Consider the following 69,518-nt stretch of genomic DNA (forward strand, 5'->3'; position numbering starts at 1 on the left):
GTGACTGTGACACAATGCACCACTCAAGCCCCCGAGCCAGAGGACAACTGGAGAGGGCTCATCTGTGGAATTCGGACTGTGGAATGTTAACAAAAACATCAGCGTTGTGTGTTATTAGTTTGCTATGTGCCTCTGTCTCTTTCAGGGACAAAAGAAGTGTGTGTGTGTGTGTGTTCTGTGATTATAAAGAATGTGCATAAGGATGGGTGGATATATGTTAGATTAAACTGACTCAACGAGTTATGAATGCAGATGGTCAAAGATATAATGAGTTAGATTTTTAATCTTTATGAGCCCAAGAAGCACGGCACAAACACACACACACGCGTACATACACATGAACGCGCACACTCCTTTTTCATGACCCATTACCAGCCGACTGCACATTTGTTTAGCTTTTCCAAGGCACAGATAGAACTTATCAACAAAGGTCTGACAAACATGGAAAAACAGGGAGCCTGTGAGAGGGGCGGCAGACACAGGAAATGCACTGTGACCTCTGTGACCTCTGCAACGCTCACTGTCATCTCTGCATAACCGCTGCCTGTAGGACAGGGCCCATCTGATGGTGGATCATTGCGTGTGTTTACTCAGGCCCCTCCTCGCTGATCCACGATCAGGGCTCCACTCTGGCTCTGTAAAGTGGGGAAACCTGAAAAGTCTCATTAGTGAGATGCGTGTTGTCTGTGGCCTCTGTGTTTCTGATGCTTGGAGGTGCTTTCGTGTGTAAGTGACTTTCAGAGTGGTCTGTTCTCCTCCTCCTTATCTCAGTCTGCCTTCATTAGCCAGATGCTAATTGCTGTGAGATCAGTTAAGTGGGCTAGTGGGCAGAAGGGTGTGTGTTTGTGTGTGTGTGTGTGTGTGTGTGTGTGTGTACATGTAGTATACACACACAAATGCATGTATACAGGAGTGTGTAGCACAAAGTGAGAACATCTGTGCGCAAGCCCGTGAGCATGGCGTTTTAGTTGTTTTTTGTTGGTTTTGGTGCGGTCCAGCTTTGGAGGAGATTCTGGTCATGTTTCCACATCAGCAGTTGCTTCAAGCGCAGCCTTGGTTCTGCCCAGTGTGATCAGACTGCTCTTGGAGAGCCGCAGCAAACGCGCTGACACACGCAGAAACCGGAGAAGAACCAACTCACTGTGCTCTTGCTTAAGGCTCCTAGGCAAAGCACTGAACACTTTACATTCTGGAACCCCCTGATAATGCAATCCTGGAGGGTGTCGGTGAACACTCCTGAGATGACACAATCTCTCAGTGCACATTTACTGGGTGAGGGAGGGGAATATATTTCTTTATGAGGTCTGACTACTGTTCCATAAGATCCTTTTTTTAAAGCTTTTGCGGTTTGGATCACATAAGAAGACGTCTAAAATACACATGGCACGAAACCGTACCCCTGTACTGCTGCCACGTAGACGGCTGAGCATCACTACAGCTGATGGAGCACGTTCAGGTAAATCCATTCCATTTTAGACAGAAATCAACAAACTATTATTCCTGTAATTGAAGTCGTATAAAATAACTTATTCAAGCTCCAGCAAAGACGGAATGGAAAAATCTATCCAGTCCTCTCTGCCCCCCCCCCCCACCACCTTTTTTTTTTTTTTTTTTTTTGCAGTGAAATTCATTATTTCTGCAGTGGTCAGAAACCACTGACACAGATAGGCTGGTTGGGCAGGCTGAGATGGCAGCCACTGGGTACGGGAGGGCAGTGAATGTGTGTGTGTGTGTGTGTGTGTGTGCCACATATGCACACCTATCTATCCATACTTAACACACACTCACAAACTGCACGTGGAGAGAGACAGAGAAAGAACCATCCTCCTTAAACCGACCCCACTGGTGGGTGTGTAAGCACCCACTCAAAGGGCCAGTGTGAACAGAAGGAGGAGGACGGTCACCTTACTCACACTCACAGACTTTGCCTGTGGTTTAAACCTGTTTAGCCCTCTGCATGCTGGTGTGGAGCTTGGTGCACCGACCACTGTGCTGCTGATGCCATAAACAGACAAAAATAAATGTGGAAAAAGTGACCCATACAAACAGTAGTTCAATCAATTTCTAAGGCAATGCGTAACTCTTAGAAATATGGCACAATGGCAGCAGAGCTGGAGTCTGTTCCCTCCACCTGGACACGAGAGAGAAAAAACACTCAGATGGCAGACGCTCATTTCCGCGTCTTCTTTTAAAAGCACAGAGCGGGGAGCGAAAGGCGAGGAGCTCTTAAGTAATGTTTTTCTCACATGTCAGTGTTTTCCACAAGAATGTTCCATTTCTGCCTGTCGATACGGTTTTCCTCGGTTTCTAACTCTTCTATCCCTCCCTGTTTGGCCAGTTCACTCTCTATGAATAATAATCCACTGCGTTTCTTTTGAAAGATACTTCATTTAGGAAATGAAATACACTAAATAACAACAATAACAACCAATTAAAAGAAACATACAGTTTTGTGTTTACCACCAGTCGTATCATTTTTTTAAATGTAAGTAATGTTGATTTATATTGGTAACGCGAGCCTTTTTTCACTTAAAATAGGTCTCTACTGCCCACTTGTGGTTAAAGTGAGGTTAATAACCACAACTGGTTAATGCAAATAGCACTACTGTCTTGTGGAGTACTTCTTTAGATCTTATGAAATAAATGATGTCTAAATACAATGAGTCCAATAAGACACACACACAGGAATACAGACGAATGCCGCTAGCATGTGAACGTCATCTGTAGTGTCAATGTCTTTGACACTAAAGTGAATCAGTTTTGCCATTCTCTGGAGGTTTGGAGATAAAATTGGGCTCCTAGTGTAAAATTGCCATTAACTTGAATCAAAACAAGACCAAAACTAAAAATAAGTCGTTAGCCCTGTCTGTGTGACCTATTCTTTTTTATTTCTGGGCAACGGCCTGTTATTGCTTCTTCAGCAGATGCGAACAAATCTGGTCCCCGGGAGGGGGGGGGGGGGGTCCCGCGAAAAGAGCATTTACATACAGTCGTTTTTTTTAGTATTCCCGTGTGCAAACACCCACCATCACAATTTGTAGAATTTTATTAGGGCGCCTTTGATGTCTGCAGTTCGCTGTCTTTGATATGCACGCGCGCTTTCCGATGTAAATAACTGGCGTCACGAAGAATGTGACATGGCCGGGCCCTCCCTCGACTCTGTCATCCAGCCGACATATCGAGAAGAGGCTTTGAAGTGCTAGTATTGAAGGACAAAAGGAGGACACACTTAGGGACTAGCAGTCTCTCTCTCTCTCTCTCTCTCTCTCTCTCTCTCCCTCCAATAAATTTACCTAGATATCACGTTGGTGGAACTTAGGTCAAAGACGTGGACTGATACAAATGTCAACTACCTTATATACCTTATTGGACAAGGCCCAGGGCTGGCAAGCCATACGTTGACCAAAAAAAAAAACCCCACTCACGCGCTTCTGGTTTCATTTTTCGTGATCTTTGTTCATTGTCCTCTCGTATAATACACCACCAATAAAACCCCCTGCCACAAAGCACTCCATGTGGAAGCACACGAGGTGTCCGTCCCCGTCCCAGGGTTGTAAAACCGTGCGTCACACTGGAACTACCCCCGTACTTAACAAACACAACGTCAGCCCTGTGTCGCCGACAGGTAGGGCTTGCCAGGAAGGTGAGGTTGAGTTAAACGAAAACTCGCCAGTGGCAGTGACAGCGGGCTCGGGCATTATGCGACAGGTAACGCGCTTGGGAAGATGTCCGTGAGTTACCTGTTGGAGAGGGACAGCAGTATGTATGGAAATCCCGTGAGACATATGAACCTAAGTTTCAACCATCAGAATGTGTATCCCTCGCCCCCGTACACGGACTTCTCAGGTTATCACCACGTTCCAAGTATAGGTAACGACCATCACGCGTCCCAAACCGGAGCCGCGTGGAATCCCGTTTACGCGCCAGCACATGAAGAGTGGTCACTGTACGGCCCCGGGTCCGGTCATTCTTTCCCCAGTCTTGGGCCGGCGAATTCAGCGAATGGCAATCTCATTCCTCCGCCGGAGCAAAGGAATGTGCCGACCGCAACTGGTCCCGCGGGTGATCATCTTTCTCCCATTTCCGAAAGGGACCATTCCGAGTGGATGCGACGCAACGTCCCACTTGCAAACTCAGGTTAGTGTAACATAATTTATTATGTTTAATATTTATAATTTATGTACCTAAATCACAGAATTTATTTTAACGTACAGTATTGGATATCCTACTGCTTGTGATTAAAACATCGAAATTTGTTGTTCACTCTAATTAAATAAAACCTTAATTTATTTGACTAATTTACTACTGCTAAAACGAATAGACTAGGCCTAAAGGTATTAAAATACGGGGACAGGCCTGATCCGTGCTACTAGGGGATCCAGGTAGCGTGTAATTTACCATAACTGATGGATTTTAAAAACCTTATCGGTGCTGTATGAAGGCTAATAGTTTATGAGGTGATAAGAATCGTGTCTTATGTGCATATGTGTCAATATAGCACCAGAAGGCATCCTCTCAGTCTACAGTTGCAATAAAACCCATTCTCTGTTTAGTTAAAACACACATCTGTGCAAAGACAGACGTTATATATTCTCATTGCGTTTTACTGGAATTTTACAGAAGCGTTCGCAGATGAAGAGAGCAGAAACACTACATGCCTAGTTTCTAAATTAAAGTTTGGGCCCGCGGTAAAGATAAACCACTCTCTCACAGCCATAAGTAGTAGTTCTTGTCTATTTATTTGTGCGATTTATTCATTTATTAGAGGCTACTGGAGTGTGTCACTACGACCTTAAGTATCCATATTGCCTATTTTATAACACCCTTTATGGAGTTATCTTTTGAGTATGTTTGAGAACTCATATAGCCAGTGTTACCAATTACCCTCACAAGTAAGATTTTACTACTGTATTTTATCATTTTATTGACAGGACCATTTTTCTGTCCGTGAGGTACAGACTACGCTAATGGGCCCCCATTCCGCTGTTGATATATTAGCAGAACCGTTTCGGTGAGTCAGTAATGGCACAGTGGGACAAGCCTACTAAAGGTTTGGGGTTTTTTGTACAAACTGGTAACATTAGCCTGGTCTCATGTATATAAATATGTGCTGACTGCTGAAGTCTGAGGCATCACTGAGTTGCAAGCAAAATTGTTCCGATCAATTAATCGCTATGTTAGGCCACCTCGTACTCTCAGCTTCAATGACGTCTGTGTGCAGCCGGCAGGGGTTTTTGTGTGGTCACTTTGGTCCCAGGACTGTATTGTATCTGCACAGGAATGAGAGTTGTTGCAAACCACATATCTTTGTTACGAAGCCTTGCAGAATTATCCAGGCCACTTGGATCCGAGAGTGTACGGCAGTGCAAGCGAAGCTGCCCGTGCGTGCTCACCAAACAGCACGCCGCTTCATTGTCCTATCTCACGTTGAGCTCGGACCTCATTTAACTCCGTATCTCACCCGAGCTCTAGCTTCATTTCACTTACTATCTCATGGGAGTTTGAACCGTCTTAGTCAGGAAGGTCTGTACTTGCTAGGAGAATTCACAAGACCAAATAACAGCATGTCTTCCTTCAGGACTCTTAATATTTTACCGCAGTAAAACGAACGATCTGGATATTTGATTTGTTCTAATGCTCAGAGATTGGATGAAGAATTTAAATATCCTAAAAATTGATGACAGTTCTACATGTCAGACCCACTAACCAGAGATTCAAATGCAACAGCCTCTAATCAGAAACAGTAATCGGCAAACCATAGGATCGCCCAGAGAATGATAAAGATTCTCCAATTTAATTTTAGGCATTTAAATGACTAAAATGACTTTACAAATAATGTGTAAAAGTTTGGTTACTGTTGAGTTATGGTCATAGAGGCTGTGAGTCAGTGGTCAGTGCTTCCTCCCATGCAAAAGATGAACACACATGGAAATAAATAAATTAATATGTGTGTGTGTGTGTGTGTGTGTGTGTGTGTGTGTATACATATAGCAATGGTGGACGCATTGGGTGTCCAAAGGTGGTACAGTGTTGCCCAACATTAGTGCATTATCCTTCTGTGCTGTGGGTCAAAGCACAAGGCGTCTTTTGAGTACAGCAGCCTGTCGCCTGGTGAAAGATTTTCTGAAAAGCTAACATCAGAAGCCAGCCTGTCTGATGACACGCAGGCCGCACCCTGCTGTGTCCACTCTAGGAGGAACCCACGAAAAACTGATAAGCCTGACAGGGGTGCATGTGTGCCAGAGAGAGAGAGAGAGAGAGAGAGAGAGAGAGAGAGAGAGAGAGAGAGAGAGAGAGAGAGAGAGAGAGAGAGAGAGAGAGAGAGAGAGAGAGACTGTGTGTGCAAGAGAAAGAGAGAAAGAGAATATCTACAACAAACTCTGAGCAGTTGGGAGCTTTACAGTGAATACTAGGCTGCCATTACAAAATTATAAGTGATGTTTTTGGAGCATTATTGCATCTTACAGTTAGTAACAAGTGTTCCGAAAAAAATACTTATTCGAATAAAATGTAATGTGAGTGTGTTCATGTCAGTGAGTATGTGTGCTAGATTAGTGCAGGTGTGTGTGTGTGAGAACTTCATTTCTTCTGATCAAGTCGACATGCCAGTAATACCATGTCATATCTACCAAGAAACGCTTGATCATATGTCAATATATGAAATCAGCATCTGGCCAGGAAACATGAAGGATCAGTTACATTACTGACTGTTCCGCTTCACTGCTGGGTGTATATATTTTGTTTTTGTCTGTTTTTCATATTGCAAACAACTCGTGGTCCTGTTTCCCTTTTCCAAAGTCATTGTAGTGTTAAGATAATCTAAAATGAGATGAAATTTGATCATAATCTAGAGTCATTTTAGCATTTGGAGGAGTATCAAGTACTATTGATCAACAAGTTGTCCACTTACCTCCGAAGGCTCCCACTACTGTGCATGCTGCACTAATTTTCATGTGAATGTTTGTGACTGAACGGTTATCCTTTTATGAGCTACAGCGTTGAAAATGTGAACCAGCGAAATTTATCATATGTTAATGACCAAGACATAAACACATTCTACTTGGTTTAGGGACAGTGCATGTCAAGTGCATGTCATTAAAAGCATGAATCAAATTTATGAAGATCTTACAATGATCATTAAATAGCACAAATATCATAAATGTTGGACATTTTTGGATATCTTGAACAGGAAATATTGTATGATGGGAAACCTGTCCTTTAGTTGCCCTTTTGACTGGTGTTCCAGTGCCCTAAAACTAATGAGCTGATTTGTAATGTGAACAATTTTACAATCATTATCAATATACTTATATGTTTACAGTTCTGATGTTATTATATGTGTCTTATGATTCATCTGTGTTACATGCAAATAGTAAAAACAGGCAAGGTGACAGCCTTGGTTATTAATCACGAGGAAGTGATAGTTTATTGTGGGTTGGCATATACAATAATGTTATGACTGAAGATCTTATGGAGTTGCCTACTTTAAGACATTAAATAAACAGATAAATAAGGGCTGTATTTGAGTTAACCTGTAACTCACACTACCATTTTCCCAGATCAACCTCTGACGTACAAAGCATGTATTTCTATTCTTCGAGCTATCATCCATTACAGGCTACCACAAATACACCCCCCCCCCCCCCCCCCGAAAAAAAAAACAAATTTCCCAGACAGGTTAAAAAAATCCATTCAGCTTTGTTTTGATTGCTGCAGGCGGGAAGACCAGGACAAAGGACAAGTACCGGGTGGTGTACACTGACCACCAGCGGCTGGAGCTGGAGAAAGAGTTCCATTTCAGTCGCTACATCACCATCAGGAGAAAGGCGGAGCTTGCCGTGGCCCTTAACCTATCAGAGCGGCAGGTGGGCGAGCGCTGACCAGTCATAAAAAGGGATCGTAGACAGGGGAGGGCCTCAATTAACAGGGTTAGCATTGTCTCATATGACATTTAATAAGGCCAAGATGTCAGCTGTTGTACCTTAATCGCAGCCTTAATCATCTGTATCTGTATCTGTAGTTGTCCTGATAGAATGGAAATATTAGGTGATTCAGACAAAACATCTATTTAGGAACATTATTAGAACCCTAATTCCCAAGTTTTTCTTTTGGTCCTCAGATCCAAATACAATCCTGATATTTTTTCAAGGTCAGAGTCCTCTAGGTTTTTCCCAGTCTCATTATCCAGGAGCCAGGTGTGATGGCAAAATGGTCAGTTAGTAATATCAATTCTACAATTAACCAACACTGCATTTGGATGCAAGAGCCACTGCTGTAAAAAAAAAACGAACCAGACATGAACTAAAACTAGTCCTGGGATACTGGCACTGTTAGTCCATTAGTCCAAGCCCAAGTTCAATCTCTTAAGGTGGCTTCTACAGCTCCTCGTCAAGGAGCATGTCTTCCACTTCCATTCCTACCGATTTTATTGTTGTCTGTCCTGTAGGTAAAGATCTGGTTCCAGAACAGACGTGCCAAGGAGAGGAAGATGAACAGGAAGAAGATGCAACAGTCGCAGCAGGCCTCCACCACCACTGCCACCCCGCCCACGGTCGACGTCCACGGCAACATGGCTATGGTCACCAGCACCGGCAACAGCTTGCTGACGGACACGCTACCCACCACCATCAAAGAAGAATACTAGAATGAGGTGGAACGTTTGAAGCGGATGTCAAAATAAAAGACATGTTTACACTGCACCTTTTTTGATGCTGGATGAACCTTGTGTATCACATTAGACACACAAAGAAAAACGCTTTACAAGTAATGGCAAGTGTTTTGGTTATTCTGTCAGTAATAAGCATCACGATTCCGGAAAAGCGAGGAGAGGATACGCAGCCCTTGCTGTTTGAGAAAGATCTCATTAATTACTGATTTTTGCACCTTTTAAGATGACCATACAGGGTTTGCCAGGATTGCTGATATCTGAAAAGTTTTTAATGTATGAAACCTTTTGTACTATATGCTAGCGCAATGAGCTGTACGTGAGTGAATAAATCAGACCCCACACTACCCTCACTCTCCACTCTCACCATGCGCTTGGTACAGAAACCTGTGTTTACAAATTAATAAACGGAAATTATGAAACATTTGTACTGCAACACGAAAAGATAAAGTGCATGATTGAAGAAAGATGGTCAGGGTGTTGGTCTTCTGGTTAACTGCCCACGGCAGTTTCATTTGGATGCTAGTGGAGGTGGTGGAGGTGAAATATTTCACTGGTGTCATGTGAAGAGGTTGAGTCGTGAAAACCTGACACAGACTGTAAGGTTAGAGCAGAGTGTTTCCTCTGCTGGAGGAGTTACTTTGACCCGATGCTCATTACAAGCTGGGTGTGTCGTGGCCAAAGTTGCCCTGTACGCAGCGCAGTCAGATGATTCAGCTCAATTAAGGATACAAGATACGTGATATTTTTTAAAACTGTTGACTCTTCATGCCACGTTATCAAAATCAACCTTTGCTTTGGTAATGAATGATTGATTTCACGATGACACCACCAGTCTCATCTTGAGGTCATGCGGAGCATTATATATGGTTGTGTGATGACACTAGTGTGTCCTGGGATGGAAAGTTCCAAAAGGGCTTTGAAGCACAACACCATGTTTCTATTCTTTAGCCATATGCAGTCATGCTACTAGATTTTCTTCTGAGATATAAGCAAACAACCCTGTTTTTTGAATACATGAAAGACACATTGACAAGTGTTATGTCAAAATGAATCCATGCATAGGGTTTGTGAAAACAGTTACATTTGCCTTCGTGTAAAAACACCTGCAGGTGAAAGTTGTTTTGGTTTGGTCTGTTGTACATTTCATTCTGATTTCCACCAAATAGACATAAATGTAAATATTCACAAATAAGCAATTCAATATATTTACCATACATGTTCTTCCGGAAACTCACTCACTAAAACTGAGGCTCATGCCAGGGTTGACATTTATGTTGGTGTAATAGACAAAGCAGGTGTATGATGTAATATACCATGTTTACAATGTAATACATACGTATAAAGGAAATCACTAAATTCACTGAAACCTCACATAAAACAAATAAAAGCAAACACTTTAATAAAAACTGATACAAACAAAAAACTAAAAATTGCATTAAATCTTGTATTGTATTTGAATGTGAGCAAAGATTAACCATAAAAATATCAATCAATTCCTGCTACAGGGATGTGGAAATTACAGCAAACTGTGAATTACAGCAAACCTACGAATAAAATATTGCTGAGTGAATAAAACAGCGCTGACCTAAAAAATAAGATCTGTGACTCGTGCATAAGTGGTTATATGACACAGTAACTGAGTGAAGACCCCAAATCTCTAAAAGCAGGACATGAAGGCACTTCCCTTGCTGTGGCAGAACATGTCTACCTCTCCACCTGTCTGTCTGTCTGTCTGACTGTCTGTCTTCTCTGTGTGTTTGCTTCTTTCTCTTCTGCACTGAGGCTACAGACATAAAATGGCTGTTTACAGTAACGGCATTAAAACAGAAAGGCCTGGCTCAAGGTTTGGGAACGTATGAAACATTAACCATTTGGAAGCAGTAAAGCACTGCTATGGATGAGGTGATTATGGACCATAAAGATAATGCACCACTGAAGTCCGATACTTTTGACCTTAGACACAATCTCTATGACTTACAGTCACGTTAAAGAATTCAAGATAAACATTTTTTAAATGTATATATGTGGCACATTTTGGTATAGTGAGAATGCTGATGGACATCTAACATTTACCAAATCACATTCGTTTGAATAGACGGCAATGTGTGCTGTTTTGAGGTAGTAAACATCCAGGCATTACAGAAACGGATAATAAAAGTTTTTTTTGTTTGTTTTTTTGCTTTTTTTTTTTACACATTCCACTAGATCTGTCTTATACGCGGATTTCATAAGCAGATCTGTCTTATACGTGGATGTCATAAGCAGATCTGTCTTATACGCGGATTTCATAAGCAGATCCGTCTTATACGCGGATTTCATAAGCAGATCTGTCTTATACGCGGATGTCATAAGCAGATCTGTCTTATACGTGGATGTCATAAGCAGATCTGTCTTATACGGGGATTTCATAAGCAGATCTGTCTTATACGGGGATGTCATAAGCAGATCTGTCTTATACGCGGATTTCATAAGCAGATCCGTCTTATACGCGGATTTCATAAGCAGATCCGTCTTATACGCGGATTTCATAAGCAGATCTGTCTTATACGTGGATGTCATAAGCAGATCTGTCTTATACGGGGATTTCATAAGCAGATCTGTCTTATACGCGGATTTCATAAGCAGATCCGTCTTATACGCGGATTTCATAAGCAGATCCGTCTTATACGCGGATTTCATAAGCAGATCCGTCTTATACGCGGATTTCATAAGCAGATCCGTCTTATACGCGGATTTCATAAGCAGATCTGTCTTATACGCGGATTTCATAAGCAGATCTGTCTTATACGGGGATGTCATAAGCAGATCTGTCTTATACGCGGATGTCATAAGCAGATCTGTCTTATAAGGGGATGTCATAAGCAGATCTGTCTTATACGGGGATGTCATAAGCAGATCTGTCTTATACGGGGATGTCATAAGCAGATCTGTCTTATACGCGGATTTCATAAGCAGATCTGTCTTATAGGTGGATGTCATAAGCAGATCTGTCTTATACGTGGATGTCATAAGTGTACCGTTACAGATGGCAGCCAATCTGTTGCCATGCACAATTTCACTACTCCCTTTATTACTGGTCTCCTTTCTTTCCATTTTCTGGCCACAGGTGATATCTGAGTGACACAATACTACATTGATATTTAGTGTTGAACTTGGCTAACAGACTCCCCAGCCAAAGCGGTAGGCCATGTAAACTCACAGCGGGGCTGCCAGTGCTAAAGCACACGATAAGTTGCCTCTTCACTGTTGCGTCACTCTGTGTGGAGTTCCAAACTGTCTCTGCATCTCTGATGTGCCATCAGTGTAACGGCTGGGTGTCGGGAGTTTCATGGGTTTCCATGGCTGACGAGCTGCACAGCCTTAGATCATTCTGCGCAACATCCAGCGTCGGTTGGAGTAGCGTAACGCACGTTGTCACTGGTCCCTGCAAAAGTGGATATCCAGCAGTGTGATGTACAAATCTTGGCTTGCTGGATACCAGGTGAATGCTGCCTGCTGGAAGGCACAGTGGCTACAGTAAATGTTTGGTGGAGGAGGAAAGGGGTCTTTGTCTGGCTTGTAGGGTTTTGGCTCGGCCCACTAGTTCCAGTGGAGGACTTCATCAAAAACACATGGCTTTATCTTGAAGGATCATAGCTGCTTTCTGTTTAATGAAGTTTTTTCAGTTATGTTCACACACACACACACACACACACTCTCTCAGTGAGCGCAAACGCAGGCCTTGGTCCAGCTTCTGAAACATACCTGGCCTTGGTGCTTATCAGTGTTTTGCTATCAATAATAAACTACTTTGATGCTTTTTCCTCCTGCGTTGTCCTGATTTTCTTTTGTTGTTTTTTTCCCCATTAAAACAGGAATGCGTGCCTCGGGTCTCTAACGTGCGCCAGTCCGTTATCCGGATTAAAACAGACCTGTGGTTTCAGGTGGGAGCCACACTTTAGTCTTGTTGACATTAACAAACATATGGTTTGGAGAGCATGAGGCCTAATTTTGAAAGCGATAACGGCTCCACACACACAAAGGGTCTGCAGCATGTTCCTTGGGATGTAACAAAACCAAGCAAACATTTCAAACATCATCATCAAAACATTTCAGAGATATTACAAAGTGCACTGGCAAAGCATTTGGGGTTCGGGTAAAAGCTTTATCAGTGTGTTGGCTCCAATTTCAAACGAATGGCACGGTGATTAGCATGTTTGCCTCTCTGCACTGGGGTCTTTGATTCTAATCCCTTTCTGGGTGGACTATCCATGTTCTCCCTGTGTATGTGTGGGTTTCCTCCAGGGTCTCTAGTTTCCTCCCACAGTCCAAAATCATGGAGGTCAGGATGACTGGACACTAAATTTTCAAGTATATGTGCGCATGTGTGTTCAGTGACGGTTGGTGCTCTGCGCGTGTCTGTCCAGTGACGGTTGGTGCTCCGCGCGCGTCTGTCCAGTGACGGTTGGTGCTCCGCGCGCGTCTGTCCAGTGACGGTTGGTGCTCCGCGCGCGTCTGTCCAGTGACGGTTGGTGCGCCGCGCGCGTCTGTCCAGTGACGGTTGGTGCTCCGCGCGTCTGTCCAGTGACGGTTGGTGCTCCGCGTGTGTCTGTCCAGTGACGGTTGGTGCTCCGCGTGTGTCTGTCCAGTGACGGTTGGTGCTCCGCGTGTGTCTGTCCAGTGACGGTTGGTGCTCCGCGTGTGTCTGTCCAGTGACGATTGGTGCTCTGCACGTGTCTGTCCAGTGACGGTTGGTGCTCCGCGCGTCTGTCCAGTGATGGTTGGTGCTGCTTCTTCTCATCAGTGTGTGATGGTAAAAGCTGATTTCTCCGTCATGTGTCCTTGATTCTGAGAAAGATGCTATGTAAATAAAAACTAATTCTTTTAGAAACTGCTTCAGAAAGATTTCTTTTAATAAGGGGAAACTAGCAACAACATACCTAAAACAGGCCCACAATCACACTAGCAGAGTAGTTACAGTGTATTGGTCAGCCAGTACCTAGCCCATGGTTAGCAGTTCTGTGTAATTTATTATTGTGCAGGTCAAGGGAATTTTATATTTTTAAAATAAAGTTATTTTTCTGAGCATTAGTGCTGAGACTCCTGTGTAGACAATGACAGATTTATCAACATGACATTTTTATCGTGATTACATAAACCTGTCACAAATGGTCTGTGTTTTCCAGTTTCCCCTGCAGGCTCTGTGTAAGACACTCATATACAATACTCATATGAATCTTCCATCTCACAAAATGTCATTTATTTGTGTACAAAAAAAAGTAGCGCATCAGGGCACAAAGAGAAAGCCTCTCGCTGCAGAGTCCAACATCACTGTTCTCACACTCTCTGGTTTCATCAAGCAATCAATAAAGTCGAACTCATGTGTGTCATAAAGATTCCTGATATCACGACAATCATGTGGCAGGTTGCCCTCAAGTACCACACCTGAGATCATCTGGTGACATCAGCGTACAAAGTCACTGGGCCACGTAGAAAACAGGGCCTGGTTTTGTCCACTAGAGGGAGCCCTCAGCCACTCTCTTGAATAGTGCCTGTCTCTGCTGCGGGGTCATGTTCTCACAACTCTCCAGTAGATTGGCCACTATCAGAGTCTTCTGAATGCCATTGGCCTTCACCCAAACCCTGCCATTCAAACCCACCACCATCTCAAAGGGGAAGAGCTTCTCCAGGTCCTTGATTATCTCACTCTGAGGGCTGAGTAGCCTGAAGGAAGGCAGAAGGGGGGGGGGGGGGGGGGGGGGGATTACTACTGTAAATTAATTCCTTTTTTAACACCAAGTGTTTTTCCCTCCGATTTCCTCAAATATCCCTCAGGTTAAGGCAGATAAATTACACACATATTAACACTCTCTCTCTCTCTCTCACTCTCACACATACATACATACATACATACATACATTATATATATATATATATATATATATATATATATATATATATATATATATATATATATATATATATATATATTTTTACTGAGAGAATGAACATATAGCAAACTACGTACTACTAAAAACAAGCTACTTTTACTTAAAATTCCCAGTTATAATACATCTTGATAACTTGTACAATAAGGCACTTCAAAATTGAAGAACATTCTTCTCGATATTCCAGTGTTCTCCTGAACAAATCCTAAATATGACGAACACAAACATTGAAATCATGTCAAATTCAAGAGAAGCCTAAGCAAAGAAGACAATGGTATATAAATCCGGTCCTGGACTTTGTAATAACTTGTAACTGATGAAATGATGTAATTTGCCTTAATCTGTCATGACACATGTAGGACCTGGACCTTGTGCACTGTGACTGGAGTACCTCAGTTTTAAATGATCCAGCTATGTCACTGCTGATCTTGCTGGGGTTTTTTTTTTTAGATGCAACTAATGCAACTTTAAAGGTGTTACAAAAAAATGAATTCTGAGTTTCAAATCTAGATCTGCAATCCTGAACACACAGCAGAACTTGTCTTTGATGTATTTTGTTTGCAGTACTGATCAGTTTAGCGTTTTTATAAGCAAATGTCCAACGAGGGTGTGGGATCCCCATGCATACCTGCGCACTAACCCCAAAGAAACCTTGAAGAGAAGCCCATCTGCTCCAAACACACCCATCCCGTTGGCCCGTCCACAGCTGTCGATACACACCAGCTCTGGTTCCATGTCTTTATTTGCAATAGCGAACTGAGAGTACACCAGATCCCCCACCTACAAAACAAACAAAAACATCAGATCAGTAAACAAGTTCTGCTGCAGGTCTTAAAGAACACAAAACACGCCTGTATTGCACAATGCTACACTGTTTGTAAAGCTTAAACTGTTATAGCAGCATGTTACATCGCACCGGGCTACTACGACGGTACCTGGACGTTGGGTCGGTTCCTTTTCGTGGCTCCCTCAAACGCCAAGTAGGACAGCGACGCGAGCTCACTGCCTCCCACGTCCACTTTAAAGGAGTCTCCTGACTTCGCCGTTACTACACCAATCACGCTCTCCCCCTTAGCTGGAACATACTGCAGAAAATCGGGCAGCAATAGCATCCATGTCGCTGCTATTTAATTGCGAAAACTAGTTAACGTAAGATGATGTGGGATTCGTACCCGCTTTTGTTGAGAATCTATCCAGTAGAGATTGGGTGATCTGTGGCGAAGGATGCCACTCTTGGACACCAGGATTTCGTCTCCGTTACGTCGAAGCCCTGGGCCGCATATTATCTTTTCAGATTTAACTGTATTGTTCTCCACATCTGACAAGTCCAATGAGAATACGTCTCCTGGTAAAACTACCTCGCCGACTTTGTCTTTAAAACAAGAAAGAATGCTGTCCATGCTTTAAAAAAAAAACCGCACAAATCCTTAACGTTTCCTATGCCCACGTGAACGATGATCAAGGTGAAAACAACTCTAGCAAGATTTCCGGTTGGGAGAAAAACGGATTTTTCAAAATAAAAGCCAGTTAGTACGCGAAACTGACCGCACAGTTCATAATGCTATTTAATAGCAATTTCCAGAAAGTACGTGCATGGCAGTTTAGCAATCACGTAACAGATGCAAAGTTATTTTGGAAAAGCAAAATAATCATATTTCTATATCACTCACCATTTGTTTAACAATGGTTTATTTTAATAGTTGTTGAGGATTGTGAAATGTGAAATCTTTATACTATTCACATGAACAATATATATATATATATATAAATTGTATATGTAAATAAAGAATATAGAAATTAATAAAGAAAGGTATATTAAATACGTCTAGGTTTTCCTCTCATTATTATAAATTTAGCTACTGTAGGTCTAACCCTAGTTAACAGAAACAGCTCTATCCAGCCCAGTATCATCTGCTCCATAGTGAAAATTTCTTCCTCATGCTCTAAAGGCAATTCTGATAATATTCCAAGTCTTCTTAACCATGGAGTTCCAGTCACTTAATAATGGAATTCTGTCAGACTAAACATTAGATCATGAGAGCATCTGTTGCTCAGTTTCTGTGCTTCATCAATCATCTTTTTTGGATTTGAAGACAACAAAAGATTATCTGACATTACTAATGCTTCTGTGCTCTTGCATCTGACCAATTTACGAAGGAATATAAACAAATCAGGTTTACTGGTCTATGACCATTTGTGCTATGCCTATGCTATTTATAGCCTTCACTAAACATGCAATGATCAAGCAATCAAGACTGATACAAATTAAACTTTTATATTTATACTTAGAAACATTTATTAATTAGAAACACCTTGCATGCGCACAATTACAATCCATCTGCTGTCATGCACAATTTATGTTAGCCACAACTATTCAGCACAGGACTTCTGCTGGATGGACAACCTCTTTCAGCACTGACACCTACAGCAGTGGTACCACTGCTGTGCTTACTCATACCAGTGTCAGACCGACTGTCATGCCCATACCGCGTGTTAAAGTGTCTTGGATCTTCCACTCAAATCTCTGGTCATTGGTGCTGTGGTCAGAAACTGGGTGGCAAATTGTGAGAGCAATTGATAGATGTCAGTCTGTAAAATACCCCTATAAATAAGATGAGTTGTATCTAATACGTGGTCAGTAAGTGTCGGTGCAAGGTATGTATTTCTGGGGAAAAAATGCAATATTTAAACATTTATAATTATTTAAATGGTATGTAGTTGATCTATTTTTTAAAGCGAGCTTCTGGTTGCATTTTGAAATGTCGGAAGCGCTCGAGTTACATTTCCGGTTCATTGCTTCTCGACGCTGAGATAAAATCTAGCTAGCTATCTAACGTGTTCCCTCCTACAGGCTGAAATGAGCAGAGCTAATACATGTCATTGTGTGAAAGGTGAAATGTGATGACACGAAAGCAGCCCTCTCAGAAGGAAGCCTGGGACTAACAGCTAACTAATGGATTCGGAAGTGTCCGTGATGCTTCACTGTGGTCCCTCGAGTGGGCTAGAAGAACATCAAGTACACGCAGAGATATCGACACGGTAGAGACATCACATTTGTGCTCAATAGCCAGAATATGAATGAGACTCCACATATCAAGTGTAACTGCTGAACCGTCACTAAGACGTGCTTGGCCGCGAATGTTTGTAACATCTTGTGTATACTGTCTCCAGGTTCAATCGCCGTAGTGTTGATGAGATGGAGAAGCACATTGAGGCAGTGTGGAATGAGAGGGTATCCAGAGAGCCGTGGCTTTTCAACGGGGCTAAATTCAGACTGCACGCCGCCGAACTCTCCACAACACTTCAGGATACTTCCAAACCGTACTGTAACACATCACACCAAGCAGCCACACCAACTTTAACCCGTGAAACCGCTAAGGGTGGAACACAGCACGGAGACCATGCGGCTTCTGACCTTATGCCTCCTCGCCGTGTTGAGAGAGAAGGGGCTTCTCTTGCAGAAATACACACGCCAGGAGTGAACGCAGAGTGTAAGAAAAACGACAGCGCTAGCGAGACCACAGAAACCCTCCGGAAAGATCTGAGCACACTGTCGTCAAAAACCACCCCAAAGCCGCCAGACATGCTGCTCAGATTACAGCTGGGTTTGACTAGTTACAAAGACTTCCTAGGGACCAACTGGTCACGGGAGGCTGCAGACCTCCAGCAGCGTGGAGAGGTAGAGTTCAGGGACCCTCAGACCTTCCTGGCCCAGCCTCTTGGGGTCGGTGCGGTCTTGGTAACCTCCGACGGGTACGTGGTTCTGTTGCGGAGGAGTCGGAGAGTAGCAGAGGCAGCAGGTCTCTTGGACATACCTGGCGGACACCCTGAGCCTAAGGTGAGACGGAGGGAGCGTGGAACGAGATGGAGTTCATCGCTCAGCTCTGCCGCTTTGGCTGTGATCCACAGCCTTGTTAATTGGTACATAGACGAACACGGTTTCAAAACCAAGATAAGTGAATAGTGGAGTACTTTACTGGAAGGTCCCTGCAGGTTTCAATCTGAAATTTGCCCTCAGGCTGTGTGTCAGGGGGTGTGTGAAGAGGCCATCAGCATCAACCTGTTGAAGGGCCGTGAGAGGGCTGTTGTTGCAGAGATCTTTTCTTCTGTGTGTGTGGAGGTCAGAGATGAGGTGTGTATATGCGCTTCACACAACAAGCACTGGGCAACTTTCCTCTGGATGATCACATTGTGAGATGATGACTAGTGCAGGGTGTCACCGACTGGGTGGAGTTGAATTGACTTAATCGATCCCTTCTTCAAAAGGATGAACTCTTTATGAACTCTCTCACACCTGCAGGTGAATGTTCCACTCGGCTATCTGAGTTCACCTGCTCTGATGGGAATAGCGCTAAACCGCACCAGCGCAGGAAGGCCAAGCGCAGAGTTCTACATCAGGTACACCGCCCACACAAATCCAGAAGGTCAGAAACGTGCCGGGATCCAGCTACACATGGAGTTGAGAGTGGAGTTTTCAGGGTTAACCCTTGTTTCGGACCAGGTGTTCTTTGAGCATGGAGGAAGTGAAGGATTTTTACTGGCGTGGAGGTCCTGAAGCACACGAGTCAACAGATATAGTGTTTCTGAGCAGAGCGGTAGGGTGCATCTCAATGGCTCTATATTCACTGCTAAACTAGCCCCATCACGTAATTAACTTGCAGAACACTATAGTTTTCACAGTTTACAGGGCTCTCCCTCATAAGCATTTATTTGATTTTTAAATTGATGGCCATTTAATGAATGTCATTGTGTTGATTGCAGGAGATGCTACAGTTGGATGAGAACGCTTCCTTGTGGTCAGAACTGTGCCCCTCAGCCAAAGGAGCGGTGCTGTTGTATCAACTAGTGAGACCTGATTGTTTAATATAGATGTAAAGTAAAAATGCAGAACTGTTGCACAGGCCAATTAAAAGGCACAACATATAGAATATTTCCATTAAATTACCTTTATGTTCAGTCAGATGAGCAGGTGTTAAAGGCTTTTACCAAAGTGGCCTAAAAGGGCATTTGTAAAAACATTAAGTTGATGCTCCATTTAAATTTTTTTTTTTTTTTAATAGTTTTATTTTTTTACATGTTAAGTTAGAATTCACACATACTGCTTGAAATAGTGGACATGAAATGTGAAATTGTTTTTAATGACAAATATAATTCAGATGCTCATTACAGACAGTCAATAAAGTTCCAGTTCATGACAGATGGCTAAAATTCTTTACTAAAACCTACTCTAAAAACCTCCAGTCTCCAGTATAGTACAATTGTAACTCCATTTTCACCCAGTATTAAAAGTTAAGGTCTTTTCAGTAGGAAACCTTTTAAAAATTTTGCAGTCAAAACAGGAAATTTCATGACTAAAGCCCTTTTGTTTAGTCTTGTATTTTAGAGTCCGTTTACAAAAGGAGTAAATGTTTGAATTATAATTTTTTTCCCGATAACCATTTAATGCACTATTGAAAATGACAGCATCAGAAACCATAATACATTTGTAACTTGTGTGGGGCCACAGAGGCATCTTAAATATGGAAACTGCAGAAGGCTTCCATGGGATTCTCTTAATTTTCACCAAAAACCTTGATTGCTGAAATAATATTCTTGGTTGCCATAGTAGCTCTGATTTTGGTCGCTCACATTCCACTGCAAGGAGAGAGAGAGAGCACACATGCCACTGGTCTTCATCACACAGGAGGAGGATGGAAAGACTAAGCTAAGTGATGGATGTGTGTGGTTGCCAGGTGCTGCATTTTGATGGTGCAAGCTGAACTCGGCCTCACCTCTACGGGGCAGGGCTGGTAGTAGCCCCTGTAGCGGTGGGGATCGCTGCCATAGCCGTATGACTGCGTGCGCGCGCATGGGTGCAGCCCCTAGAAGAGAGAGAGGGGTTCACCATACTCCTTGGAGCAGGTCATTTGTAACGGTAATGGAGGCCGTGTGCGTGGCATGTTCAGAGGGGACTCACAGGTCGTTTCTGGTGCCCCCATTGCGACTGCTGAGCATACACGTGTCGGTGGTACGCGTTTTGGCTCTGTCCTACAAAAGCGTAGCCACTGGCTTTGTAAGTGTCCAAATTCACTTTTGAAAACCAGATGTTGCTGATATTTGTCTTGAATGTTAGTTTTAGTTACTACAGTAGTGGTTTGGGTAGCGACTGTCGTGAGCGTGATCTACACCCCCCCTCGCCGCAGGCCGTGTGGGTTACCGTGAAGCTGCGGGCGGCCACTTCGTTGTTTCTTGCGTTTGACAGGCGGCGGCAGTGCGTGTCTCGCCTCCTCTTTGTAGTCTGCCAGGAGCTTCTGTGCTTCTTTGTGACCGAGCTCCACAAACAACACCTCCTCCAGGAGGTCCCCATTCTCCGGGAGTGTGAAACTCACTGCAATGACATGGACAGGCGAGAACAACCAGACACGTCGTATAAATTAAAGTGCCTTGTTTCTACTTTTTGATAAAGGCTTTCATGTCAATTTAAGTGAGTTTATATCTGAAACCACTGCATCTAGCCCACAAAAAGAGCCACTAACCCACTGTCATGCATGCTTTGTTGAACATTGACCCTGCAGAGGTTAAAGGTGTAAGGAAGGCTTTGACACTTTCAGTCACCCTTATGTAAAACTGCTCCAAACTATGGCTCCAGACTCTGACTGCTGACTCAACTCAGCTCAGCTCAAATGTTTTAGGAAAAGTTGAAAGTGTTCCAGCAATTCCTGTGGTGGTTCAGTGGTTAAGGTACTGAACTAGTAATCAGAAAGTTGCCAGTTCAAGTCCCACCAATGCCAAGTTGCCTCTGTTGGGCCCCTGAGCAAGGACGCGAGGTCAGAGCCCTGCTCTAACCTGTGGGTAGTAGAGTGGACAGGGGGCTGACCTTTGCTCTTTAGCAGAGATGTTTCGGGCACCACCGTGCCCTCTTCCTGCTGTTGCTGGCAGAGACGCCTCCTCCACTCCTGGTCAGAGGGGACGACCACTACTGCTTTCCTGAGGTAACCACGGAAACGCAGCATCTTGTGTCTCCGTGCAGATGGGTAAATGTTTGCCTGGGTAACAGGAGAACGGGAAGGTGCAAAAATTGTGGCAACGTGAACTTTTATCCACACCAACATCTAGTCAATGATGTTAAATTATTATTAAGGGCAGTAACTTTCTTTCCAGTAAAAACCATAAATCAGGTACATTGTGGGAGCAGTGTAACCATGACGCTTCTGCAGCTTTGTGACAACCCATAATTTCTGCCTCAACTAACGTACAGTCACCACGGGGATGCAGGCGTTTGCAAGCATGCAAATCACGTCTGCCCTGCTGACACCTGCATCGGAATTCAGTGAGTACCGGAGAGGCTCTGAGTCACTATACCTCTGTGTGAGGCAATGCTAAAATGCCTTGGGAAAATCCAAGAAAAAAGGAAACAGGCAAAAGGGAGACACGCTTTCTAAAAGGCACAGACGAGCTGATGTCAGCCTGGTCTTATCTCCAGCAGGCACCGAGGGCCCTTGGCTCCCTGCTGCTGGATTAGAACCAAAGAAAGCAACGTGTGTGTAAGACAGAGAACAGACTACTGACGGGCCAAAATGGAACATCAGATTACACCGTCATAGGAGAAGATCTGGGTTTTTAATACTGGCAGCTCTGTGAACACCTGCTTAAGGTTTCTGCTTAAATGTGCTTATAAAAGAACATCTAGCCCACAAAATGTCTCCGCGCGCGCGCGCACACACACACACACACACACACAAACCGCATGATCTGTACAAGGTGTTTTCTTTGCCTAGCCTAGCCCAGCTTGAAAAGTATACAGCTAGATGACATCTTGACAAGATACATAATAATCTATACTTGTACCACACACACACACACCCCCACACACAAACAACCAATCACCTGGTCCAGGATGAAGTTCCTTTTCTGGTTGGGTGCTATCTGGATGAGGTGAGAGAGGCACCGCGTGGCCTGTTGTAACATGACCTCCTGGGCCTCCGAGTTTGAAAGCTGTAGGAACCGAGAACAGGACAATTACTAATACTCATTTTAAACCATTTACACCACAATTGTTCGACGTGTGCGTGCGTGCTTGTGTATGAGTGGACAGTGACAGAGGTGTTTAGTTATGTGCAGAGTGGTTATGGATCTGTAAAGGATTTAGAAGAGTTGTATCTGATGCTATTGGTAGTCAATAGGGTAGTTAGTGGGGTAAGAAGTTAATGAGCATTTTAAGCAGGTGGAGTTCAGAAGCACAGAGGTAATCTGTTGATACGTAACCACTGAGTAGGTTTACCCAGTGTGTGGTGCTAATGTTTCATCCTTCTTTTGGCATTGGTTCAGACTGTAATCTACGTTACGTTACATTCCCAACACAAAATAAACTCAAGTCAGTTCTGTTTGGGTTCAAGGGTGTATTATCAGAGATGCTCTGCGTAGCCCCCACCTTCATACAGCGAAGGATGAAGTCTGTGCTTAGAACATTGTAACGTTTCTCTGGGTTCTTGGCCATGTGGTTCTGAACCCAGTGGCTCTTCCCGGAAGCCTGCATTCCCACCATCAGCAGCACCTGGAGTGGAGGGGGAGGAGCCTGGGATGAAGGCGCTGCCGCCAATCAGAAGGCGACACATGAAAGGAAAACGAGCGGCATGGGTCTGCGATGTTCAAGAGCACGCTCGGTTGGTGCACGGTTTGTGCGAGTTGGCCTCCTCACCACACATTCTCAGCCACCCGTGACCCAGTAGTGACCCTGACACGTTAAAAGAAAAAAACGAAACACCAGGAGCACTGCCAGGGCCAACACCAGCTGATCTACTACTAGGTCTCTCTCACGCCAGTGTGATGATGCTGTACCGAGAAGAGTCCTCCACCCAAATATTACATTACAGCTCACTGGTCTACCTGCTCCACCAGATGACCTACCTGAGGACAAATTTTTTACTCTGGTTGACTAATTGCGAACACCAATAAACGGGCAGCAGTTCGTACGTTTCTTAGACAGGCGTGGCTAATAAAGACGCCAGTGGGCGGAGGTATGCGGCAGACGCTGTGGTGATAGTGGCTGGTGGGTGTGTGCCTTACCTCACACTCCCTCCGGTGTGGAGGGGGCACAGGGCCGCGGGTCCTCAGCGTGGGAGGCAGGGTGGGCAAAGGGCAGTACCCGGGAGGCCCGGCATACCACATTGCCCCCTGCGGGTCCAGGTTCACGGAAACAGAGCAGTTCTTGCACAGGACGTGCGGGTAGAGGGCTCGGCCCGCGAGGGAGGCGGGTCCGAGGCGAAAGGCCACGCCCAGCGAGCGCCCGTTTTTATGAAAGGAGAGCTCTGCCTGACCGCCTTCGCCAATGAACTGAGAGAGAGAGAGAGAGAGAGAGAGAGAGGGATGATCCGAGTAAACACATCCGCGCGAGCAGTTCATCATGAAAACCACAATACAGCCTGTGACTGTTTATATGTATGTGTCAGATTAACAAGAAATTAAGAGGCAACTGAGATTCTTTACGTTATCCGCTCCAAGGCCGGTTTAGTCCCAGTCCTGAAAAACTACTCCCATCCAGCAGGTAGCTAACAAAACCTTGCATACCGCATAGCAACCGATGACGTCACCCTCTGAGAAGGGCTCGCCGAACTCCTCTGCCCTTCCCCCGCTCAGGGCTACTCCTGCTCCATCCAAACCAAAGGAGAGCTCCTCCTCTCCTGAGACAGACCACACCCACAAACAACACGGCTCACGCATGCGTCCTAGTGTAAACGCCAGGGGTGCCGTGTACACCGCACTGCCCGAACCGCAAGGAAATGACAGGAGCAGGGTCCCGCGTTGACGGGCGTTTACCGAGCTGCAGGCCGGAGTCCTCCACGGACCAGCCCACTCTGAGCACACACGGCTCATGGTCAGAGAGCGTGTCGATCGTAGCTGCTGACAATCGCTCCACAAACTACAGGGACAAGAAAAAGCACAGTCGAGTTTTATATAGCCGTGTACGTCTCAAAATATGCTTATTTCTTAAAAGAAGTCTGGATGTTTACTCTAAATTAACCGTCAAAATGCAACATTATCATTTAAAAGGAGCAATGCTTAAGATTTAAAGAAGTAATTGGACTTCGGCGCCAGTGATAATTTGTTAAGACAAATTAAAGTTCTCACTGAATTCTCACTGAAACGTGGTAATGAGAAGAACGCTCAGCACTGAGAAACAGCAGTCAGTGAAGCTCCGAAGCCTGACGTCACACCTTGACTTCGAATCCCACTTTTCCCCGGGTGAAGCCGTGAGTCAGCCTACAGCCGGAGCGCAGAAGAGGGAACTTCTCCCAGAGTAAGGGCTGACCGCTGCTTCCATCCGCCCCCACTGCAAAATGCAGATCGCCGTTGTCTGGAAAACACAACCAGCAGCAGCAGGGCCGTTGGTGAGAACTTGCTTGCTAAGCATGAAGGTAGTTTAGGTACTTAAAAATACAAAAAACACACGTAGGCGGGTCTAGCCCATAACCACACCCTGCATTCTTCTTCATACATTTACATAATTTGGCAAATACGTTTATCTAAAGAGACTTGCATGCTTCAAATAAAGAATACAGAAAGTATCGTTATCTCCAAAAGATAAATTTGGTCGCGACAACACCCAGTTCCCACAGAGTCCTGGCGCTCTGAACGTTTCATGGATAATGGCTCACGGTTCGACTCCACACCAGGTGTTAATTGTTAGGGTGCCAACAAAAAGAAAAGGTTGCTGCTTTATTTAACAACCCCATTTTATCTAGAATTTTCTGTATATGTTTAACCAACATTTATCTCTAAAGTCCTGCATGAGCCTGCCAAAACACAAATGATAGACATCCTCATTTGAATAATTTGACTAAATGTCAGAATTTACAAGTTTGCCCGCCCACTGCCATGTATTCCATCACATATTAACCAAGTGAAGACACTTATTAACTAAGCAGAGAGATGCTACAATGCACCAAGCTGTTACTATACCAACATGAGACTCAGTTTAAGGTGAATTTGTTAATATGCAAAGTCTAGATCCTGTAACAAACATCGCTTCTGGTGGGTGACTTCACTCTTCCCTGACGGAAACGGAGACCAGAACTCTGAAAACTCACATGGGTCCAGTCTAACCTCATCACCCTCAACCTCCATCTCATCGTCACTCACTGGACCAGGCTCTGGAGTTTTAGCTCTGATGAAGAGGGGGGGGGGGAAACAGTACATCAGTAAAACCTAAAATATGGTGCATTTTTCAAGATTTACTGGCAGCACAAACATGAAATCATTACAAAAGTTAACCCCACCCCCACACACGGATAAGGTGCTGACAACTCCTGCACTGTTTATGACCGCGTGAGAATACCTGTTATACTGAATCTCCTCTTTAAATTCATAATAGTCCCTGCCCCTCTCGCTACGAGGCTGCCCGACAGTCCTGCAGGCCTCTTTTCTATCCACTTCTGTCTCTGGGGGATCCGGCACCCTGCAAGGTACTACAGGAAGTGAAAGTGAAAGCCTTTAACGTCAATTATTTAACGTCAAAAGGTTCGTTACTATGACAACTAAGGAGCCATACTCATATTCAAAACATCTTCTAACCTTTACTTCTTAAGCAGGACTTACACTGCTCGTTATCCTTAGCAGGAGATGCAGGCTGTGACACCAGCGAGGACGTGACCGACCCGGGACCCTCGGCCTGAACCCGGGCATCTGACTGCTGCGATTCAGGCCTCCCATCGCCTTTATTATTCACGTTTCCGTTAGTTGTTAACTGCTGCCATAAACGTTTCTCAGAGGGCTCGAACGGGTTTGATTCCGCGAACCTTTTACTGGAGCAACAGCAGGTGTGGACTGTCGAGTCGTGTTCGGTTTGAGTGCTTTTATCGACATAAGACAGCGGGCTTGGAGCAGCCTGTGGCCCGGGACCACTTCCCTCAAGTTGGGCTTGATGATCGGCCAGAACTTTCCAGCTGGATCCCGACGGTCCTATAACTTGAGTAGATATCGTATTATTCTGACAGCTCGGTTCGGGTGCGTTGCCTCCGTCTAGCGGGTTGTCCTGTGCACTTGTGATGGGTTCAGTTCCTGCCTGTACTGCTGACGTTAGACGAGTCACCAGATCGGCCTTCCGTCCCTTCGAGTCTAGGCCGCGCTTCTGTAGCTCGGCGCGCAACTCCGCCACTTTAAGCGTTTTAATTTCTGACAACATCGTTTCGAACGACACCAGTTAGCTGTGCACTAATATTTAAAAACAGACAACTAAGCAGGACCTCACTGAAGGACTGACTTTTTTGGATCTTCCATGAACTCCTACCTCCCTCACGTCGCTGGGCTGGCTGAAGAGACGTTCAAGAGGACGCTCTGAGCTCCTATTGGCCAGCCACCCAACAAGCCCCGCCTTCTTCACCCTGTGAAAATGAATTTAATTATTGAAAAGACATTTTACAGAGAGAGGGCAGATCGGTTAATCTGTATGGAAAACACATTTATTATTATATTAAAAAGAATATGTGTATATGTTTCGATGACAATATTACCTGGCGAAGATAAGAAGAGAACATTTCATTGACTACCCCCCCAGGGTCAAAGGTGAAACGTAATTTCCAACATGGCGGCTCCCTTAGATGACATGTTTTCTCGATGCGTGGATCCCGGTAAAATCCTTAACAGCGTAGAAGTCCGTTTTATTGATAAAGTGAAGGTATGTATATATAACGATATGGCTTAACCATAACCTTCCTTTCTGGTGATATTCACAGTTTTTTCGTCGTCATGTTCAGCTAAGTGACGAGGTTGCTAGTCGGTCAGTGAATGTTGCATATTCTGCTAGAATTCGGTTCTGCTACATCCAGGACTGCGGTAAATTTCTTAAATTCATTACAGCTTTTAATGTGTACATATTCTGTTGTCTTCGGCTATTCATTTTAGAATGACATTATTTGCAGAGTTAATAATAAACGGCATTTGGCTGACGCTTTTATCCAAAGCGACTTACATTTGTGACTGAACGCAACTTGAGTGTTAAGGGGCCCAGTAGTGGCAGCTTGGCAGTGGTGGGGCTTGAACTGACAACCATCTGTTTAATAGTCCAGTACTGAGCTACCACTCCCCTGTGTCTGTGGCACTGACCCCATTCTACAGTCTCAGCCCGGTGTCCTGTTATTCACTCGTCTTTTAGGGAAAAGGATTATTTGCCAAGAAACCCTTCAAGAAGGGCGAAGCCATCTTTACCGAGCGTCCTCTTGTGTCTGCCCAGTTTTTGTGGAACGCCTTGTACAAATATAGAGGTGAGTTGTGCTGTTCGCCATCTGATGAGCCTCATCCGCAGGCCCAGCACCCAGACGTGCTGTTTGTACTGTTGTCAGTGTTGTGGGCCAGATGTGGGCAGGTCTCCTGCTTTGTTAGCCCGGCTTTGCCGTCCCCTGTCTGCTCTCCTCAGCATGCGAGTATTGTATGCGTGCTCTGGAGACGGCGGAGGAAAACGCCCGGAGGCTCAGTGGCATGCCCGCCCTGATCCTGCCTCATCAAGAGCTGTGCAAGGTGCAGCCGGAGCTCCACCACACCTGCCCGCACTGCCAGGTACGGCACCTTCCCCTTAACACCCCAATCCGGCAGCGGCAACACGCTCCCACTCATCTTATTCGATGCGGCCTCACGACACCGTTGTTTTGTTTAATTGAATAAACATCGTAATGATTGCTCAGAAGGAAAGAATATACAGGGAAGGTTGGGCTATTTTATTTAAAAAAACAAAAAAACAAAAAACGAACATTGTTGTTTTGTTGAAGACAGACGTATGCATGTGGGCGTGGCAGAGCACTGTGTCATTAGAAACGGAGGCTCCGCCTGCTGCGTCTGGCCAGTCCTCGTGGATCATATGTGGAGGAAGCTGTTTTCCACTGCTCCATGTCGCTTCTCTGCTGCCCTCTGCAGGTAATTTACTGTAGCAGTGAGTGCAGACAAGCTGCGTGGGATCAGTACCACCAGGTCCTGTGCCTGGGGCCATCCCACAACGATCCTGATCACCCAATCAACAAGCTGCAGGATGCGTGGAGGTGAGGTGGTGGTGTTTGCCCTTATGGGCAAGAGGAAATAATGTAACTGCTTCTGCAGCCTATGGACAAGGAGCATTATTATTATATCCTTTGTGTGTGTGTATACAGTCAAACATCTGCAGTCATGGTGGTAATTATTTAGTTATTGGTGAGCTTTACCCTTCAGACTCTCCACTGGATGAGTACGACACCTGCGTCCCCATGGTGCCATGAACGTGTTTCCATAACGTATCATAGAGGATAGTGCCAAATGCTTGGCCTCTTTATCAGCGTGTCAGTGGTGCTGAACTCTGAACATATTTCCCAGTTATAAACTCTGTTTAAGGGCCTGTGGTTGCTAAAAGGGTAGTGTTGTGTCTGTGTGTCATGTGGGCGCGTGTGTGCGTATGCGTGTGTGCGTGTGTGTGTGTGTGTGTGTGTGTGTGTGTGTGTGTGTGTGTGTGCGCTTTGCTGTGATAATTGTCTGATGAGGGAACAACTCAGCATTCTGAGCCTGTGCCTCATGTTCTGGCAGCGGCCTCTGCTTTGCTTTAATCTTATTTCTGTTGCTTTGCAGGGTAATTTAGCACACGTTGACATAGATGGCATATATATGGACTTACATAAAGACATTTGGGGGGGAGGGTCAGAATTGTATGTTTGTGTTCACTGCATGAGCTCTCTACCCGTTTGTATTTATAATCACCAAGCACTGGTCCTTTTACATGTGTCTGGCGTCAGGAGCGTACACTACCCACCTGAAACCTCAAGCATCATGTTAATGGCAAGAATGGTGGCCACCGTCAAACAGGTACTGGTTTGTCTTTCTAACCGATAAACCCGAGGACTATCCCTCCTTGATTTGTAGCGTTGTGGTGAGATTGATGGGACTGACAACTGGTAGATACTATTCCTAATGAATCCCTAATTGCTTTACCTTTGCTTTAAAGGCCCTTTTGCTAGTACTTTATAAGCAGGAACATAGCAGGATTTAGGTCGTATGCAGGAAAGGTGTCGTGCTGACTGTCGGTCGTCTGCTTCTCCGTATGTGCTCGTGTGAGCGGAGTTTTTCTCCTCCTGTGTCAGGCTCTAGACAAAGGCCACTGGCAGAGGCTGTTCTCCAACTTCTGCAGCCGTGCTGCCGATGAGCAAGAGGAGATGGCACATAAGCTGCTGGGGGGGAAGTTCCAGGTGAGGGCAGACGGGTCACTGCACTCTTGGCCAGATGTTGTACTTTTGATCTGTGTGTGTGTTTGTGACACTCTAAAAACCCCTCCAGGGGCAGCTGGCCTCGCTGAGGACGCTCTTTACCACAGCGCTCTACGACGATCACGTCAGTGAGGTGAGGACACGGCTTTCCTTTACCAGTCTTGAAACATTTAGACTGTGGTTGAATTTCAACATTTCTTCAGCACTTTAAATGAAAAAGCGCACACCCTCAATATTGTGGGTAGATGACGCCGTAGCGGTTTTACTGGGGGTAGATGACGGCGTAGCGGTTGTACTGGGGGTAGATGACGGCGTAGCGGTTGTACTGGGGGTAACAGCAGCCTCTCTTCTTTCTAGTGGTTCACCCCAGATGGGTTTCGTGCTCTCTTTGCTCTTGTCGGGACAAATGGACAAGGTATCGGCACTAGGTGAGAACCCGCTTGTTACTGGACTCCAGCAGTCCGAATCCACTGCCCAGAATAGATTGCATTCAGTGGGTATTTTTCAGCACTCAGCCGAACAATTTGGTGTATATAATGGCTTATAAGAAGACAATAAATAACAGTGTGTGTGTGGAGCGTAAATGTATTACCATTTGAATTAAACATTTGGAGCCGGATAAAAAAAAAAAAAAAAGGTTATGGTAGCTGCTCTTTTTAATATTCATAAAGTTATCGTTCATATTCATAAAGTGGTGCTAATTAGCACACGGATGTAAATTTACCGCTGCGCTAAATTCACCTCTTGCCCTAAGTGAAAGCCAATCAAGACCTACATGTCAGTAACATGCATATTTATTAAAGACCCATGCTACGAGACAGATCACTGACAAACTCCAGCTGAGTTAATGACTTCAACAATTCTTCTAAATGATGACAGAGCGGCAAACTCGTATCTGTGCTCATTCTGTCTATTTTCGTCCTCTGTAACACCTAAATGTGCGTTGCTTATGCCGACAGTTTGCGGCATTCTGAGATCCTGCCCAACCGAGTCTTGGCTCTCCCTGTACTGCTACTGCGGCGGTTATTTAGTCGTTTACTTGCATGTGGCACCTAACGTAGTTGGAGAGAGAGATCGTCCACACTGGCTTCTTACCGCGCCGTTCAGCGTCGGAGCAGGTCCGGGTAGTTATTTTTATGGAGCGGTGTAACGTTATGAATCGGTAACGTCGTATGCAAATGAGAACAACATGCGGTAACATCATATATCAAGCAAACGGTAAAACACGCCGGCGATCCACTTCGTGAATAAGAAAATGTGTCACTCTGGCGCTGCCGTCAACGTCACGTTAAATCTGGCGGTAGGTTGTATGAATTTGGCCCACGGCGTCAACAATTTTAATAAAGTAATCAAATTGTGTGTGAACAAGATTTTCTGATATGTTTCATGGCAAGATTTCTCAAATGGATAAAATTAGCTTCTGTCTATTTTAAAAGATGACATTTATTTTTCAAGAGTACAAGTTAACGACGTTTTATTGAATGATGGATTTGAAGAGTTCTCGGTAGTAGATTCAGATTTTTTTTTTGTCTAGATTATACAAATGATCTGCTTCTTTTAAAACATGGCTTTAATGTTCTTTTTAGGTTTTTTACTTTACCATCAGGACAGCTTTACTTTCTATTCTAATTGATGGTTATTTTAACCCCGCAGCTCCCTAAGCCAGTGGGTCCATGCCTGCGATGCACTGGCGCTTCCCCACCAGCAGAGGGAGCAGCTGGACGCCTTTATTGACCAGCTATACAAGGACATAGACAAAGGTCACCATTCCTACAAATGCGCTGAACAGCACACTGCTCTGTGCTATAGTCGTGAAAAGACTCGAGTATTTAGGGTTTTATTCGCACACTTGGGCAGACATGCGGATATGGTTTGCTGAAATGTGAAATAGATTGGACGGATGGAAGGATTTCCTAGATTGGCATTTTCTTGTCTTACAGAAACGGGAGACTTCCTCAACTGTGAAGGGTCCGGTCTCTACCTTCTGCAGAGCTCATGTGAGAACAGGAATCTATGCGCATTCAGTCTCAAGTTCTGCCTTATAATGAACACAATTTTAGGTCACAACACATTTGAAAAGTCAAAAAGAAATCCGCTGTTGTCCCCTTTGTTGTCAAGGCAACCACAGCTGTGTGCCCAACGCCGAGGCGTCCTTCCCCGACAACAACTTCCTGCTTCACCTCAGCGCGCTGCGTGACATCGTCCCCGGCGAGGTCAGGTGGCGTGCGGCATAGTCCGGGGTTCAGAAGCCTTGAGGTTGTTTGTCAGTGGGATTGTAGTGTGAGTTGAAGACTAAAGCACATTTGGCAGCTTAGCGTAGGGAGTGGGAAGGCCGTTACTGGAGAAATAGGGGACCGCTATTCAGATTGGGCACGTCCTGCTTTCCACCCACAGTGATCCTCCAGACAATCTTTTCCAGTGGTCAATAACCTCATTTGCGGTGAAGAACTCTCAAGTACAAACCAGACTCTATCCACAATGATCTGAGAAAAACTCTGACCATGAACATATCAGCTAGGCTCAGCCTCTTAATGGCTCTGAAAAAAAGACAAAATAAAATTTTATACTTAAGGAAAAACCAAAGTGAACCGATATTTTCTGCTGACGAGTGGATATATAAACTTTAATTTTATTTTAGATATAATCGTTTTACTAGGCACAGTAAATAACTTCATGAAGAAAATATCCAATATGTCTGGACTTGGGTCGGTTAAGATGTATTGTTTTGCAGTGAATGGCACTGGTGTGGCTTCTGTATGATGTTTCCCTTTTTTACCTTCCACAATTCACTCACGATCAGATAAACGTTTCTAGACCAGAGTCTGATAATTCGCCAGGGTGTTGGCGCACATCTGAGCCATATGTGCAGACCGGAGACTGTACAGCTTTTATCGGAGTGAAATGTGTTCTTGGTTTAGTTATCACCTGGTTGGTACATGAACTCGGTTACAGAGCTAATTGATGGCCAGCTGGATCTTTCATCTTATTAAATTCTTTATTCTTGGCTATTTGTAGGAGATCTGCATCAGCTACTTGGACTGCTGCCAACGAGACAGAAGTCGTCATAGCCGGCACAAGATCCTGAGGTAAATTAACGTGACCGGACTGAGGGTTGTCAGTTGAGGAAGCACATGTCGCGGCTTCTTCCCGAGGAGATGATTACTCCTGCTGAGGTGGGAACGCACGAGTGCTGGCGGTCCGTATCGGGCATCGGCTGTTCCAAGGACTTGCGCCAGTGAAAACGAGCACTGGTTGAGGGGAGTTGGTGTTGGCGCATACACCTGAAGTAGCATAAGGATCGTGTGGATTTCATGAGTTTGGAGCCTCCACTTGGCGTAGGATCTCCACGTGTGCAGCTCTGCATCACCTAGGAACACCTGATTTGAGACAGCTGGCGAATTAAAAAACGTGGAGTTCTCGACCAGTAGAAACGGCTGTGTGGGATGGGTTGCGCTTGCCGGGAACGGGACCCCCCCCCCTTTTTATTTACATATATATATATATATATATATATATATATTTATTTATTTTGCACTCAAGTTGCCGTAAAATGCCACTGAACGTTTGTCCCTCTTACTGTATCTTTCCCGTAGAGAGAACTACCTGTTTGTGTGCTCGTGCCAGAAGTGCACGTCACAGGTGGATGACCCGGATGTGACCTCGGAGGATGAGGAGGAAGGGGAGGGAGACACGGAGGGCGATGACATGGAGGACGAGATGACAGACGTTTGACGACGACGACGGGCCGCCTAGCTGGGCCGCTCACGTCACCCAGGAGACACCACGTCTCTCCGTTCATGCAGCAGATAGCAAACATGCCAGACTATGCAAAACGTCTACTTTTTTTTTTTTTTTTTTTTTTTGGCTGGAGTCCTCACACTTTTCATTTACAAGTCCTAATGTCTGTGGCAGTCACGTTGCCAGACAACTGCTGAGACCCTCCCACCTTTTCTCCCTCATTTCGCTCATTACTGACTGATCCCCCGCACTCCTGGAGGATTTACAACGGGCTTGAGCCCAACATTAATCCACGTATAGTTCTAAACCCTCTGAACGAATCGGAGCTCAGGCTGGGAAAAAAAAAAAATTACCTTTCCTCATGTAGGCATATTAAAAGAGTTTGGCCCTAATAACATTTGGTAATGCAGCATAAGGTCTTCGGTGTTTTGCGCATGAGATTTTCATCCCGGAACCCTCGGTTCTGGCGCGGAGCTTTACCCAACTCCGCTGTGAGCACGGCCAAGTCAGCATGTTTACCGGGATTCGAGTTCACTGGACGCCGAGGTCGTATTTGCCGTGTGACTTTATGAGTGGGTGCGGCCAGCGGACACGAGCAGACGTCGCAGTCGGGACGACTGCAGCCCTGGCGGCGCCCCTAACGCGCGCTACAGCGCGGGCCTTCGCTGACGGACTGCGGCGTGGCAGGCGCGACGAGGCTTGTTCCGCTGTGTCGGCTGCCAGGTGGACGAGGTTTACAGCGGGACGGTCCGTGGCAGCGCGGCAGATCGGGACGTCCCGGCAGGCACCTTTTTATGTCCTCTGCTTATGAAATTCATATTCCAATGCATTTACTCTGTTCCTGTCACGGATGGTGTTACTGACGATTCCTTCCTGTGTTAGCTGTTAACTACATCCCAAAAACAAACGTTTAAGGTGATGGATATTAAATAAAACAACTGTAGACCTTCACAAGCCAGCAGTAATCAGAGTCCTGAGAGTATGCTACCCTTAAAATTCAAACATTGCTGGAATATTTTTGAACATTCAGTGCTTTGGTGCATTTTATATATCAGGCTAAAAAAAAAGACTACATTAGCATAGCCTGTTGGCATAGCCGCTTGCCCCTCTCAGTGCTGGGTCTTTTTGTTGTGCCATCAGCAGTCGTATGTGTAGAACTTCTCAGACCTTGAGTTCTCGGTCAGTTTTTCTTGTTTTTATTATTTTTAATTATTATTATTATTATTATTATTATTTATTTTTTTTTAACTTTCCTATCGCAATGAATTCGTTTTGATGAGCAATTGGAACCGGCTCCCAGAACAGGCTTGTTCTTAGGCGGCAATGAGTTGGCATTTTGCCTTGGCGTATGATAGGCTACAAGGAAAGAGGAAAAAATTATAATTTCATTCAGGTTGCGTGATATGTGAAACTGTAAAAATAGACACCGCGTCAACTCTGGCACGAGCACTTTGACTCGTTTGTTCTGACTGTTCTGCTCGAGGGGGCAGTGTCGCGGAGTGGATGTCCGAGCGTTGGATGTGGACAGCGGAAAACACCGCCGCAGTGACAGCGAGAATGGAGATGAGGTTTACCGTAGCCCACTCCCGTGGGAGCGGTAATAAAACATAATCTTTAACAACTTTAACGGTGACCGCGTTTCTCCAGCCCGATTCAATCTAAAACGGTTTCTGTTCTGAGGAATTTTATCATACAAAAGAACATTAATAATTTAAGAAATGTTAACTTTAGTCTAGACCTTCCTCGGGGTTTGAATTAATACTGTTGATTAACAGTATAGTCTAAACTGGTTTTGATGATGAATCTAGATTGCACGATAGATCAAATAAAATGCGGCTGCTTATTTGCGCAAAAACAGATCCCCAAGCGTTTTTTTTTTTAAATGTAAGTTTATTTTTTAAAATAATCGCGATGCCGTGCGCGGATCGTGTGAAAGGCTGCGCCGATTGTGTCGCTTGCGTCAAGTGGCGCGTTTACCGCGTGTGGTGTTTAACGGGCTTTGGGAGGCGGACGGGACAGGCACGTGGGTCGCGCCGGTGACGAAGGCCCTCGTGCTGCGGCCGCGGAGCTCTCTGAGGTCTCTGGGGTCGCGCCGCGGGACTGCCGCCTCTGCAGCTCCGGGAAAGGCCCTGGTGGAGCAGAGCGGATCAAGGGTCGGGGAGGGCGCGGGGAGGGAGCGGGGGGAAGCCCGATGGAGACGTGCGATTGAAGGGAGAGGAGAAGAAAGGGGGAACTGGGCACGAGGGCACAACTTGAATGAAAGACAATTATAACCAGCGAGACAAAGGGAGGCTTTATTCTGACGAACCCGAGGCCATGAAGACTCCGAATTTACATTTTAAAATGAGATGTGAAAGTAATGGGTACGTGTGTGTGTGTGTGTGTGTGTGGGGGGGGGGGGGGGGTGTTACGACCACCGCAAACTCGCGCAGAGCGACTGAAATAACACTATTCGCATCTTGTGATTAAAATGGTTGGATCTTTTTAAAGCATTTTATGACGTTCAGATCCGAGTCTGCAGAGGCAGCAATTTTAATTCAGCATGGGCTGCAGTTCGGTTGTCTGCACGTAGAGCTGACGCTAACTGGCTCTCATTTGTTTTAGTACTTCAATTAAGTCCCGCACAGCATGTTCGCGTTTGCGGTCGTTACCTCCTGTCCCTGGGACAACGTTACCCTGAAACAGTGGCAATAAAGACAAATGCTGAAACCGCCCCACTTCCTTCTGAGCCTTCCGGGCATTTTGACTGTTTTTGCTATAGTATGTGTTGAGATGCCATGTTTTTCCTCAGGATAGCGCCTCCCCCCCAGTTTGATGATTATTATTTAGGTTTGTTTGTTTTGATGGGAGTCTGACTGCTTGGTCAGAAATTATTCAAGTTACCGTTAGTACATTTCTGGCTTGGACTCTACAATAGTGTTATGAGAACTGGGCCCAAGAAGCTACTGGCAGCCTGTAGTTCAGTATTTAAAAGTACAGAAATTATAAACAAGTAGCACATGTTCGTTGGGAGGGAAGTGTGACGTGTGCTGACACTGAGTGACACATGCAGGCTTATTTTTCTGACACAGTCGTCACATTTTACACATGTCTGGACTAACAAGATATCAATTAGTGGCCTTGCCAGCATATGGAAGCAGTCAGCATTAAGGCGTCTGGGCTGTCTGGGATCCTTGCAGACACGCAGGGCTTGTTTGCTCTGGCCGTCCCCAGACCCCGGCGAAATAAACACGACACGATCGCAGTACAAATGTCCCGCGGTCCACTGATACACTCTCACGTTCAGATGGAATGGTCCAATTTTCTGGAAAGTTCAACAAACCATTTCCCCCTAGTGCAGGTGAAATGGTGGGCGTTTGTCAAACCAGTGGTCCACTTCACACGAAGGTTAGACAAAAGACCCTCAGTGTTCTGATCTTGCTTATCCAGTTTTTTAATCAATGCCCTAGTTGCATGGTGGCCTTTTTGCATACAGTATTTCCTATAAATCAAGTGGTGTATATTAGTTACCTTTCTCCATCCTGCTGGTATACTGGTGGATACCAGTTACCTGCTGGTATACTGGTGGATACCAGTTCCATACACCATGGCAGAAAGCAAAACATACACTTTTTGAATGCTCAGCTGTCCTTTGTATATGCAGACATTTTAAAAAAAAGCCACGTGTATGTGTGTAGTAATCCCCTCTTTCAGGCTGTTTGGATGTTTTTATCGCCACACATGGACTTTCAGAGTCTTATTAATTATTTTGCTACTTCTCTGAGACCTTTCGAATACGTTGACATTTGCTAAAGTCACCCAACCCTGTCCGATTTTGAGCCCTGGACAATCGAAACAAAGCGGCGCCGGTTGGGCGAAACAGGGCATGCCTTTGCAAAAGATTTGGCCGTCCCTGGGAGACCCTGATGTGGGCCAAGCCCAGAAGCTTAAGTACAAGCACCACATGTGTGCTGGTCATTCCAGCTGCTGTCTTCTTATCTGATTCTCTAATTCTTTTCTGGACATCCCTTGTTAGATGAAGCTAATACATTTTTTTTTCCCCACTCCGCTTGGCATTTTAAACTCGCTGTTAGCAAAGGATGGACAGTCTGCCATTATGTTGAACCGATGCTGTATAGGAGCGTATTTGGACGTCCAGTGAGATAATACACAAAGATAAGGGCCTTTTTTTTTGCTAGAGACCCTGTGGTGTCTGGGGGCAAGCCATTTGATGGCTGCACTTTGGACAAAAGGTCATATTCATGAAGAAGTTATCTGAGAAATTTTTAAGGAATGCTAAAGAAGGAACATGAAACCACAAAGTGACAATGGTGTGATTTCATCCATTTCTCTCGCAAGTTCCCGAGCCCTCGGACTGGGCTGACGAGGCTGACAAGTGTAATGGGTACCCCGCTGTAACGAAGAATGACTTCCCTGCTTTGTTTGCCTTATGTGTAAACGTATTACACCCAAGGCTATTAATCCAACACTGCGACCATTCTGTAATGAACAATTGTCCCCATTGTTAGTGAATGGGAGTCCAGTTGATTAAAAGCTTTAATATTCCTTGTGGACTAACCTACAGCAGCAAACAATAGTGGCATCGTATGCACTCAGTATAAATGGCTCATGTGAAGTCTAAGCGCTTACGCTCATTAAGGGAAAAGAGTATTTGAAAATAATGGCTAAGGCCAGCCTCCCACGTCACGATAGTCTTCCCCTTCACAACTGATATGCTTTTTGCGCACTGCCTGTTTTCGAGTGATTAATTGCTCTTCGGTGACCTGAATTTGCTACGACTAAACGCACTGACGCTCTCCTGTGAAGTCACCTTAATTAGCCGTGATGGAGCTTAGCAGAAATTCTGTGGACTCCAGTACCAGTGGAGCCTGATGAGTGCAGAAAAGAGACCGGCTGCACTCAAATGACCCAACAGTAAGGTTGCTCTCTCTCTACTGATATTTAATTCTCTTTTCCCAAGGCTTTGAAACTTTATTACACAACAGATGAAATCCTTTTTTCTGCTTTCTGTTTGATGTCACGTATTGACTGATACCAGAGCCTTTTAACCTAAGCTTTTTTAACCTGTGACACACAGACGGCACACCCCCTGATTTAATAGGCAAACAACAGAAACGGGCAGCTATAATTATCGATGCCGGACTTGTTGTTGATTAAATTGTTATTCATTCGATAAAAGATCGGGTCTAACTGATAAACGGCCCCCTGGTCATTGAGATAGAGCTTTAACTGGTAGTCTGTAGAGTACGTGTGGACTTCACAAATACTTGCTTATAGTCAGGCCTGTTTTACGTTTGTAGTTCTCCCCGTCACACATGTCTTTCCCTGCTTGAATATCATTGCTTGGAACCTTTGGGATTCAATATATTACAGTAATGGCTGTGCCCTTAAGAGAACCAGAAGCCAGCTGGGAGGAACCTCTTTTAAGATCAATAGATTTGCTCCCCTGCTCTCTCTCTCTCTCTCTCTCTCTCTCTCTCTCTCTCTCTCTCTCCCTCCCTTCCTCCCTCTCTCCCACCATTACACTCCCCCCTTATGGTTGGTTTCTATAAGATATGTTTTCTGTTGGCTAGAAATAACAACATGAAGAGATCGCTCATTTCCTGTGCCGTTTCCATAGTTCGCAAGATGACTCCTAACAGATTATGAAAATAATGAGGTGCAGACAGACTTGGGCCTTGATGCTGGAAGCATAGGCTCATGCCAGAATTGAAGTGCTAGACACACGCAGGCTTAATTATTAAATCACTCAGGACTAACTAGATTTTTGTGTGTGTGTGTGAGAGTAGGTTAACAAATGTCACACTGCCAAACACAATCTTGCTGGTGTTCAGAAGTTAAATGAGTTCTCAGATCACAGTGCATAAGACAGTTAGGATTATATTATCCACACTATATGTGGTCCTGAGGTGATGGAGATTCCTTTCTGTCTTTCTTTGCACTTGCTAACAATCATATGTAATCATGTTGACAATTATCCAGACTGACCTTTTGGGGGGAGGGGGAATTTAAATAAAAAAGAAGACACTCAATCACAGCTGGACTTTACGTTTCTGATTTCATTAAGATGTAATCCCCGTGGAGTAGATGGACAGAATTGCAGGTATTTAAATGAAATGTACTTTTCCACAAGTGTGCGTGTGAGTTTAATTCTTTAGCAAAACTGAAACAGATCATAAGCCCACCTTTCTTTTTTATGTAAATGCACGACAATTATTTTGAACAAAGACGGCCTTTATTATGTTAATGAACATGAGTGTATGCTTCCACCTGTTGGCAGAAAACTACTCGTTCAGTAGACTTAGTGATTAGGTCATTTATTTTCAAACAGTTTCTTGTACCGGAAAAAACAAAACATATTACATGAGGCTGAAGAAAACTGGAGAGCATTTGATTAGCCAGTTAGTGCAATACAAACCGTGTTATCTGTGAGAAACCTGCACAGAGTGCAAGGGACCTGTTGTTCTTTATGTTAGTGAAATTAAAGCACGTTTAAAGTTAACAGCAAAGACGACAAGGCATGTCAGGGTTCCTCATTTCTGACCCCGAACGTTCCATCATACCGCTGAGATCTGAAATCGAGCGATGTGTTCAAGGAGACGTTCGCTCTTTTTCTATCCGTACCTTATTAAAATGATAGTTTCCCCTCATTTGTAATCATATAGCACCACCTCACCGACAGCCTTACTGACAAACTCTTCACAATCTCACTGGACTAAATTGCTTCAGCGGCAACGATCGCTTAAGCTTTTAAAAAATCCCCTATAAAGCTTTTATTTATTTATTTATTTATTTATTTTTTGGGGGTAAAATGGCTCACTGTACGATCCTGGATGAATTTGTGTATGAAATGTTTATTCAAAGCATAGCTAGTCGGCTTTAATCTAATATTTAATTTGTGGAGTTACTTTGCTGTAGAACCACCAAATCATTGGTAAATTTCAGCACAGGGTGAACGAAACATGGCGGAAAGCAACGGCTTTCGCCTCCGCTGCCTCGCGCTCAGGCGCTCGTGTAGGAGGTTTTATTCCGCTCACTCCCGTCTGCAGCAGGAATCTCCGCTTCAAAGCTTTTCCTCCCGTGCCGTCCTTACACGAACCAGCACCGGCAGCGAGAAGCTCCGGCAACGTGATTAAAAGCGGCGGCTGTGCGGCCCAAGGCGACCCTGCCGGTCCGGCACGCCGCCTGCCCGGGAAACGTTTAGCCTTTTATTTACTATAAACCTGTTTAGAGTGGCAGTGTATAATGCAGGCAGAGTGAGAAGCGAACTCTCGGACTCTTTGGGAGTTGTTTTTGTTGCTGTGTTGGAAATTCCTTAGTCTGCTGTGATCCTCCGGTATTGTCCCCACTCATTACTTCCTGTCTCCATGTAGAGGACGGAAAATCCAGTCCATTAACTTATCAGGCTAGGGATGGCCATCAGCTGCCGGCTACGCTAGTTACACGGTGACTAGTGGCTTTCTGCTGAGAGTCCCCTCAGGGCCAGGCGCTTGTTGTACAGGTCACCTTTGAGAACATGTGCATTCTTTAGAAATAAACGTTTTAATTGGTCGTGTGTATTCTTTATTCTCTTCTGACCATTTAGTGTCTACAGTGTTTAAATAGTGTTTTCTTTCACTGGAATGTGATTTTGAAATATATTGGAATGCATTGTTTTAAAGTCTTAGTTCATTCCATTTAAAAGTTTATTTGCTGAAGAACAAGTGAAAATGTCTCTTTTGTGGCCAATTAATAATTCCATTTTCAATCCCTGGCCTCAGGAGAGGGATTCGGTTCGAAATGCTGCAATTCAGCCTCTTCCAACACCAGAATCAAACTGCTGGAGTGAACATAGACAAGGCGCACACTCACTGGGCTTTACGCCGTGTGTGTGGACGGCTGACCCTTTGAGCCTTGGGGGGAGGGGTGGTTCAGTAGACCCTTAGGGGCTAGCTTTGTTGGCAGGCGGCTGGCTCGGACAGTTTGGACCCCCCTCCCCTCCCTCAGAGCCTGCACAAAAAAGAGCAGGCTCAGGAAACCACTGAATTATAGATGCTGAAACAGGAAATTCCTCCACCCCTCAGCTACTGTCATTCAGCCGCTGACCTTTGACCTAATCAATTAGCCGAACCAGAAGCATGTGGCAGGGTTCCTTGGGCAGCTGAACACGCTTTTAAATTTACGAGACTCATGCCCCTCACAGGCCAGACCTTAAAAGCTGGGTGGCCTCGGTTAGCAAGGCACAGAATGGTGAGACCCGTTAGCTAATTGCAGCACACATCTCACACCAAACTGCACTGATTATGTCTTTATTTTTAAAATTTGCATTAAAGTCACTCTGTGTAGGTCTTGAGCGTTAAAATTGGTTGTTTAATTGAGCATATCATGAATGCAATAGTAGATGACCAATTAATGTAATTATTCAGGACCTAAACAGTACATTCTTAAACGGAGTTCATCAGAACTTCCTAAAAAGCCGTTTAACTGAACTAGAAAAGGCACAGATACTTAAGTCCTGGTTTAAGAGGCTAATGTCTAAGTATGGTACTTCATTTCAGATAAGCTTGAGGAAACGGCTCATCAGCGATACAAAGTGCCATGATCATAGGCCTCTGCAGACCATATGTGAACATTACTTATCCCCAGCCCAGTGACTCTAACCCTGCTAGGTTCATTTTACAAGAAAACATGCAAACTGCCACTCCACAGCTATGCAGTCTTTGTGCGTGGATAGACACACTCCATTATTGACCAGTGACCATCAGCAGATTTCAACCAGTTTGTGATGCTGGTGCATCAACATATCACAGCAGAGGAACAGGTTCTGCACACAAGTACAAAGCACCACACAGTCACGCCTAAATACCCCATGTTGGGTATATTTAATGAAGACATAATAGACAAAAGGAGAACCACGGGGCAGTGGTTACACACGATCAAAGATGAGCTAATACATATGTCAACATAAAAACATAATGATAGCACAGAGATCAATGAAGTCGGTGATGTCATTTTTACCTTTGGAATAAGCATATAGCAATAGATCACAATAAACATGCACTTAATGTAATGAATGAGAAGTGAGTTTGGACAGGGTGGGGGGTGGTGTGGGTAATAGAACTTTATGCTCATCTGTCCTCAGTGGCATGAGGAGGGTGATTCTGAGTCCAGCTCCAGTGGATATCCCATAATTATAGGGAACGGCTTTGACTGGAGTTCTTCTTTCCTGTGCCAACTTTCCAGTCATTGTTTGTCTCGGGTTACGCAGTGGGACATCCCTCAAAACCTAATTGCTTGGATCCGACCGTCAGTTCGGCTAATCTGAACTTGTGGCAGCGCTTTAATATCTGACATTTGACACTGAAAATCCTTTCACTCTTTCTTGAGCAGGCTCTGTTATTCGGAGGTTTCGGAGTTGTCATGATTCGAAACAAAGTGACTTTTTTTGGTCTTGTTTTTGTTTGTCTTTCTTTCCTTATTATCGTTGACAGATTCGCGGTGTGGAGAATACCACATCTTCTCTCAGACGGCGCTGAACTCACCGTCACTTACCCTACTCACACTAATTTACCCTGTTCTAGAAAATTCCATTCAGGTTGTTAAGAGTGCATGACTGAAATATTACATATGAACCAGACACAACCGATTTCTACCCGGCACATCTGGAGTTCCAGGACTGCTACTTTTACCAATTATTTATTTAAGCATTATGAGACTGACACCACAAGTATATTGCCTTATTATTTATAGTGTCTCAGTCAGCCGTATGGCAAGTATTGTTATAATGCAGGTCCCGCAGGACTCAGAGATAGAGATCTAATGAACTCACTCTGACCTGCTTTCATCCTCTCTGCACTTGTTTCTAATATTGATTCACCTGGATGTGCAAGGCTTTGCCACTTTTAAAAAAAAATATTTGCTCTGGTAAGCCAACACAAACACTCCATTACGGAAACTGTTAGTAATGGACTGTGTACGCTCCACAGCCTGTACCTGGGAGATACCCTGCTTTAACTTCAAGATGCCAAATACCATTGTTGCTAGGCATCTATCTCCATAGCCACCCAGGCATTCTAATAGCCTCCTAGATATTTAATGAAGCTAGCTATGGGATAGCATGGTGGTGGTGGGGTACTGAGGATAAAAATGACACGCTCGGAATGATGAAATTATTGTTGCACTATAAAAGATATAAAAAAAATTCAGGGAATAATGCATCAAGTGTGGTGATGTGTCCAGATAAATCAGGGTAACCTGGTCAGTGTTGTACACAGGACAGGGTTCACGAGTTTGGTGTTACATATTATAAAAAGGCTCCGGGAGGCAGAGCCATTGTGTTTTAAACGCACTTGGTTTGTTAATCAGACGCTTCTGTAAACATACTGATGAGCAAAACTCCGTTTGGACACTTTATGGCGTCCACTCCAGGATGGCAGACTCATTATAAAATGCAAATGCATCTCCGTTCTTAAGACACGGCCACTCTTGTCACGTCGGCTCACTCTTGAGTCTATTAAAGACAGCAATCTGAAAAACAAAGAGGGGGGAAATGACATTTTGAAATGATGTGGCAAGTGAAATATCAATAGTTCTGATGTGTAAGAAGCAGAGAAAGTCTTTTCGTGAATGGAAGCACAGCAGAGAGGGGGAGGGGGAGGTGTATTTATATGCGTTTATTAAAAAATCTTTTTAAAAAATATGATTGTTTTTAATGTTTGGATTGTGCCACTCACAAAGCACTTTCTATCGCTGTCTTGTGGCTTTGTACCCTGAGCTGTCCTGACCAGCAGCCCCCTTTGACCTTTGACATTACAAGCTGCTCTCCCTTAATTTGGGTAATTGTGACTCCCGCTCTCCTAAAGCACACACACACACACACACACACACACACACACACACACACACTCAGCTCCCTCCATCCCACACACTTTGACACAGCTGTGAACCCAATTCTGGGTCAAGTCAGTTCTGTGAAGTCAGATGTTTGCTGACTCACTTCCATGAGGTCTTCTACGGATGCAGTACAAATGCACTGCTATACCAAATAGTAAATGCGACAGTGATTTTACAGCATGGATGATGGGATCTGGTATGGTCAAAGGTCATGACCCTGTGTGCTGCACGCAGTGCTTCAACCCACCGCATACATAACAGCCTTTAAACCTTGGCGGCGCTGTTGATTCAGGTGCCATCTGATTATTTTTGGCCACCATAGCGACGGGTGATAGATGCTTGAGACGACCTTCTCACCCCATAAGCAGACGTCGAGGGCCCCATCCGAAAACAGCGGGAGCGATCGCTTTGCGAGTTCACCAGAAGACAGCAGCCAGAGATGCTGACGTGCTGCTGGCCCGGTGCTGCCCGCCTAGCAGTTATTCTCTCATTACAGCGGTGATAATGGATGAAATCTGAAGTACCATCTGAAGAGAGTGAGAAGCTTTAGAGGTGCTCAGAAGCAACAGACACGGCATCGGGAAGGGAGATGTGCCATTATGTCTTACGTCTACACTTCAGACCAGATGGGGAGGGACGTGGCGAAGGGGAGAAGGGGAGAAGGGGAGAAGGGACTGCACGGCATGTGCGTTTTACCTCGGTTCCCCTGTGTAGGTGTGCGGAAAGGTTTGTAGTGCGTTTACCTGTGGATTTGAAATTTGAACGCGCGTGTATGCATGCGGGCGCATGTGTGAAGTGCACATTTGTGTTTGCACGCATTTGTGTGTGTGTGTGTGTGTGTGTGTCTTTGTAGAGGTGTTTATAGATGCCTGAATGTGTGTAGACTGTATTTACGTGCAGACGGATCCCAACCACTGTAACCTACCCTAAGACAACCAGCCGGACGCTATGTCTGTGAGTGTGAATACAGACAGGGAAACCCAGCAAGGAGTCTCCTGGAAGTAGATGCTTGATACCCTCTCCTGGAGCCCAGCTAAGATGCATTAAACTCCCACATTAGAGAATCATCTCATGACCTTCTTGCCTAAATGGAGCGATGAGGGAAACAACGGCCCTTTATTTTCCCTTCCAGGTTCATTTGCCACTTGCTTTGCAGGAAAAACATGAAATTCATTTTCACCATGTGGTGTGATTGGCAGATAATTTTTGGGGGAAATAAATGTTTATGTAAGTGAGGCCAGCCATCTGCAGAGTGATTTCTGATTGTTTTCTTTCTCATACAGTCAGCAGCTCAATCGCAGAAGGCGTCGATTATGTGCAAAGGGATAATCTGCACACCGTGTGTAAGTGATGCCTTTTCATGACATCATCACCATGGGACACCCCGTGAAATGGTCCAACCACGTGGGATATTATGAGGTGTTGCCGAACGTGCCTGTCCGCACGTTTGTCTGCATCTCGAAAGTATCGCTTACAAGTCGGCTTTGATGTAATTATGTTTTCCCTCTAGACTTGGCAGGGCATATCACTGCAGTGTTTATATATCTAGCGCTCCACCAATTCCACCCTGCGACCAGTTTCCCAGAGGCTCTGTAGTGTTGAGATCATCTCAATTGGTAGAGAGAGACCATTCGTAGCCATGCCGATTCTACCATCTCACTAAAATCTTTGCGCTTTATGGCTTTTGGGAAACAGCCTTTTGTCTAGTTAGATGTATTGAGCTATATTTAGATGAACTTTCTAATACAAAGGTTAAAGATGAGGGGAAAGATGGCATTTCAAAAATGACTGCGTTAGTTTTGGCTTTTTCAAGCTGTCCCTTGCAGTTATTAATTATATATTACACGCAGAACAGCTACATGGCCTCTGGGTGGGCCGAGCTCCGGCACCAGGACGCCCGTTGGTTCATCTGGCCTTTGTCGAGCCTGTAGTGGAGGTGACATAGGGCATGGTAGGTCAGAGCTGACAGGGGGAGACACCAGCAGCATGGCAACGTGCACCGGTCCTCCGCAGCCACGTTCTTCTGTGGATAAAAGCCCCATGTGGCCACGTTCCCCTACAGATAAAACCAGGCGCCTGCAAGCCGCACGCCGAGGTCGCTGCTTCCTTGCGGCGTTTACAAATTCAAATATATATTACTAAAATGGGCTGGGGCGAACGATCCTGAAGGTGATTTTTAATAATTCATAGCATGCGCTCGGAGCTCACTTAGTTGGATGTCACTGAAGCATGCCGCCCAGCTAGTAAGGTGCGCATGTGTTTGCACGGCAGTGTGGGTTTCCTGTGACTGGATGAGGTCTTTCCAAGAGCAGATGCGGACATGGTATGGCACGACTGTGAGAGTTTCCTTCGTCTAAAAGTGATCGTAACGTGCTGGAGCTTTGGGTAACCTATAAGATCCTTGATGTGTATATACACAGTTGCATTTTATTTCATTATGTTTGCTGTAAAAAAACCAAAAAACCCAAAAAACCATGTGTGGAGCAGGCCTTCAGGAGGTGACTGTGGAGTGATGAGGTGTTTTGGAACTCCAGGCTGGGGAAGAACCGTGAGAACTTGGGCTGCAGCCGTAGGCAGGGTTGTGGACAGCTTCTGCTTTGCATCAGCAGCTCCTCCATCCCCCACCCCTCACCCCTCATCCCCAAGCTCCCTGCCTGCACCGGAGAGCCAGAGGAGAGGTGCAGATGAGGAGGAAATGGAGGGGTGTGTTGCAGAGATCAGAAGTGAGACTTGGGAATACTCGTGTCACGGTCTCTCCCCTTCAATTATCTCACTTATTGACTCATTTTCCAAGTAGACAAGAGTACCCGTGTTACATCCCCGTGGCAAAGAAAGAAGTACAAAAATAAAGTCACATCCTATTGCCAGCTGTAGTGTTGAGCTGTGAAATAGCATGTTATTACCTGACCAGTCTTCAAAACTCTAAAATTATAAAATTCTCTCCCACTCTTCTTGCAGTACTCTCAATCCAGGAGTCCAGCAGCACTTATGGCCGTGAGGTATCACTCGCCTCCCCTATGGCCTGGTGGAGAATGGCGTAGTCCAGATGGCTCTTCCATTTTCAAGTAATTGCTGGTATTTCACCTGCCCTCTTACGTCCTGATGTTGCACTCATAGCAACACCCCCACACCACCACCACCACCACCACCTTTCATGTTTCACGCCAGTCAGAGATCCCATCTCTTAAGACCCATCCAATTTCCTAGATCTCTCGTACTCCATTGTCCTCTCTCACCCAGCAAGCCCAGAGCTAACATCCACACGCCAGTTCGGATACAAAGCGGCGAACGCTCTGCGGAGTGGCCCCTCGCTCTCGTCCGGATCTGACCTCGCAGGACGGGCAGCTGGGCAGCAGTGAATCTGGGCGAGCACTCAATCCACCCCATGATCAGCTAATGACCGAGAGCTTGTTCAGTCACTCCTCCAAGCCAACGCCGTTGTGCCATGGCCATGATTAGATGACTGAGATTTTCTAATAGTCTGTGTTTTTATTTTCCAGTGGGCTTGCCTTAAGTTTTGCATTTTAATTAATTTGAGTTGATGAGTTTAGAAGATGCATTTAATATATACATTTTATGAATGCATATTTAAACCACAAACACTGCTAAGCAACCAGTTAAATAATGGAAAGTCTCGCCTACTCAGTGCGCTTTGAAGTCCGCTGTGAAAACCAGGGTGGAATTCAGGCAGTGGAATAGCTGTCAGTAAGGGGCTGTGAGTGTTGGTCAACGCCGCGTTTGCTACAGGATGGGCCAGGAAGGAATGAGTGCAGAGAACCCTGTTTCCAGGGCTTTCTGCTGTGTGTGTTTGACAAATACCAAGGGCTGGTTGCTGGACACATAAATGGGGTGCAGGCACACCAGAGTTTCACACACTCCTCGTCTCTTATATTATCCAGGGTTACGGTAATTATGAGCATAACGGCAGATCTCACTCCGTCAGCCAGTGCCGTGACCGTTATGACCACAAATGGCCCTGGAGGCGAGTGCAGCCTGACAGCAACTATCTTCTGCCCACTTTGGCGTCAAGGTCTTGCACACACTCAGCAGAGAGCACCGGGCAGACATCTGGCTGGCTTTTAAGACACATCACGGGGTGTGGGGGGTTCTCGGGCGCAGACGTGGAACAGCACCACTGAGACATAGGCCAGGCACACTGCTGCATTCCTGGAAAGGAAAAACCCCATGTTTCAAGTTGGCATCAGTGACAGAAAGGTTATTTGTAGCTGCCATCAACAATGGCAGGTCTATGTTGCCTTTAAAACTCCAGCTTCTGAGATCTAAAAACACATCACTGGTGTTTCTGGCTTTCAAAGTGCATTAGACTTGTTTGTACTTTGACTTGTTAAATCTCTGTCCTGGTTGTGCTCATTGCTGTACAAACATAGACAGGGATACTAAGATTAGCTACATAAGACAAAATCTCCATGCAACAGAACACACAGACATTCCCACGTGACATCCATTTCTAGCTGGAAACTACATCTTGTTCCAGTTATTTAGATTTTATTCAAGTTTAGCCCCAGAATGACTTTTAGTTCTGTATTAATCGTTTACTTCATACCACTGGTTACCGCATTGGAACGCTCGCGCACACTAAGTCCTTTCGGGACCATTAACCATGGCTTGCTTTTCCTTACTAACATGTGAACGTGAGAAAGTTATCTGTAGCAACCCAATTCCCCATGATCTCGCGTAATAATAATAATGATTAAAAAAAGCAATGTCACTCGGTATTAATGCAAATCACACAGCCCGAGGCTAGTCTGAACCAACCCACTTCACCAGGTGTCAATTCCGATCCAGGGAATCTCATTAAACGTCTTTCAGCGTTGGTCGCGCACGCTGCTGGTGCCTCTTTTAGCGCCCTTTCACGAGGATTAGGCTATAATTTAAAGACGGTTTCGGTCTATAAAGATGCATTGAGCTGCAAAGGTACTCCACACGCCTACCACGCCATGCCTCCTTGTAAGACTTGGGGAGAAATAAGGGCGCCAAGTATGTGGACGACAAAATGATTCATCCGAAACCACGCTCAGTTTGCACACCCCTAGCCCGCAGTTCGCGCGAGCGCTTTTACTCGACGCCCCTCCACCTGACCCGCTCGCTCGCGCGTCCGCTCGCGCGTCCGCTCGCGCGGTCTCCCTCTCGCCAGAGCTCACGCGCATTCACGCTCTCCGAGCTCCGCGTCTCCAACAGTTGCTTCCTCCGCGGAGTTTGAAGGGACCTGTGATATGATCGCTAGTATGTTCCAGGACGCGGAGAAATATTAGAGTAAGCTTACTGGACTCTGCTTCCCCTAACCGAGGACAAATTTCACTAAAACCTTGATTCTAAATACAGCGGTACAGGTCATAATTTAGTGTTTATTTTTGTAGGGTATTGGCGAACGTCGACCTATATTAAAGCGTTTGGAATTTTGCGCGTTTCCAACTCGTTTTGCGTCACATTTTGATATGTGCTCCGCACGGACGAGGGACTCGTACTTCACACGGTAACGTCAGATATACGAACAAAGCGACTGTGCGATATTTGGAATTAGATCTCTTCAGAAATCTTAAAGAAATGGACCTGATTAGCATCTACTTCGTTCATCTATTGTTTTCAGGTATGTGACTCCCTTGCTCATTAAGTAGGCTGTGACTTACCGTGCCCACTGGAACACTGGCAATAATGAAGTTAGCTCCTGCAGGACTTGTACAGACTGGTACGGACGTATGTTACGTATGTTTAGTCGATATCAAATACAGGTTAAATCTACATGTGAGAAACTCACACTTTTTGAAACCGGATTTTAATTATTTATGAAAATGTGTCAGTAACGAGAGTGCGGTGACATACCAACGTCAGTTTACCTGTCCTAAAATATTGTTAGTAAAGACGTCCCGCTAAGTTGATTGCGAGGATACGGCTGTCCTTTTGTAGGGATGTTGCGTGAAGACAAGTTTGAATACGATGTAATTTGATTTCGCAACGTTAAAGAGTTTTTAGGTGTTAATTGTTTTTATCGAAAGCAATTTTTCGTTTGTTTAGGAGTGTACTGAAACATAAACAGAATATGAAATGCCACGCAGCCCGCCAGGATTAGGGTATAGATTCTCAGGCATGCAGCATGTCGCACTTTTCGATTTTCAGTGGGTCAGTGTAATACGAGCCCGCTGAACGCGTAGCTCCACACGGACCGGAGGGATATCTCAGCACTCAGACTGACCTGAAGTGAATGAGTATGCTGTGTGAGCTGATTACAGATTTCATTTGATAAATGTTTCTGTTGGAATTGGTATTTTAATGAGACTTTTAGACAACATGCAACATGTGTATCTCTCTCTCTCTCTCTCTCTCTCTCTCTCTCTCTCTCTCTCTGTGTGTGTGTATGAGAAAGTTGAAAATTAAAAATGTTCTAATAATAAATAAACAAATAATAAATAAATAAGGAATGATTGACATCCAGAAAACCATTAAAATGATGGATTGGAAATGATTAAGAAACCATGGTGTGAGTTTCCATCCTAACCTGTTTCATTAGGGGTATAAATATTACAAGACACACATGCACAGTTTTGCTCATGTAAAAGTCAAAGCATATTTGACGTAGATGTTGTAAAAATTGAATCAAATTGAAATCCAAGTGTAACTATGACCGAAGACTGACACTGCAGCGCTCTCAGTAGAACTGGAAGGTACGACCGTGCAGCATTTTCTTCTACAGAGAAGGGCTTATCTGACAAGTAGCTTCACACAGTTTGTGTTCTCCTTGGTCACACCCCTGTGCTTGTTTATTCAGTGTTAGATCGAACCTGTGGAGCATTGCAATGGAGAAAGCCCAGATGATTCTGGCACAAAGAGAATGAATAAACTACGGTTACAGCAAAAATCACAAGGATTTGGACCATTGGAACAGTTGGAACAACCTGGCCGGGAATAAGTCATGAGAACACTCGTTTCCTGGTTACACACAGAGTAAGGTGTCGAGGTAGCCAAAGAACAACCTGAAGCATCACACCTCATTTTAGAGTCACAGTCTCAGAATAAACCTTAACACGTCTGCCCCATAGCACTAGGCTTGTTGGAAGGTGTACAGGAAGAAACTCATTAGACCCAAGATCCAGCTGTGTTTGTTACGGCCTTGTACAGTGTACATATGGAATTAGTAAAATTATTCTTGTAACGGTGCTGTATGAAGTAATAAAACCGGATTGTCAATAATTTTGAAGCAAGGTAATGTATCTTAGCAATGAATTATTTGTTTTCTGCAATATCCATTTTCTTCGTTTTCATAAAATGTGGTAAATAATTCAGAACCCGAATGTATATGTACTGTGTAAATTGGTTCTTATAATATTCTTGGCTTTCCGCTACATCCTGTAATTGTATCCCTGAGCAAGGCAGGTCCGTCAGTTGAGATGAAAAGATTATTTTGAGAACTTTTTGGTGCTTTTTTCCATGAGTGATCCTTACTGAAACTCTAGGAAAGAACGGCAGATTTATTTAGCCTTACGGGGACAGGCTCACCATCGGATACGAGTCTGCTGAGAGCTTTGTCCTTTAAACATGCGGTCATGATATGGCTGTTGTTTGACTTTCAGCTGAAAATCCATCATCTGCCCTGTTTTTGTGTCTGTGGTACAGAGTTGGAGTGCTGCATTAGCGTGCCACTTATTTCCTTCAAAAAGACTTGGCGAAGACTTGCGTTTGATACCCCGTAATACTTTGTAGGGCTACTGGAGTTGGATAGTGCCTCACAACAGTCCTGAAGTCACCACTAAATGTGCTGAACTTAAAAAACAAATCAAAAGAGAGTCAGGAGCCTTGCAGACTTTGGTGGATCAGCCCCACGTAAGGAGTTGGAGGGAAGTTAATGCTTACCTAATGTAATATTTAATACACTTAGTCCGGAGTTAATTCCTTTTACCAGAGCAGACAGAAAAGCAACCACTTCCCTTGTGATTAGCTGAGCCAGGAGTCGATTTGAACTCAAAGAACCTGTGAAGCAGAAAGTCTATCAGTGTCCATTAGCCAATTGAATGACTGACATATGTTAATTCTGACCTTGTTATGTCATTAATTTTATTGACATGGCAACTAGTAGTATTGACAGCTTCCTTTCAGGTGGCTATAGCAGTCTAGCCTGTCTCACTGCTGTGTGGTCTACAGTCAGTCTAGCCTGTCTCACTGCTGTGTGGTCTACAGTCAGTCTAGCCTGTCTCACTTCTCTGCAGTCTGCAGTCAGTCTGGCCTGTCTCACTTCTCTGTGGTCTACAGTCAGTCTAGTCTGTCTTACATGTGAGGTCTACAGTCTTTTAAGAATAGGAATATAAGATGTTACCTCAGAGTAAATGCATTCATTGAAATTTGAAAGAAAAAGTAGTTGCCAATATTTAAGTACAAATTTTGAGTTGTTACTGAATTTACATGCACAGCAACTACTGATGCAATGGAAACTGTGAGGAAATACAAGATACAGGATAACACTCTATGTCCAAGATCTGAACTCAACCTGCAACTGTGTCCTCTGCTTGAGTTGATGTCTGAACATCACTGTCACTTAAAATGCAAGGATATTTTTTGCACATAAAAACACAGCTGGTTGCTGTGGTCAGTCTGAACACAAGACAGCTTCCTGGAAACCAGACCTAGCCAATACTCAACATGTCCGGATGACACCAAGGTCAAGATCGAAGTCCAGGAGGTGCAAACCTTCACTAATCACATCAACTCAGCGGACAGCTACATCGAGTTGATATTGATAGATGTGCAAATCAACCACCTGGCCTTTTCAGACCGTGCAGCACACTTAAAAGAGGGTAGTAACTCGATACTGAAGTCTGCAGGAAGTTCACTCATACCAACCACAGTTTGCTGTTTGATTCCAAACACCTGCTGGCACACAAGCACACAAGATATTAGAACTCTACACTTGAACTTGTCTGCGAATATGTCGTCGAGGACCAAGTCCAAACACATGCAAGGCAACGCTCTCAGAGAAGCAACGGAAGCTTGTGATTACCCTGACTGGCCTTTTTGGCAAAACAGAAAAGTCATGCATGTTGATCAGCGTGACAAGCCAAGAGGGAGGCAGGGCAGAGGCAACAACAGAGCGAGAGCAGATAAGAGGGAGGCAGAGCAGAGGCAACAACAGAGCGAGAGCAGACAAGAGGGAGGCAGGGCAGAGGAAACAACAGAGCGAGAGCAGACAAGAGGGAGGCAGGGCAGAGGAAACAACAGAGCGAGAGCAGACAAGAGGGAGCCAGGGCAGAGGCAACAACAGAGCGAGAGCAGACAAGAGGGAGGCAGGGCAGAGGCAACAACAGAGCGAGAGCAGACAAGAGGGGGGCAGGGCAGAGGCAGCAACAGAGCGAGAGCAGACAAGAGGGAGGCAGGGCAGAGGCAGCAACAGAGCGAGAGCAGACAAGAGGGAGGCAGGGCAGAGGCAGCAACAGAGTGAGAACAGCCTGGTCAAGTCCATGCATGCGATCTTCAACAAATATCACCTTCTAGCATGTTTAAAACGCAGCAAGACAAAATGACAGAAACCTGTACAATCGGAAGGCCGTGCAGCCAACAGCATGGCGCATTCCAGTGTGGTGAGGAATGCTCAGACGTGTCTATCGGTGAGATGAAACAGCATCAGAGAGCTCTCCCCTCAGGTCAGGGTTCAGAACTCTACATACAGCTGAAGAACCAAGGACACGTCTTTAATGACAAGAATACAAACATTTTGGATCAAGAAGAGAGCTAGTTCAGAAGAGTCATGAAGGAGGTTCTCCTTGTTGAGCTGAGACACCCAAACTCTGTCCATTACATACAGCGTCAGTTTAACGTGTTTACCTCAGCAGCTTCAGACCAGTTCAGGACTGTCATATGATCTTAACATGCTACTTGACATTGTGGATGTGAATCACGTTTGCTCCACTCGTGCTCCATCCGTGCGCCACCATGTAGGTGAACTGATTAAGCCCTCTAGTTCAGTGGCAGAGGAGCTCATATATTAGACCAGGCACCTGGACTTACCATTGCTGAACAATTTACAAGACCTTGATAACCAAAAGCCTCCATAAACACTGAGAGACCACCGAGAGAAAAATGCCAAGATTTCACTATTCGCATAAAATTAAAAAAAAAGATCAAATATGGGGTTTCAGCTAATCAGTACGTATGACATATTATTAGATGTTATTATGTTATTATAACATATTATAATGTATTATAACGTATTGCATGTTATGACATATATATATATATATATATATATATATATATATATATATATATATATATATATATATATATATAAAATTATTATTATTATTATTACTTGTTAATAAGATTTTGGAAACCCATGGTTTTCCAAGGTTTTGCACATCCAGTCACACTTTTTCTTAATGAACATGGCTTTGAAAAATCTTGGGTTTAATGCTTTATTTCTCTGTCCTATCCCACGAGGAAGGTGTGCGTGGAGATGTCATTATCGCTGGGGCCCCTGTTACCCTGCCTGACCTTTATTCTGCAGTATGCTCTGTGCTTTGGTAGAGTGGGCCTTGGCCACACTGGTTTCCAACACCAGCCCAGAGTTAAAGACTTACCATCCAGAAAATACGCGGGATGCACTCTCATCTGCATGACAGACGCGCAGACGAGCCCGGTGAGACTCGCCTCCTGCAGCATTACATGCTAATGAACCAAATGCCTGCACATACAGTGGGACCTTCGGGGACATTTGTTTAAATGATTTGGCAACCCGATGTAGTTAATCACAGTCAGACCATTGCCTTTTCATGTGAAGGACTTTAAGCTTAAGGTGAGCATGGTGAATATTAACACTCCACTTTACATGGATAAGACGTGATCCCTGGTGGCACCGGATCTGGAGACCTTTTCAATTTTAAACTTTAGCGATAACGATGCATTGCTAGGTGAGATATATGCAAGAAGAAGAAGAAGAAGAAGAAGAAGAAGAAGAAGAAAGAGTAAACCATAAAGGTGAAAATGAAGTGGCCACAAAGACATTTTCCTCGCATCGATAACACGGCAGACTCCGATCTCCGATAGCTCATAAAAAAATACGTAGCAGCTGCTTTCTGTGGTCTCTCTTATTAAACATCAGAGAAATCAGAGTAGCCTCCAGACTAAAGGCCGCGTTCCTCTACAGTTACACTCTGATGGCCTTCGAGTCCTCACCTTTGATACACAGTGAGTTGTGATCTGTGTTCGCTGTATTCGAGTGATAAACAGAGCGGGAGAAAGAGAACATTATCAGGAGGCGTATTTTGGCAACCCTGAAACGAACGTCTCACGGATCTCATCTGAAACTGACATCACTCATAATAAAGGGTTTATCAGAGACGACGCGGTCTTCAATTGGTGCAGCCATTAGAATCGCATTACTGTTGGGAGAATATATCACTTAGTCTTGATAGCAGGGATATATTCATATGGATCATAACCTGTGACCTCTAACTGTTAGGACCCATTATGCACAAAGTATCCTGTCATTCTGTTGTCATTTTGAGAAGTATAATTGAGAAGTTATCATTGTTCTTCTTTTTTTTTTTAATTCAAAATCCTTTTTTTTTCAAATTCTACCACACCAGCAGGCTCATTTAACTGTTATGATTCCTGATTGAAACTGTCGCCAGAATAGTTAGACCCCTTTCTTCTTTCATTGACTTTCTCAATCCACTTCTGATTTCGCACACAGTATCAAAGCGTCTGAACAGCAGGGCTACTTTTAGACTTAATGGACTTTGACCATATTCTAGGGCCTGACAGAGAGGGATATTAAAACCATGGGGACCCAAAGCCTCGTAATGTGTGTGCTACCTGGCTGTTTCTGCTGCCTCTTTGCTCCTGACATATTCAAGGCCTTTAAAATTGTCCTCATGTTTAATTATAGATGCCTTAAACCCAGCAGTTGAATAGGCTCTTTGCCATTCATCTAATGTCAGTCAGTTTGATGGTTTTGACCTTTCATCCTGACATTATTCAATATCGCACATAGTCATCTGCCTACAATATTAAACCATAATAGCTCCAAACAGTACATAATGTAAGGAGGTAGATGGAGTCACAGTTGGGCGAAGTGTAAGGTTCCTGGGTCTGGATTAATCTCGGTGACAGGTCATTTTAAAATGGTCACTGAGCAGTGAGCTGGAAATTACCCCCACAGACTGAAACGGTGCTCGAGAACGCGGAGGCATTTGCTCAGGATGAAAGCCGGGCCCCTTTCCCACCAGTCCTGTTAAGAAATGCAGGGGATGGCTTCAGGGTTTGAAGACTACGGTGTCCTCTAAGGGCCAAACAGAGGCTCATTAGCTGAGCGACTGTTGACAGTTACCCAAGAAAAAAAAATGTGTGTGTGTGTATGTGCGTGGGAAAGAGAAATAGGAAACAGAGCTGGTTTCTTCTGCTAGATAGGTGTAGTGCCTCTGTGACCCAACTTCAAATAGAGGGCTTTGGCTGTTCCACAGAGCAAGTGGCCGTTTAGCACGAACAAACAGCCGTGTGTGGCAGCAGTGAGCTGTGGTCTTCGTCTGCGTTGTGCAGACAGGGAGGATTATTGATTTCAACAAGTTCCTTCATGGGATGTTTGGGTTTATGCAGTATGCCAAGCGTCAGTCCGATCAGCTGCTGTCTTCTCGTGTGTGGGGCTTTTACGCTGAAGCTCAGTACAGGTGAACGTTGTTTACATAATTGAGCCCCCGACTACAGGCTCTGTTGTACAGACATGCACAAGCACCTCACTGACCCTCATACCAGGAAGCAATCATGCCTTAAATTAGGCCTCAGAGCTTTTTCTCAACAAATGCAGGTTTTCCTTTAGAAGAGTTTGGGCGTCGGACTTCACCACGATCGTCCTCCACCACGATCGTCCTCCACCACGATCGTCCTCCACCACGCCCGTCCTCCACTACATCTGTCCTCCACAATGCCCATACTTCATCACACCCTCCTCCACCACGTCCATCCTCCATTCTGCCTGTCCTCCGCCCTGCCCGTCCTCCACCATGGCTGTCCTCCGCCCCGCCTGTCCTCCACCATGGCTGTCCTCCGCCCCGCCCGTCCTCCACCATGGCTGTCCTCCGCCCCGCCCATCCTCCGCCACATCCATCCTTCTTCTGCGTCTCTCGGTTGAGAGGCAATGGCTGCCTCATGACTTTTTAGCTCCTCCTATCACGAGGCGTCGTGTCTCTGGACTCTCCCGTGACAGTCTTTCACTCGCATGCCACATGTTGCATTCCTTCCCCCTGGTGCACAACCACGCCAAAGCCATTGGATGCATTTTTCAGGTGATCGCTACTGCACCAGACATCCATGTCTAATGGGAGACACTTTTATCCCTCTCTCTTTATTCACAAGTGCAAAAGACATATGCCAAAGAAAAATGAGTATGGGGGCACAAGCAGCATAGAGAGAGAGAGAGAGAGAGAGAGAATTTTGTAAACAAATAGAAAATACTGAGTGGATGTCACTGGTAACACTGTGATGGATGCAGCTGTCTGGTTTCATCGTACCCGTGGCGTAACATTTTCTGACAGCCAGGATGAATGAGCTCCTCATATCAAGGGGGTATCATATCCTCAAACTATGCATGTATTATTTTCTTCATTCATTATTTCTTTATTATCAGTCACTTTCACAATCGTAAGTGTGGGCTGGGTATCTGTGGCATTTAATCACTGCAGGCTACTCAAATGTTTGCCCGTGTTTGCTGGGTGGCAAATTACCTGGCACTTCCGAGGCAGACTGCAGCTCTCTCTTATCGGCTGGCGCAGGGCTCCGGAGAGCAGAGGCAAACGTCTAGAGGTTCTGTGGTTTCTCCCGTTTTGTGGGTGGCCTTTTAATGAATTGGATCAATAAAGTCAATGCAGCCCCTGCGCTAAAGTGTGCGCGGAGTGCTTCAGTCCCAGGGATGCTAATCAGGAAGACGAGAATGCATGACTAGAGAAATCTGATAGCACTTGTCACAGATTCACAGAGTCGTGTAGCGAGGGGAGTGAAGGAAGGGCAGGACCAGAAGTTCCTTTTTAATCTCAACAATGATTTTAAATTTTTTTTTGGAAATGCACATCATGATGCAATTCGGGAAGGAGAAGAGACACTGGAGTCTGTTGACGTTCGGCCAGAATCCCACGCGGCACCGGAACGGTCTCGGCTGACCCCGGGCCAGCAGCCAGGAACAGACCCATTTTCCAGCGTCCCACGAAAGGGAAACAAGCCGTTACTAGGGCAGCAGAGAGGAGCGAGGCAGAGGGCACCTGTCTGGCTGAGGCCCCTGCGGATTTACGGCTCCCTCTGCTGGAGGGAGCCTTCCACCTTGCCTCCCTGCCCCGCCGTTAATATTAAAGGCAGTGGTAACATGAAGAGTGCGACCTGCTAATGTTCCGGGGAATATCTCCCCATTCCCACATATTTATTATGATGCCAAGTCAAACTTTTTTATTTTCCTATTCCTGAATATGTACAAAGGCAAGGAATGAAGCAGCAAAACTTAAAACATGAATGATGACCCACCACTAAGGAAGAGATTTGGCTTCGATAAATATCATTCTTGCGCCAGCCTTAGCAAAAGATACAGGAGTCCCCAGCAGGTGTTTGACTGGTTTGGAATTTCGCCGACTTAACACAAAGCCAAATCACGTTACATTAGAGATATATTAGGTTGCCTAGCTAGCAGATTAAGGGATCTGCATTTGTCCTAGGTCCTAGCCATGAACTCCCATGTCTCTCGGCTTGTTAGAGCCAGATGAAGTGGACGGAGGGAACGTCAGTAAGCGTTTGACGTCCCCCTGTGAAGAGCGCTGGAGAAGGTAGGGCACCGTGCCAAGGACCTGCCACAGGAGATTGATCAATCCATATTAGACCCGTTTACACTCTGCTTGGCCAGAGGTGCAGGGAATTAGCCTGGGCTATGAGCTGGGCAGCAGAGTGGCCCCGTACCTCACACTGGACACCCAGAAGCGCTGACCTTTTCACTAATGAACTTTCACACAACCGATGCCCAAATTAATGGAATTCACCACGGCAACACAGATGACAGCAGACTATAGACTTTAAGGATGAGCGTCCTGTGGACCGATTTTGAGTCGTTTCTTTTCTTAGGGGGGAAAAATGGGAGCAAAGGAGGTTGGAGGGAAGGAGAGAAAAGCAAAAGCATGTCAGTGTCCCATAAGCCCCCACCCCAAACACCACCTCCACCCCAACACCACCCCCACACCACTCCCTAACAGAGGAGCTGTATCAGCGCCGTATGCATTTCGAAACATGTCGTCAGGCTTTCCAGAAGCTGGACACATCCACCGGGGCGAGAGGAAGCGGCCCATACCGCAGCGTCTGGCCTGTGACACACAGCACTGGTGCCACCGCAGAAGGACCCGCTCGGGTGAAAAGGTCAGCGTAGGGAACGGCCTTGCTGGCGCGCAAGCTGACGACGTTTACGACAGGCATGTCTCCCATCTCCGCGCAGAGCTGTGCAGGCTGACGCGGCCATCTTTCTCTTAAAAAGTGACAAACTGTTTCTATTAGGGTCTGTCTTGGTGGGAGTCTCCGATTCTTAAATAAAGGCCAAAGCCTGGAGGGACACACGTGCTGTCAGGAAAGACAGTGGCCGTATTTTATACAGCTGCTGCCGGGTGCTGAGAGCATGGGCGGATGATAACGCCATTCCGGGCGCATTGCCTGCCTTTATCCTTCACATTCCAGCCATTTATCCAACAATGGATTTTACCATTAACTGAGAGATGAGGAACAAAAAATTCCCATTAACAATATAAGTCGATGGCAGCTCATTTAGCACTGGCATTTGAGCCAAGCTGTTATATAGACTGCTGGACATGTCTGAATTGAGGCTTTTTTTTGTTTGTTTTTTGTTTTTGTGGGTCCTTGCTATTCTCTGTTTTGAACCGGCTTCTCAGGTTGCAGTTTACCTGAGCATCTTCCCTGAGTGAAAAAAGAGACCAAAAAGGCCTGTCCCAGCCCATGAGCTAAGCTGTGTAGTGAGGCTGCTGCTATTGTGTGGTGGCCACATTAGCCAGTGTGTGCATGATTCACCACAGGGCAGGGTAGTGTTTTATCTGTGTTGGGTCGTGTATTGAAGCACTCCTATTTCGTGTTGAATGCAGTGGTAAAACACATCTACTTTATTACAGGAAGACATCAACAGAGACAGACACACATGAGGTATTGCACTTCTTCTAATGACCCACTTTGCTCTTTTTGTTCTCCCCATACAAGCTTTTTGTTCATAGCTACATTCTGTCATGTGGGGTTTGCCTAACGATACACCCGATGCACACCCGATATCATGATGTAAAGCAGATCTAAGATATAAAATGTGTGTGCAGTGCCTCTCTGTCTCACCACTCTCACACTACTCTCACACCACTCGCACACCACTCTCACACAGTTATCACTAATCTCACCACTCTCACTAATCTCACCGCTCTCACTATTCTCACTGTATCACTAATCTCACCATTATCACTAATCGCACCATTATCACTACTATTCTCACTGCTATCACTAATCTAACTGCTCTTACTGCTCTCACTATTCTCAACATTATCACTAATATCACTGCACTCACTAATTTCACCATTATCACTAATCTCCCTGCTCTCACTAATCTCAACATTCTCACTAATCTCACCACACTCACCATTCTCACTGTTCTCACTAATCTCGCCGTTATCTCTAATGTCACCATTCTTATTAATCTCACCGCATTCACTATTCTCACCATTCTCACTAATCTCACTGTTCTCACTAATCTCACCGCACTCACCATTCTTACCGTTCTCACTAATCTTGCCGTTATCTCTAATATTACCATTCTCACTAATCTCACTGTTCTCACTAATCTCACCGCACTCACCATTCTCACCGTTCTCACTAATCTCGCCATTATCTCTAATATTACCATTCTCACTAATCTCACTGTTCTCACTAATCTCACCACACTCACTATTCTCACCGCTCTCACTATTCTCACCGTTATCTCTAATATTACCATTCTCACTAATCTCACTGTTCTCACTAATCTCACCACACTCACTATTCTCACCGCTCTCACTATTCTCACTGTTCTCAACAGTCTCACCGCACTCACACATGCTCGGCTCTGGCCAGATTGACTCTGCTATAATCACAGCAAGGCTAGCCGCCACCCCACTATCCTCTCCATCATGTGAGAAACGACGCAGCCTTGACACCCTCCCTGAAGGGGAGGGGAACGGCAGTGCAAGAAACTAGTGTGAGATGAAGCGTCCTAGCAGACATACAACAAGCTCCTGATTATGATCTGTCCACGTCCAGAATAGAGTCGGCTTAAGTGCTATTACAAGACACTGACGTGATCTTTTTAGGCTAATACAGAGACCTTGAATGTCTCCAAATGCATTTTTAAGAAAAGTGAAGTGCAGGCCCTGGGTTTTCTTCTGAAACGCTGGAAGCTGGAACATGGAACTTCAGACATGGGTGGGGTGTGAAGCTGGCGCAAGCGCACGCATCAACACCTGCTCGTAAGGGTGAGCTGTGCGGTGAGTGTGTGCGGGTAGGGGCATGCTGACTCCATGCAGGGCGACACTGAGACCTTTCATGAGAGCTACACAACTAGCCAGAATCACTGTTCATATTTTAAAAACATGCAAGCTAACACACACACACATACACACGAACGAAGGTTTCATCAGTAAGTTCAGGGCAGCTCGTAGAAGGACAGGGAAGAAGTAGAAGCACTCCCAGCGCACGTCATTTATCTGTCCTTTTTTTTCAATGACAAACACTCCACACTTTTTTTTTGACACTACTGTGCAATTAGTCAAGCGTTTGTGTGAATGTTTTCAGATGTCTCTCCACAAGCTTCAAAAAACCACAGCCAAAGTGTTTTAATCCATTTCTCTCTCAATAAAACCTTCCCGTGCATGATTATAGCTTCAGTAATAATGTGAACTGGCGTTTTAAATATTGTGTCCTCAGACTGAGAGGAGGCCGTTGAGTACATATTCAAAGTTGGCACATATAGAACGCTGGCAGTCAAGGCTGCCTGGTTTTCCAAAATGAACAGTCTGCCCTGTGTATGTGGAATGAGCTGAAGTTGTAAGCATTGGCAATGTCCTCCTCGTCGAGTGCGTGTGTAAGGCAAGATTGATTATGTCAAAGTGCAGCCTCAGTCCAGCCTCAGTCCAGACATTTGGTCCATCTCCTTCCTTCACTTACACTGATGGAGAAAAAATCATATGTATGTTGTTCTAGGCAATGAAGCTTCATTACTGGCTGTATTTGTATTTGTACATAATGACAGTCTGGGAGAATAAATGATCCTTTAAATTCTTGTAATAAAGTTTTTTTCTCTGAATGGCTCATTAGACAGAATAATATGATCTCACCACCTGTGTCAAGGTTCATAGGTGGCTGCTGCCGCACTCCCCTGTACAGTGAGTGGGTGTACGACCTCTGACCTCTGACCTCAGGTAGCCATGCTGCGAGTCCTGTACGGAGACAAGCAGCAAAGAGCTTTCTTTCTGGTTTCCTTAGCACTAATGGCAACACGTGTGCAGGCAGGCAGGAAGACCTGGTCCCCCCTCTGGGAGCTGGACAGCTGGACGGGAGCCAGAAGGATGGTCTCAGTGTGCTGGAGGATTGGCCACATCTGCCCTGGGGTGACGCAGACCCCCGACTGAGTGCTCTCCTGCACTGTGATAGGGTGCAGCGGATACGGCCTTCCTGTCTAGTGAGAGCACGCATAACTCATGGCTAAGGCCAAGGCTAACACCCGAAACCCCCCACTCTTTCTCTTCTACTTGGCCTCTCTGCCTCTCGCCGAGCCCCTAGCTGTGTGTGTGTGTGTGTTCGTGTGTGTGTGTGTGTGTGTGCGTGTGTGTGTGTGTGTGTGTGTGTGTGCGTGTGTGCGTGCATCGAGCTTATACACATTCCTGATGTGTGGAAGATCATAATTCCTGATTTAATAACTAGATGGAAATCTTTTTTTTTTTATAACAACCGCCGCCTTCCGATGCTAATTCCTAAGGAAAAAGAAGTAACCAGAGTCAGATCATGTTGTTATTATTATTTTTTACATTTATATAGTGCCTTTCTCAGAATCAAGGGCGCTACATGTGTTTTTGTTACGGAAAACAGACCGTGATCCTCCCATGTAATTCATTTGCAATGTTTCAGACAGTTATAAAAAAACCCACCAAAGTTTGCCAGAGTCCCACATCCCAGAGCTGTCTTCACTTCTGTAAGTGCGTGACGGGACCCTCGTCTGGCAGAGTGAGAACACAGTGGTGCAGAATATCCTCGGCCCCAGCAAAGCCTCCACAGCACTTTTTTTTGCAGCCCAATCTGTGGCTGCGTCTCCAGTGCCTGACCATCCTCCGCTTGACCAACACGCAGAAGCGAGACACTTGGGGACACCACGCTGTCCCCGGGGACGGAAAGTGCTCTCTACAACATCCCTGCCCGTTGGCTTTTTTAGGAGTCTTAGTCATTTTCATTCTCTTCCGTTCCTCTGACTTAGCGGCGGGTTGAAGTGCCTGTAATTTGTTCCAATCTGCCCCCCCCCCCTCCCCACCAGCTGACGAATCCCTCAGTAGATCAGCAAGGGAGATGAAAGGGTTGAGGGGGGGGGGAATAAATGCAGTGGAGTATTTGCTACAAGGAGAACAACCTGGGATGGATTAGTCAGCATAGGCAAACGTGCACATGCCCTTCCAGCACACCGCTCCGACGAGATGGAGAACAGCTGCAGTGCTCTCTGGTCCAGGTGCGCAGTCACTCGCCTCCAGTTACCCAGCTGGTAGTGAACAGATTTTAAAAGCCTGCCATTTTGCAATGTGAGTATTTTAAGATATGGAGACGATGAACCATATGGAAGTGGTCGAAAGGGTTAATTTCATAAGATCAATGACTCCTTGAGGCTGAGCAGGGCAAAGAGAGAGGGAGGGTGAGAGAAAGTGTGTGTATGTGTGTGTGTGTGTGTGGGTGTGGGTGTGTGAGGGAGAAACAGACCGGGGTGTTTCTCTCTCATCAGAGAAAGTGTCTTCATTTTTTTTTGATAGAACACTTAGCATGGCAGGCCCCGCCCCCACAGCCAGCCGTTACCCATGGTGACAGACGACTTGCCGTGATGGCGGTGCCATCATGCTGTCATGCTCTTCTGGCCTCACACCAGCCGCAGCACGGTGAACTCAGGGCTGACAGTGCTCAAGGCTGAGTACACAGCCAACGCAACAAAACTTAGAGGCCTGCGAAAAGATGGAAATTGCAAAGTGCAGCTTGAACGGTGGAATGTCATGAATGACGCATGATAATTACAGGGGAGGTCCTGTCCAATCGGGATGGAAGTCTGGGACTAATTGACAGCCCCCTCGACATGTCCTACGTATGGTGTGACGCTTGTGACTGGGGCTCTGAGTAAGTGATGGTACCCAATTAGTTGACAGCTCACGCCATGTTCACACGGGCCCTAATGGCTTCTCGTGCTTTAAATGTTTGTGTTATGCTGCAAAGATCCTGACTGCCCAGTCCTCTCCAGTACTGCCAGTCCTCATTAAACACTGTCTGATGCTAATGATGTGTCCCTTTGTTTGGTACTGGCTGGAAAGAAATTTTTTTTTTGATGAGTCATGCTCTCCCTCCCCTCATGCACACACACTCACACACACACACACGCGCACACACACACACTGAAGGGCAATGTGATAAGTTAATTAATTACCACTATTATGAAGAAACAGACCATCTTGATGCTTTAGTGTCAATCACCGTATGTCTCAGATAACTCACTATTGTAAAGTGACATTGAGGGTGAGTGTGAGGGGCCATCAGGTTGAACATAGGATATGCTACCACCATTTTATCATACACTCTTCATAATTAAGGCCTGTTTTACAAATGATAGAGAAACTCAAATTAAAGCTCCTTTCTCCTTCAAAGTGGCTCTTTCTTTCAGATGTGGCAGGGCACAGTGTCCAAACTTTTCTTTTTATGGATGCTTTTGTCCATCTAAGGTACCGAAGTCTGTTTTGGTCAGGACATGAAAATGGTGGTCAGAGTGGCTTCCTGGTAGGCAATTACAAGAGCTTCATCCGCGTGGGCTGGCTAGTACTTCACCCTTAGACCCTAATCGACTCCACTTCCCAACCCATATCAGGATCCTGTTTGTTTGTGTATGTTTCTGCTTCAGTTCAGCCATGATGCACCCTGGCTCTGCACACAGCAGACATTTTACTAAAAGGACCCCTACGTTCTCTTCCAACATTAACAGTTGCTTGTGCAGCTTGTGGAACAAACCTCACTCTGCACATCACCCCCCCCCCCCCCCCAATAGCACGTGTATTGAGCGACTGGAATAAATGGTCGCCGTCAGATTGGGACCTCCTACCTATTATCTTGGTTAAATGGCTCCAGAGTTGATTTTCAGCTTCTGAGATGACAAATTGCATGCGGTTAATTGTGAAATCGTGTTGTGTGTGTGTGGGTGGGTGGGTGTGTTGGAGCGTGTGCACATGCATGTGTGTATGTGTGTGCCTTTGCCTCTCCCATTTCAATAAATAAGGATATGTGCTGTGTGTCGAGGTGGAACTCTCTCAGAACCGTGCACCTCCACCTGCTGTTCCTGCTCCAGTGGTTCTGAGCAAGGGCTTTGGCAGACTGCCGCGGGCTGGCCCGCACCACCGCTGTCGGATCTCAGCACCCGCGCTTGTCCAGGAGCTCTTTCTGATAACCTACAAGTGACTCTAAATGCACCCCTCCGCTGGAACGTCCACTCATAAATCATTCCTCCGGGTTGCATTAATTTTTTTTTCCATCCGTATTCTGTGCATGGATGATATTTTAAGATGGTGTAGCATCCATTCTGAGTTATAGTATCAGATGCAATCTAACTTCTCTGCGATTTTTTCTGCTGCTTTCTTTCACCTGCCCAACGTAACCAGGCAACACAGTAAGCTAATATGTGCGGGTGTTTATGGATGCGCTCCGGATCTTCACTTCTGCATCGCCACGATTTATCCTAATGAGGATGGCCTCAGAGGAAGACACAGGCATTCCGGGTGCCCGTCGCGCAAAAACCCGGGGGTTTCCGTGCCGTTCCCGCAGGTCCGGCGCTTGTTATGTGGAGGCACATACCCACACGCCTCCGAGGGAGATTATGGGGCCCGTCCGGCTCCAGTGACGGCCACCGATAAATCACAGTAAACAGCAATCTGCCAGGAGTAAACAGTAATCCGCGAGGCGGAATGCAGGGATTGGATGGAACCGCAGCACTGCGCGGGGGAACGCCCGGGTCCATTAACCCGTGCTTTGGAGGCTTTACGATTGCGAGGTTACGATAATGTCTGCAGTGTGCACGGGTTGGTGCTTTTTGACACCAGAATTCACAGCCGGTGTGGGGTATTCGTGTCCGGTTGCCTCTGATGCCTCAGAATAGGCTGAACGCTCAGGAAACACAAAACATGCCTCGACTGTCCACTTCACTGGTCATGAAATTGCCCCAGTGTAAAGACGTCCCCTAAACAAAAGCACCTGGCCTCATAAACGAGAGAAAATCGCGCACGATTCTGCATTCAGCCAACTTACTCAACATTCGGCAAGCACTCTTGTCATAAGCATCTTTTTTTTTTTTTTTTAGATTAATTTATTTCGTTTTGGCATGCTTTCTGCATTTTAACAGGTCATTAATTCACAGTGCTTTCTTTGAGCTGCAGATGAACACGGTTATGGCTTAACTGATTTTCTTTTGTAAGAACCAAGGTCTGCAGAATCGCAGCTGCGAGCAGTAGCCCGATTACTCCGATGATAAGTCCGAGCGCAAACCGAGTGGGCGGAAAAAAGAGGGTTTTCAAGTGAAACTTTTTCCGTGTGGTGAGAAGGAGATAAAATATCTCCTACCTTTTATCCCTAAATCTGCAGTGCAGAGGAACAGACGGACATATTTCCCCAGAAACTAACTTTGGGAAATTGCTTCTCCATCAAAACACTGTACAAGCAAACCTGCCTATGCTGTAGGCTAAATCAGTGGTATTAGAAAATGGTGAGGTCTCACGTGCTGTTTGGGTAAACTGAGATTACAGCCTTCTGGAAACAAAGTAAAATGTTTTTGCTGTGTCAATTTCTAAGAGAAATTTGAGTAGCTTTGGGCCAGAGTGACTAATTTAGTCTGGCTGTGTTTGGTGGCGCCTTTTAAACTTTTTAGTTTCTCATAGCTCTCCAACTTTTGATCGGGTTAAATGTTAATGTTTTAGCCTATTCTAGTGCGGTGATAGAGCAGACAAAGTCGGACACCGATGGTGAACACCCCGAGGTCATTCCAGGTGTCAGGCTGTTTGTGAGAGAAGAGAAGAGGCAGGTGTCACGTGGAAGACGTTGGCACTCAGACACACTTAAAAGAGCACTCCCTTGTCACATGTTGTAGGAGCAGCGAGGGACTCGTTTAGTAATGAGAGCGGGAGCGAGAACGTGTCGCTCAGACGTCCCACTGCCTTTGAGCTTTAACCCGTGTCTGGGTCTGTGAAAGCTGATATGTGTTTGTGATTCTTCTAGTTCCTCATAACTGGTAACAGAGTTTCTAAAGTCATTAATTCTTTTATTAATATTACAATTTGTTTGATTTCTCAGTTAAAGGCAATCTAGTCTACAGAGAGAAATATTTGAATGCTTTATTAATTAAGTCTACTGCAATGGGTTTATTATTTAAAAAAAAAAACACATTTGTACAATTCAACAAATTTAATTATATTCATATCCCAACCCTCATGCATATCTCTCCATATTCCATGACTACAGAGACCCAAGTTCCTTGCTTCAAACTACCTGGCCACTTTTACAACAAAGTCATGTTTCATTTTGCTACATTCTTAAAGTAACCTCGGTAAAGTAGACATGTTGTTGAGCTTTGCCTGTATGCTGCTACACCGCTAGGAGACTGCTCCGGCCCGGACTCCGGAGAGAAGTGTATCCGTCCTTTGCAAAGCCGTAAAGCAGGTGGTTGTACATCAGACCCTGGCTAAACAGGAAAAAAACACAGACGAGAGAAGCCACAATCTGAACACAATAAGTCTGCCGCTGAACGTAAAATGAGGCAGCTGTCTTTCCCTCTCGGAGAGCTTTGTTCGGAGGGCTAAAGGCATCTCATCGGTATCGTCCTACCAGAGTTCATTAGCTTTCATTTCTGGCTGCATCTTTCCTAAAGTGGACCATTAAGTCAGCGCATCTGGGTAACTGATCGGCTAATCTGTCTTTGATTTATGTGCTAGGATAAGTGAGGACTTAGCACGGGCTCCGGAGGAATTGATTACTGACATGGCTAATTGGCTAAACCCACTGGTACTCTGAGACAGGCTTATTGGAAATGTCAGATCAAGCGCTTCGTTTGCATTCATGACGTACGCCGTCTAATTGAGCTTCCGCCAGTGCAGCGTAACCCACACGGATTGTGGCAGAGATGGGCTGTGGTCTCCGGCTGCATCCATGCTCTCCGGAATGACCGTCCGCCCAAATGAGAGATTTGTTTGATCACAAGAACTGCAAAATTTATGTCCACTCATGTAAGATGTTTCACAGGAAAAGTTGTTGACAGCCCCCCCAAGCAAATAGCAGATAGACCCACTAGAACAGACATGTGCAGATTTGTAGTTGATAATCCTTGGGATTAAAGTACCCTTGTAGACTATAAAATTCATGCAATCACAGGTTGGTAGTTCGTGGATCAATATGGTTCTAGCAGAGCAATCACCTTCCATGATAAGCTGTAGAAGCTTGTAGTGTGTGTGTGTGTGTGTGTGTGTGTGTGTGCATATATCCATGACTGTTTAAAAACAATAAAGCCTAAAATAAATAAAGCCTAAAAGACTTTTCTGTTTTCTACAGAGACTTGGCTCCAGTGAATTTTGCTGCTACAGCATATGCAAATGCAAATAGCTCTCGCGTGGAGGACTTGAGCTTGGCACTGCGATGCTGGCATACGGGAAAGCAGACTGCAGCATTGGCCGTTGTTGACTGTCTCATGCAGCGATGGGACAATCTCTGGTGGCACAACACATCTCAGATGATCAAAGGACGCACAGTGCCACCGAGCAGTGGGCCACTGCATACTGCCGAATGTCAGGCTCTCCGCTTGAG

General features: G+C 45.2%; 6 protein-coding genes across 13 annotated transcripts in view; 4 read left to right on the forward strand and 2 right to left on the reverse strand.

Annotated features, from left to right (window-relative positions):
* Nucleotides 1-3,442: 3,442 nt before the first annotated feature.
* On the forward strand, nt 3,443-9,401 carry cdx1a (caudal type homeobox 1a). The gene is made up of 3 exons (XM_027007157.2): nt 3,443-4,137; nt 7,717-7,865; nt 8,447-9,401. The coding sequence occupies exons 1-3, from the start codon at nt 3,726-3,728 to the stop codon at nt 8,642-8,644; spliced, it is 759 nt and encodes a 252-aa protein (XP_026862958.1). The 5' UTR covers nt 3,443-3,725; the 3' UTR covers nt 8,645-9,401.
* A 4,484-nt stretch (nt 9,402-13,885) lies between these two features.
* exosc3 (exosome component 3) lies at nt 13,886-16,063 on the reverse strand. Its single transcript, XM_027007171.3, has 4 exons — nt 15,768-16,063; nt 15,531-15,680; nt 15,224-15,375; nt 13,886-14,371 (listed from the first exon to the last, which is right to left on the reverse strand). Exons 1-4 carry the CDS (start codon nt 15,993-15,995, stop codon nt 14,164-14,166), a joined length of 738 nt encoding a protein of 245 aa, XP_026862972.1. The 5' UTR covers nt 15,996-16,063; the 3' UTR covers nt 13,886-14,163.
* Nucleotides 16,064-17,061: 998 nt separating this feature from the next.
* On the forward strand, nt 17,062-19,792 carry nudt22 (nudix (nucleoside diphosphate linked moiety X)-type motif 22). The gene is made up of 6 exons (XM_027007170.3): nt 17,062-17,634; nt 17,767-18,433; nt 18,614-18,727; nt 18,896-18,993; nt 19,097-19,190; nt 19,357-19,792. The coding sequence occupies exons 1-6, from the start codon at nt 17,549-17,551 to the stop codon at nt 19,462-19,464; spliced, it is 1,167 nt and encodes a 388-aa protein (XP_026862971.2). The 5' UTR covers nt 17,062-17,548; the 3' UTR covers nt 19,465-19,792.
* si:ch211-107m4.1 (heterogeneous nuclear ribonucleoprotein U-like protein 1) lies at nt 19,704-26,899 on the reverse strand. Of its 5 annotated transcripts, XM_081712970.1 has the most exons (14): nt 26,146-26,899; nt 25,910-26,039; nt 25,662-25,738; nt 24,789-24,928; nt 24,391-24,493; nt 24,142-24,254; nt 23,641-23,907; nt 23,006-23,128; nt 22,462-22,569; nt 21,452-21,620; nt 20,792-20,962; nt 20,552-20,622; nt 20,367-20,456; nt 20,021-20,229 (listed from the first exon to the last, which is right to left on the reverse strand). In XM_081712970.1, the coding sequence occupies exons 1-14, from the start codon at nt 26,753-26,755 to the stop codon at nt 20,155-20,157; spliced, it is 2,247 nt and encodes a 748-aa protein (XP_081569096.1). In that variant the 5' UTR covers nt 26,756-26,899; the 3' UTR covers nt 20,021-20,154. The 5 variants fall into 5 exon arrangements, with proteins under 5 accessions (XP_081569093.1, XP_081569094.1, XP_081569095.1 ...); XM_081712967.1 differs by lacking the exon at nt 20,552-20,622 and having other exon boundaries at nt 19,704-20,229; XM_081712968.1 differs by lacking the exon at nt 20,552-20,622 and having other exon boundaries at nt 19,704-20,229; nt 26,170-26,898.
* Nucleotides 26,900-27,069: 170 nt separating this feature from the next.
* On the forward strand, nt 27,070-34,481 carry smyd5 (SMYD family member 5). 3 transcript variants are annotated; one of them, XM_027007185.3, is made up of 14 exons: nt 27,144-27,200; nt 27,306-27,405; nt 27,725-27,833; nt 27,986-28,125; nt 28,480-28,601; nt 29,322-29,391; nt 29,667-29,771; nt 29,860-29,922; nt 30,147-30,217; nt 31,443-31,549; nt 31,730-31,786; nt 31,908-32,002; nt 32,805-32,875; nt 33,383-34,481. In XM_027007185.3, exons 2-14 carry the CDS (start codon nt 27,358-27,360, stop codon nt 33,519-33,521), a joined length of 1,197 nt encoding a protein of 398 aa, XP_026862986.1. In that variant the 5' UTR covers nt 27,144-27,200; nt 27,306-27,357; the 3' UTR covers nt 33,522-34,481. The 3 variants fall into 3 exon arrangements, 2 of the variants coding, with proteins under 2 accessions (XP_026862985.1, XP_026862986.1); XR_014123298.1 differs by lacking the exon at nt 27,306-27,405 and having other exon boundaries at nt 27,070-27,247; nt 31,908-32,069; nt 33,383-33,429; XM_027007184.3 differs by lacking the exon at nt 27,306-27,405 and having other exon boundaries at nt 27,084-27,247.
* Nucleotides 34,482-49,292: 14,811 nt separating this feature from the next.
* Nucleotides 49,293-69,518, forward strand: part of gfra4b (GDNF family receptor alpha 4b) — a 34,955-nt gene continuing 14,729 nt past the window's right edge. Inside the window, exon 1 of one of the 2 annotated variants that reach the window (XM_035535195.2) lies at nt 49,293-50,007. In XM_035535195.2, the coding sequence (XP_035391088.1) occupies nt 49,965-50,007 (43 nt within the window). In that variant the 5' untranslated portion in view covers nt 49,293-49,964. Of the gene's footprint in view, nt 50,008-54,845; nt 55,042-69,518 lie in introns of those variants that run through there. The other variant, XM_035535196.2, reaches the window with a different exon arrangement.

This window comes from Electrophorus electricus, chromosome 4 (genome assembly GCF_041902795.1).
Source record: "Electrophorus electricus isolate QZ-2024a chromosome 4, ASM4190279v1, whole genome shotgun sequence".
NCBI classification, from domain to species: domain Eukaryota; kingdom Metazoa; phylum Chordata; class Actinopteri; order Gymnotiformes; family Gymnotidae; genus Electrophorus; species Electrophorus electricus.

Excerpts from the sequence above, each read along its gene's own strand:
- cdx1a (XM_027007157.2), top strand. The coding sequence starts at position 3,726 with ATGTCCGTGAGTTACCTGTTGGAGAGGGACAGCAGTATGTATGGAAAT. Across the intron at positions 4,138-7,716 it reads CGTCCCACTTGCAAACTCAG|GCGGGAAGACCAGGACAAAG; the intron begins GTTAGTGTAACA and ends TGATTGCTGCAG. Across the intron at positions 7,866-8,446 it reads TTAACCTATCAGAGCGGCAG|GTAAAGATCTGGTTCCAGAA; the intron begins GTGGGCGAGCGC and ends TCTGTCCTGTAG.
- exosc3 (XM_027007171.3), bottom strand. The coding sequence starts at position 15,995 with ATGGACAGCATTCTTTCTTGTTTTAAAGACAAAGTCGGCGAGGTAGTT. Across the intron at positions 15,681-15,767 it reads TAGATTCTCAACAAAAGCGG|TATGTTCCAGCTAAGGGGGA; the intron begins GTACGAATCCCA and ends GATTTTCTGCAG. Across the intron at positions 15,376-15,530 it reads GGAACCGACCCAACGTCCAG|GTGGGGGATCTGGTGTACTC; the intron begins GTACCGTCGTAG and ends TTTGTTTTGTAG.
- nudt22 (XM_027007170.3), top strand. The coding sequence starts at position 17,549 with ATGGATTCGGAAGTGTCCGTGATGCTTCACTGTGGTCCCTCGAGTGGG. Across the intron at positions 18,434-18,613 it reads GCGGACACCCTGAGCCTAAG|GCTGTGTGTCAGGGGGTGTG; the intron begins GTGAGACGGAGG and ends ATTTGCCCTCAG. Across the intron at positions 18,994-19,096 it reads AGCGCAGAGTTCTACATCAG|GTGTTCTTTGAGCATGGAGG; the intron begins GTACACCGCCCA and ends GTTTCGGACCAG.
- si:ch211-107m4.1 (XM_081712967.1), bottom strand. The coding sequence starts at position 26,755 with ATGTTGTCAGAAATTAAAACGCTTAAAGTGGCGGAGTTGCGCGCCGAG. Across the intron at positions 23,908-24,141 it reads ACGTCATCGGTTGCTATGCG|TTCATTGGCGAAGGCGGTCA; the intron begins GTATGCAAGGTT and ends TCTCTCTCTCAG. Across the intron at positions 21,621-22,461 it reads GGAACTTCATCCTGGACCAG|GCAAACATTTACCCATCTGC; the intron begins GTGATTGGTTGT and ends CCTGTTACCCAG.
- smyd5 (XM_027007184.3), top strand. The coding sequence starts at position 27,155 with ATGGCGGCTCCCTTAGATGACATGTTTTCTCGATGCGTGGATCCCGGT. Across the intron at positions 27,834-27,985 it reads CGCCTTGTACAAATATAGAG|CATGCGAGTATTGTATGCGT; the intron begins GTGAGTTGTGCT and ends TGCTCTCCTCAG. Across the intron at positions 29,392-29,666 it reads TGGTGGCCACCGTCAAACAG|GCTCTAGACAAAGGCCACTG; the intron begins GTACTGGTTTGT and ends CTCCTGTGTCAG.